At 41.4% G+C, this 72,089-nt stretch overlaps 1 protein-coding gene across 1 annotated transcript; it reads left to right on the top strand.

Moving 5' to 3' along the window:
- Nucleotides 1-20,769: 20,769 nt before the first annotated feature.
- NREP (neuronal regeneration related protein) lies at nt 20,770-47,682 on the top strand. Its single transcript, XM_081090180.1, has 5 exons — nt 20,770-20,784; nt 21,153-21,194; nt 22,490-22,552; nt 42,978-43,055; nt 47,449-47,682. The coding sequence occupies exons 3-5, from the start codon at nt 22,550-22,552 to the stop codon at nt 47,572-47,574; spliced, it is 207 nt and encodes a 68-aa protein (XP_080946306.1). The 5' UTR covers nt 20,770-20,784; nt 21,153-21,194; nt 22,490-22,549; the 3' UTR covers nt 47,575-47,682.
- Nucleotides 47,683-72,089: the final 24,407 nt, after the last annotated feature.

Raw genomic sequence — 72,089 nt, 5'->3', positions numbered from 1 at the left:
CACCATCCAGATTATGATATGGAACATTTCCATCACTTCAGAGTATTTTCCTCTGCCCCCCAGAGACAACATCTAATCTAACTTCCATCATTACAATTAGTTTTGCCTGTTTCAAAACTTCCCATAAATGAAACCATAACGGTATCTCCCTTCTGAGAGAGAGATTTTCCATGTCATTGTATGTATCAGTTAATTTTTATTGCTGGGTATTATTCCATTATATGATTAAATCACCATCTACCTACTCAGTCTTCTGTTGATGTATATCTGAATTGTTTCCATTTGGGGGCTATTTTTAATAAAGGTACTATTATTGACTTGTAAATGTCTTTTTAGTGGAGGAAATAGGCACTCATTTTGCTTGGGTGTGTACCTAGGAGCAGACTAGGTCATGAGGGAGGCATATGTTTAGCTTTAGTAAACATTGCCAGTTTCCAAAATGGTTATTCCAATTTTGCTCATTCTTTGTAACAGCTGTGTAGTATTATACGGATTTTCCATGGTTTATTTAAACTAGCCCACTATTAATAGAAATGTAAGTTGTTTCCAAACATTTGCTATTACAAAGTATGTTCCAAATATTATCTTTTTACATAAATCATTTGCACATATACAAGTTTGCCTATTGGAAAAAGTATCAGAAGTGAATTTGCTGGACCCAAGGATATGTGCATTTGTAATTTCAGTGTATTTGAAAAAAAATTGTCTCCATTGTGTTTCAACTAGTGCATATATATGCAAATGTTGCTCCTGTCAATCAATATCTGATGTGTCTCACCTCATACTCATGGACTAGGTAAGTCATCAGACATTCTGAACTTGTCTGTCCCATAGGTATAAATCATGTTTGTTTATAATTCTAATTCAAAGTCTCTTATTATATGTGATATTGAGTATCTTTTCATAAGTTTAAAAGCACTTGTATTTCTTTTTCTGTGACGTCTCTTTTAATATACTTTGCCCATTATTCTATTAAGTTGTTTGTCTTTTACTGACTCAGAGGAGCTTTTCTCTTTATAGTAGAAACAATTAGTGCTTTTTCTGTGATATGAGTTACAAATATTTTCCCCAGATTATTGATTGCCTTCTGTATCTATATATATAAAAACCATGCACCCGAACAACTGAACAATGGGTTGACCAGTCGCTATGATGTGCACTGACCACCAGGGGGCAGATGCTCAACGGAGGAGCAGCCCCTGGTGGTCAGTATGCTCCCACAGCAGGAGCACTGCTCAGCTAACCTAAGGGGCCAGATGCAGGGCTCTCGGCTGGCAAGTGCCACTGTGGTGATGTGAGCCTCTCCTTGTCGGAACTGACTGGGCGTGAGCCCACAGCAGGCGCAGCGGGGCTGGGATGAGCAGGAGCAGCAGGCAGGAGTGGCAGGCAGGATAGACTGCTGGTTTCGGCCCAATCCCCACCGGCCATGCCAAGGGACCCCACCAGTGCATGAATCCATGCACCGGGCCTCTAGTCTGTTAATAACTTGGAATATTTCATTTACATCAGGTTTCTAAAGCATTTTTTCCAAAGCCCTAGTCTATCCTTTCTCCTACCACCCACAATATGCATCTTGATCATTATTCATGAATAAAAATAAATTATACCTTAAATGCCCTCTCTGGATTATTAAAATAATCTTGCCCAGTTCTGGCCACTGTTGTTCAGTGGTTTAAAGTGTCAGCCCATGCACCAAAAGATTGAGGGTTTGATCCCCGGTCAAAGGGATGTACCTGGGTTGCAGGTTTGATCCCCAGCCCCAGTTGGGGCTCGTGCAGGAGGTAATTGATCATTGCTTTGTGTCTCCATCACATTGATGTTTTGCTCTATCTCTCCCTCCTTCCCTCCCTTCCACCATCTCTAAAACACCAATGGGGAAAAAATATCCTCAGGTGAGGATTAACAACAACAACAAAGTAATACTCTTTTCCTAATGCACATCCATAGAATCAAAAGGAAGCCTGCATAGAAAAAAGTGATTGGCAGACACACAGAACATGAGTGTGGCTGCTATCTTAACAATTTTTTCAAGAAAGCAAAAGGCAAGTTGCATTCTTATCAAGATTCTGTGTTAGGGGCATTTGTTCAGCTTTGAAAAATGTTTCTATGTAGTAATCAAATGCCTCACACTACCCTAGGGCAGCCCACAAGCTATAGAGAGATTGGCAGGCATTGCACACTGCTCCCAAATTCTTGGTCAACTTAGAGTATCTTGTAAAATGAGAGGTAGCCCTCAAAATGAGAATTGCTATGGAGAGGGACCTAATGCATTATTCTAAATGGTGATATTACTGAAATGCTTAAAACTATCAGTATCGGTCTTCCTGAAGATACCACCTCACCCACTGACCTCTCCCATTCAAATCATAGTGTTATAACCTGACATTCACTCACTCATTGTCCCCTCCATTAGATTCTCTGAAGCCAGGGACCATTTATTTGCATCAGTTTTCTATTGCTGCCATAGCAAGTTACCACAAACTTAGCAGTTAAAACAGCCCCTATTTTTTTTTATCTCACAGTTCTGCAAGTTAAACACCCAGGCCACTATGGCCCAGCTGGATGCTCTGTACTAAGAGATGCCCAGACTCTCTTAGTACAGAAACCTGGTGTCAGCAGGCTGCTTTCTGGAGGCTCTGGGGTGAATCCACCTCTAAGCTCATTCAGGTTGTTGAAAGAATTCAGTTCCTAGAGATTGCAGAGCTGCAAGTCCCTATGTCCTTGCTGGCTGTCAGCAAGGAACTTCTCTCAGCTCCTTAAGACCACCTGCATGCCTGTCTCATTGCCCCATCCGTTTTCAAGCCCACAACAGCATTGATTCATTCTGACATTTTGAATCTCTCTGAATTCTCCCTTTCATGGCATCTCTCCCTCATCCATGTTGCTGCTGGAAGAGATTCTCTGCTTTTAGAGGCTCAGGGGATTCAATGGCACAACTGGATAATCCAGAATAATCTTACTCTCTTTAGGTCTATAACTTTAATTACATCTGCAAAGTTCCTTTTACCATGTAACGTGACATATTCAGAGGCTGTGGGGTTAGGACATAGACATTTGGGGGGCCCATTAATATACCTACCATATAATTCTTTTCCTCCCTTTAATCTTCTCCTCCTCCCTCTCCTCCTCCTCCTCCTCTCTTCCTACACAGGTTGTGGGTTTGGTCCCCAGTGGAGGTGCCATACAGGAGACAACGGATCAGTGTTTCTCTCTGACATTGATGTTTCTTTCACTCTTGCTCTCGCTCTCACTCTCGCTCCACCATCTAGCACAATGCTGACATGTAATTTAAGGAGAGCTGAATGAATATGTAGTTGAATGATATTTTTAGAATTCTTCATTTTGAGTCTTCAGTCTAAATTCTGGGAATATGTATTGAATCAAGAGTTTATCAGCTGGTTTATAAACTCCTAGAAAATCAGTGTAGAAAAAACATAAAGGGCTTCTTGTCCCCTTTCCCCTGCAGCCTGGGGTGAGGGGCTTGCCTGGTCCAGGAATGTGGTTCTGTGTCTCTGTTCTAAGCTCACCTTTGGGGTTGGCCAAAGCCCCTTGAGGTTGCTGTACAATGCAGAACTCTGGGGACAAAACAGATAAAAGTCTGTGATGACACAGTGCCAAATTAGGACTCATCAGGGTTTTTAGAAAAACAGAAAAGAATATTAGGCACTCTAGAGAAGGCAATATATTTTTAAACAAAGAAATATGTGGTAGAAAAAGAACTTTAGAGCATTTGAAATCTTATCTTTGGTTCTGGGGTGTTCTTGGTAGAGAGCAAAGAGATGTCTTGAAGAGAATTTTAATCATACTCTACCCAGAGAAAAATTCTTACTGATCTCTGTTGGACAACAAAAAACCATAGATTCTCACCCTTCCCCAACAAGTTTCACTAAAGATAACTCCTCATTGTTAAATATTCTCTGTGGAATAAATAAGCATCTCCAAATTTCTTGAGCAAAGAAATTTGCTCCCACTTTTTGGTTTGAGTAAAATAAAAGCACTATATCATTTTTTTTTTTGCAAGGGTCAAGAATTAATTAATAACCTATAAAAACTATTTGTTGTATTTGTTTTAGAGAAACAGATATTTACTAGGTTTTTTTATATGCTTATAATTCTGTCTCACCCCTGTATTGTACCTTCCTTGCGCAAAGGATTCATCTGTAATCTAAGAACATAGTACACACTGTGCTGAGTACATAGTATTTTCTTTAAAATGTTTTTTTAAAATAGGTACTCAGAAAACAGAATAAAAGTTATATATCCTAGATGGTGTATGAATATCTATACTAATAAAAGCCTAGGTGGTCCTTGTGCCCTTGCATGCGACATCATCACAAGATGGCCACCACAAGATGGCCACATGCACAGCGGAGGCAGGGCCCAGCAGCCACTCCATGTGGTGAGGCCTGGGGGTCCCGTGGCTCCGCATGGCACAGAGGAGGCTGGTCTTGGTGTCTCTGCTGCCTCACGTGGAGGAGGTGGGTCCTGGTGGAGGAGGCGGGTCACGGTAGGGCAGTTGTGGGTGATCAGGCCGGCAGGGGAGAGCAGTTGGGGGCCATCGGGCTGGCAGGGGAGGGCTGTTGGGAGCCATCGGGCTGGCAGGGGAGGGCAGTTGGGGGCCATCGGGCTGGCAGGGGAGCAGTTAGGCTTCGATCAGGGTATCAGGGGAGCAGTTAGGGGGTGATCAGGCTGGCAGGCAGAAGCAGTTAGGGGCAATCAGGCAGTTAGGCAGGTGAGCGGTTAGGAGCCAGCAGTCCTGGGTTGTGAGAGGGATGTCTGACTACCAGCAGTCAGACATCCCCTGAGGGATCCCAGATTGGAGAGGGTGCAGGCCGGGCTGAGGGACACCCCTTCCCCCCGCCGTGCACAAATTTCATGCACCGAGCCTCTAGTACTTAATAATTTAAAGAGAGTTTACATGTAAACTTCTGATCCTATCAATACTATGTTGACTTTAGTTGAATACAAATAAATGTAGAACCTAAAATAGATCATCTGAATATCATTATCTGCTATCTAAGAAAAACTAAAACAATAGCAACTGTTAGTAACATGATAACATTACTTAATCCCAAGCTATGATGCTATGAAACTCCTCATCACTTCTATTAAACTTCTATGATTAATGATCTGCGATGAGGAAGATTCATGAAAAAGAACATTTCAAGAAAATAACATCTTTAGGTGTTATTTCAAAAGTGATTCCATTTATGATCTTCTTGGGCAACCTACCTACCTTCTGCCCTCTCCCCAAAAGCTGTAATTATAGTTCCTGTGATGAGCCAGAGGCATCCATGTCAATGTGTTTGGTGATGGGCTGGAAGAGATGACAATTGTGCGGCTCTGAGGACACACACCTTTCCCTCTATGTGGGATCAAACTAAGTATGCCCACCAAGTGCATAAGAAGTTTCCCTAAATCAAAATGATGATTTGATTATTGCAGCTGAACCTCCAGACAATCAGAAACTGGAATATTTCTTAGGTAGAAATGCAGTTGCCCTTTTAAAAAAACTTTGCATATTAAAGATGAAAATCTCAGCATCATTCTAAAATTTAGTGAAATAGCACTAACAAACATGACAAAGGAATTATATTTTTAAACTACTGAAGAACTAAAAAAAAAAAAAAAAAGCAAAAACAAAAAAAAATACAACCCTCTATTCCAGCGGTTCTCAAACTGTAGGTCGAGACCCCTTTGGTGGTCGAACGGCCCTTTCACAGGGGTCGCCTAAGACCATCCTGCATATCAGATATTTACATTACGATTCATAACAGTAGTAACATTACAGTTATGAAGTAGCAACGAACATAATTTTATGGTTAGGTCACAACATGAGGAACTGTATTTAAAGGGCCAGAAGGTTGAGAACCACTGCAGTCTATTCTGTCACCTTTGATAGTTTATCGGGTGTGCAAAAGTGAGACCCCTGACCACACAGAGTGTGATTGAGATAATAATTTTACAAGTCATCATTGACAGCAACTAAAGAGATGCATTTAAGCAGAAGACTTCACTTATAAATTTTCATATAATAGTTCCATCCCAAGCTTTAAAGTCATAGGATTTTAGAGTGTTATAACTAGAGGGATTTGGAGAAACTTCTAGTTCAATCCCCTTGTCTTATAGATCATGGAATTCCTAATAATTTCATTTCCCTCTAAAACTTTTCCTAATGACAGTATTCTACCGTGATATTTATAACAACCTGTTAGCTAAATAATTGTAACAGCAGATATACTTTTAAAAAATTGTTCGGTTATCACAATTCCTGTGCTTCAGTTTTTTAGCTGAAACTGAAGTCATGCAAAATGTTCTTATGGACTTTGGCATAATTTTTGGTTTATATTAGAAGAATAGGGAAATACTAAATTTTGATGGTAAAATCCTGCTTCTAAATTTTCTATTGGAATATATGTATATATGTTAAAATATATATGTTTGTTTTATATATATGTATATATTTAAATGTATTTTCATTGATTTCAGAGAGGAAGGAAGAGGAAGAGAGAGATGAGACATCAATGGTGAAAGAAAATCATTGATTGGCTGCCTCCTGCATGCCCCCTACTGGGGATCAAACCTGCAACCTGGGCATGTTCCCTGACCAGGAATTGAACAGTGACCTCCTGGTTCATAGGTTGATGTCAACCACTGAGCCACACTGGCCAGGCTAAATATCCTATATGATAAAAGCCTAATATGTTAAGTGTCCAGTCGTCCAGTTGGCCGGTTCAACCAATCAAAGCATAATATGCTAATGATATGCTAAGGTCACTCAACTGCTTGCTATGATGTGCACTTGCCGGGGTCCAAACCCAGCGGGTCCAGGGGTCCCCAAAGGTGTGGACGGAGTCGGCGAAGAAGGAATGACATGGAGACAGTGTTCAGTTGATCAGCAGCCTAGCCAAGATCTCCAGCCAGGATCTCCAGCCAAGTTCTGGTCTGGATCTCCCAAGAGGTTCTGCTTAGGATCTCCAGCGAAGTTCTGTGTCCATGTTGTCTTGCTAGGTTCTCCAGCCAGGTTCTGTCAGGTTCTCCAGCCAGGTTCAGTAGCCATGTTCCCCCGCTAGGTTCTCCAGCCAGGTTCTGTCCAGGTTCTCCAGCCAGGTTCAGTCACCAGGTTCTAGTCAGGTTCTCTTGCCAATTTCTGTAGTCAGGTTCAGTCCAGGATCTTTTGCCATGTTCTCTCGCTAGGTTCTGTCTCTAGGTTCTGAGGCCAGTTTCTGTCCAGGATCTTTTGCCATGTTCTCTCCAGCGAAGTTCTTCTGTCTCTAGAGAACGTTCTGTGTAGGTTCTGTGCCTAGGTTCTGTCTCTCTCTCTGTCTCCTAAGTTCTGTGTTCTAAGTTCTGTGTCTTGCTGTCTTGTTACATCTGTATTTATACCAGTTGATTCAATCCTATCAATCTCTATTACAAAGGTTAGGGCGTTTCTTATCTCCATTCCAGGGAGTAAAGATTATGTAGCTTAAGCATGATTGTTCGTAGTTAAAGTGATTAATTACCCACCTGGCACTTAGTTAAGAGGTTTTATTCCCTCCCTAACTTCAGGGGAAAATCCCTACCTGGGGAAACAACCTTTCTCAGAGACCTTGGTTAAAACACATAGTGCCTAGAAGGTGAGCAAACATATTAAGAACAGTATGCCATATATGCCAGGTCCCTTGAAACAGCAAGCATGGACCAGCTCCCGGCATGCACTGACCCTCAGGGGGCAGTCAGTCAACCAGTCACTATGACGTGCACTGACCACCAGGGGACAGATGCTCCAACTGGTAGGTTAGCTTGCTGCTGGGGTCTGGCCGATCGAGACTGAGCAAGATGGGCTGGACACGCCCTGGAGCCCTCTCGCAGTCCCTCCCCAGCTGGCCAACCTCCCATGTCCCTACCCAGCCCCTATCTTGCACTGGTGGGATTGCTTCACCTGGCCTGTGCCCTCTCCCAATCCAGCACCCCTCAAGGGATGTCAGAGAGCCGTTTTCGGCCCAACGGCAGAACGACCGGTCACTATGATATGCACTAACCACCAGGGGGCAGAGGCTCAATGCAGGAGCTGCCCCCTGGTGGTCAGTGCACTCCCACAGGGGGAGCACCACTCAGCCAGAAGCCGGGCTCATAGCTGACGAGTGCAGCAGTGGTGGCGGCAGCCTTTCCCATTTCCGAAGCAGCATTAAGGATGTCTGACTGACATCCCCCAGGGAGCAGGCCTAAGCCGTCAGTCAGACATCCCCCAAGGGCTCCCGTACTGTGAGAGAGCGCAGGCCGGGGCTGAGGCACTCCCTCCCGAGTGCACGAATTTCATGCACCGGACCTCTAGTGTATATATATTTTAACATGTATGTGTAAAAGCATATAAGATCAGATAGTCCTGCTTTCAAATCCTATCTTTGTCATTTAGTAACTGTGTGTGATTTAAGCAAATTACTTACGAATCCCAGATCTTTTAAAATGAGTTAAAGAATACCTAACTCAACGTGTTTTTATTAATTTTAAGGGAGACCATATAGGTGAATGTACCTAACACAGCACCTCCCCAAAGGATCAATAGCTGATCCTCTCATATCTCCCTTCCATTTCTCATGTGTCTTTGCCTACTACTTAAACACCTTCTGCCACCTTTCATTACAGGTATTTCTAAATGGTGTATCAGTGCTGTTCTCCTAAAAGCTATAGGGAAAGAAATGTTAACATGGATGAAAAAGTATGTTTGAACACTTTTGTTATTTAGCTGAAATCAAAATTTTCTATTTCTAATATTTCTTTTCTGGGTGAAAGAAAGGCTCCATGAATGAGCACTAGAATTTGGAAAAAAAACTCATTTAAATCAAGCCATACTACTTTTTTCTCTCTTGCTTGCCCAGGAAGAAGAGATTGGAAATAATTCATTATTTTTTCTTCCTGAAGTTTATAGTCAAATTAGTATCAGCTTCATGTCAACTTTGGCACTAAATCAAACTTGAGCTTGAGGTGGTTAAGGATGAAGAAAAATAATTCTAACACCTTAAATACATTCTAATGTAAGAAGCTGCCTTTACAGTCCTAAGAGAAAAACTATAGTTTGCTTTTATAATTCTCCACAAATTCTGTGCATCTTTGAAAGTGAATATTCATGATTTATTAAACATTTAGTGAAACTTCATTATCTTGAATTAATATAGCCACTTTAAACTTTATTTTTGAAGGAAAACATGTGTTCTTTCATATTTATACATTAAACAGATATTTTACTTTTTTATTTTAAATATATTTCTATTGATTTTGGAGAGGAAGTGAGAGAGAGAGATAGAAACATCAATGATGAGAGAGAATCATTGATTGGCTGCCTCCTGCATGTCCCACACTGGGGTTTGAGCCCACAACCTGGGCATGTTCCCTGACTGGGAATCGAACCATGACCTCCTGGTTCAGGAATTGATGCTCAACCACTGAGCAACACCAGCCAGCTAAACAGATATTTTACCTACTTAGTGCTAGATTCTGTGTCAGGTACCAGGGATCTAAAAATCAAAAGTTATGATCCCCAAAGTATGGTGATAAGAAAAACAAACACAGTGAAAGTTTTACAAGGTGACATTTCTAAACTAGAAGAATGACTACCTTTCTCATCTCAATCTTTGTTACTCTTTTCTCTTGCTCACTGCACTCCAGCCACATTATTTCAATTGCACTCTTCCTATCCCTTGCATGCCCCCATTTATTCATGCCTCAGTACCTTTGCACTTGCTTTACCCCTTCTAATAGAAATGCCTATTCCCCATGTCTTCCAGCTGCTGCCTCCATCTCATTATTCACGTCTTCACTTAAGTATCAACTCGAAGAGGCCTTTGAGGAATACTTCTTCCCTCACCCTGTCCCCGGTCGTTCTTTGCCACATCACTTTCTAAAAACATTTTTATTTACTTGAAAATGCATTAATTACTAATTTACTTATATCTTGGATTTGTTATTGTAATTGTAGAATTAAGTTCCATTGGGAAAGTACCTAAGTCTATCTTGTTTACTGCTCTATCTCCAGTACTTAGCACTTTGTCTTGAACTTACTAAGCAGGTGCTCAATAAATATTTATTGAATCAAATGAATGGTGCCATAGGAATAACTAGGGCCATCAGGGAAGCTGCACACAGGAGGAATGCTTGACCTGAGGCTTAAAGGACCCTGTTTAGGATATAGGATTAACACCGACTGGGTGCTGATTGCAAGACCAAGTTAAGGAAGGTGTCCACCTTGTGTGAGTGAGTACCTGGAAGTGTGACCATTTGCATAAACATAGGACAAAAGATATTCCCAGACTTCCAAGGGAGGTGATAACTATAGTTTAGGATAAGGTGACTTTATGATGCCTGCGGGCCATTAAGGTAGGGATGTGCCATGGGGACGTTTAGACAAAGGATAATGGGTCTGTGTTGGAGACTGGTTTCTGCTATTTTTTATCTTGAAAAGCCACCAATAGAGTTGCCAGTGAACTACTTCTGAACATAGGTCTTTCAGGGACGACTTTAATATATAAGTTCCTTTTTTCTAATCTGCAGCACATATTGTGAAAATTGCTGAAAATGTCCTGAAGCTAGACTTTAAAACATAAAGCTAGACTTTGAAAAGCTTAAATCTTGTTTGTCATTAATCTATCTCATAAAATCTCCCTTTATATATGTTCCAAAAATACAATTCCATCTAACCTCAGTTTAGCCTACTTCAAGCCAAAGTATCAAAATTCTTGATTGTTTGGATTCCTGAGGATGGGGATGTGTTTATATATCACCAATTGAGGTTTTGTTATGTGTGTCCTTAAATCCCTGGTATGGGGGAGATAGTAAAGTAAATTGCAACTTATGAAAAGTAGACAAAATAATTCAGGACATTTGAAACTGCAAAACTGGTAAAACTAAATTTGTTGACAGAAGAAACCAAGAAGTTTCTGAATTTAGCAACCAATGAAGAATTAGCACCCCTATCCTATATAATAAAAGCCTAATATGCAAATTGTCCCCTCTGGCAGTCGTTCAAGCGCTCACTAGGATGTACACTGACCACCAGGGGGTGGCACAGAACATGGTGGGCATCGGCAACGGGGCACTGGCAGTGGGTGGCAGTGGAGGTGCCGCTGGCCCCAATGGGCCCTGCCAAGAGCAGGACAGAGGCAGGATGGTGGAGCAGGTGAGGGGGTGGCACCAGGCCAACACAGGATGCCAGGCGGGGCTGCGGGGCTGTGAGGCTGGGGGTGCAAGCTGGGGCCCGATCTCTGCAGGCCTCCCTGAGGGATCCTATCTGTGCACGAATTTGTGCACCAGACCTCTAGTAATTTATAACAAAGGAAATTTTCTTCCTTGTCCAGCTCTTTTAGGGAGAAAGCAGTGACCCACCCTTTTTCTGGGCCTTTGGCCCTTCTCTCCCACCAGAATTAGAAGTACACCAACCTCCATGGAGGAGAACTCAATGGACTTCTAATTTGAACAAAAGGTTGTGAGGAGGAAGCAACAAAACTCTGGGGGTGAGGAGGGGAGAAGAGGAAGAGAGGAAGTGGCAAAGCTCTGGGGGAGGGAGACCTAAGAAAAGAGGTTTCAGATGTACATCCCTGGGTGGGCTCAGTATGTGGGAGGCAGCTTGAGATGGATAATAGAGAACCACCTTGCACCACCCTCTACCCTTGTGTTCTTGATTGTTGAACCATAAGGTTTTTCTCTCTAATGAGTAGTTGAGGCTTACACTTTCAACTCTTCAGGGCATAGTTAAGAGATTACAGCTGGATGCTTTAAGGCACTGACTGACCTTTTGGTGTAAAATGAAGCAAATCTATGCAAATGAAAACCTGGCAACTTTCCTTGGAACCATCTGATTTCAAAGTCTTAAAGTGCTCGTTCTCAGAATGCTCAGGGAAGTTGTAAGACCCATAAGGCTCTTCCTAATCACAGAGTCAAATTCTCACTGTTAAATTATGATGCCTTTGAGGATCAAAAAATAAAACTTTATACTATTTAAAAAAATGGTTAAACACATTTTTTAGCTCCAGCAAGGTGTTTAATTTACAGTGTCAGGTCTATGTACAATACCAACCAAAACCAAGATAAACCTGAAGTTATGATATCTGTGCACTTTTAAAAGGAACTATAATGATAGATATGTAAATGAATATGTGTGTGTGGAGTGGGAATAGAACCTTCGTTTTTCAGTTTTGTTTTCTGACAATACGTCATTACCAGTATTTAGTGGAATAATTGGCACATGGTGTCATTTAAAACCATAAGTTAATCATCTCAAAGAATCACAAGCTGTTTTAGGGATAGTTTAGTTATCATTTTTACAAATTGTTTTGTCTGGAAAAAACCTTTCCATTCCTATAAATTTCCAGAATTTATAGAGTAGAAGATGAAAGGTGAGTCTGTGAAAAAGATGAAGAAGAAGCTGGAGAGTAAGGCCAAGAAATTAAAGGAAGTCAAGGAGTAAAGGACTAGCTAGTGTCCATTGGATTTGGATATTTCTAGGCCTCAGGGCACAGCAGGAGAGGTACAAGAACACAGTGGATGAGAGCCTGGATTCTGGACTCAGGCTTCCTGGGTTCAAGTCCCAGCTCCACTGTTTACATTGCGTTAAATAATTGGATGGCTTAACCTCACTCCACTTCAGTTTTTCATCTGTGAGGTGAAGATACCGATGTCACAGAATTGATACACATGGGAAATGCTTGTTTCAAATGCTATTTTCTGAGAAATTGGGGGCTTTGGATAGAAGGGTGATGGTTTAGCTAGTCCAATTAGTGTGATCCTAACTGACTCCATTTCATCATCTGATTCTTGTGGCAAATGACATATACATTTAAGTAAAAATATAAATATTTTTGCAAGTCAAAAAAGAAACTAAAACAAAGAGGTGTGAAATTGTTATTATTGTTAAACCCACACATCTTCATTGTTCTTGCATGTGTATTTCCGTGAATTCCAGGGGACCACACCATCATCTGAAGTTTCTCAAATTTACCTTCTTGAGTAGCTTCTCAAGGAGAGGAGGTAAATTGCCCCCAACTTCTGAAGAAGCTCATTCTAAAGGCAAAGAGTCTTCTGTCTTCTACCTAGCTGTTTCTCTCTTTGTTCAGCCTTCTTCCATCTCTACTGTCCACTGAGTGGTCAGGTGAGGAACATGCCTAAATGAAGGTACCCCAAACAATAACCCTGAATATCTCAGCATCTGCTGAACCCTAGAGTCTGAGGAAGACAAATCCCACAGTAATGGGACAGAACTGTGCTCTACTCTCAAGATTCTTGAATTAATTGCAAAATTAGATTGAGTATGTATAGAATTTTATTTCAACCATGATACAGTATCAAGGGATATTTAAATCCAGAGACCTTTTCTGTTACACCACACACTCTTAAGTGATAAGACAAGCACTACCTTCATATAGCAGAATAATATATATTTTGTCAGCTTCTTAGAACAAATTTTTGCATTTCCCCAGTGTTTTGGAGAATATCCATTCATTAATCAATTTAAAAATTCTGAATTTCCAATGGAAAAAAACATTCTTCTTTTTTAAGGCTAATTAGCTAACACACAGACGTGCACACACTGGGATTTTAAAATAACTTCCTTTTATTTTTGTGGAGCAGCATTAACCACCAGTATTATTTTTAAAGTTTTATATCACCATTCAGATGAGTTTTGAGGCAAGCAGAAGGCTGATTTTTAAATGTGTTTCATATGGTCTGTTTTGCGTGGTAGGATAATCTGGATAAACCTTCCTTTGAGACATTCCTTCCATTTATCTCTTTGTTTTCTCTTTGCTCAAGCAGCAGCCAGCTTATTCTTCACCTCAAGAGAGCTAACTTGGCTTTTCCAGGGATTTTCAATTATTTCCAGATGTTGGACAAAATACAACATTGAGAATACCATAATTTTCAAAAGTGCTATACGTTTTATTGTGTCATAGGTTCCAAGTCATCCTATATTCTCTTTTACATTCAGACTTCACACTGTACTAAATTCACAGCAATTTTTCCTCCTTTCATCGCCAATGTCCCCAACATCAGTGGCTCAATTCTCGCCTTTTTGTGTTCCTCCAAGAGACTTACAGAATTCTCAAACACGAAGGCGCTTTTCTGAACCTGTTCTCAGTCTGGGTTTCTCAGTGGTGAGGTGGAGAATCCCTCTCATCCGTGCTGCCTTCAGCAGCTGTGTAAACACAGCTGGAAACTTGCAAGTGGACAGTGTCGATTGTAAATAGGTTTCCTTATGTGTTTTGGAATGCTGTTCTGAGAACGACGAACCGTGAATTTCAGTTGAGCCTTCATGAGCTGCAATACAACTTTCATCCACACATTAAATGTGACTTTCTGGGTTTGGACAAAGCCTTTCCCTTGGTGGACATATTAGTCTATAGCTTCAGGCTCTTTCTTGGACTTTCCGCTTTACAATATCCTAAAACTCATAGCTAACAAAAATATTACAAATTCTTTGTCTTCTGAATGGTTTGTGTAAGAGAGGTGTATTAGTTTGCTAGGGCTGCCACAACAAAATACCACAGACTAGGAAGTTTAAACAACAGAAATTTATTTTCTTACAGTTCTGGAGATCAGAGTTGATGTCTTTTGAAGCCTCTCTGCTTGGCTGATAAATGGCCATCTTCTCCCTGTGTCCTCACTTGGCCTTCCCTCTGTGTGTGCCTGTGTCCTAATTGTCTATTTTGATTGGGACATATTAGATGAGGGCCCACCCTCATGACCTCATTTGACCTTACTTACTTGTTTAAAGATCCTATATCCAAATACAGTCACATTCTGAGGTACTGAGGGTTAGGACTTCAACATAGGAATTTTGGAGAAGACACAATCCAGCCCATCATAGAAAGAGAGCAAGAGGAAAAGGGAGATGGTGATAAGAAAATTACCTAAGGCTTGCTATGAAATATTAAGTACGTGAGTTCTACACTCAACAGGTATAAAACTAAACTCATTATCACCCCCTGCTCCCAAATCCACTATTCTTCCTGTATGTTTCTGTTTTAGGAAAGACCAACATCACTGAAGCAGTTACAAAGCCAGAACCTGGGATCATCTTGAACTCCTCTCCCGCTAATCTCCAGGATTCTATCAAGGTCCTACTGAGTTCTGCAATTCTACCTTCCTGCTATAACTGTACTCCTTCCCTATTCTCCTCTCCCATGGTCTCTGGCTTAATTTGGGCCATTTTTAATTACTCACCTGGGTTACTGTAAAAGCCTCCTAATGATCTGGGTTCCTCAATTCTGTCCCTTCTCTCTTCCCAAATGCATTCTCCGAATTGCTCTAAGAATAATCTTTTTAGGGGAAAAAATCACTTTCAGATTAAATTTCTTCAAAAAGGTCTGTATTGTTCTAAACACAAAATTCAATTTTTTTAGCTCAAGCATGCAATCAAATTATTTCCCTTTAGTCTGATTGGTTGAATTTAGGTCACATGCTTCTCTCTACATGGTTATCAAATCCAAACAATTCAGTACACTGATTGGCTAAAATAATCAGGGTCTACTTCTTGGGGTCACCTTCCCTGGAACTTGTGGGCTATATGGGGGAAGGATGGAGACCAGGACAAAATCAGGGTTTAGTTAAGGAAAGAGACACTGGGTGTTTGGCAGGTAACCAATAAAGTCTCCTATGGACTTTACAATCTAGTGGTGAAGCCAATGTTACAGTGCAGTGTAGTAAGGAAAATTGTGGAGGTCTGCACAGGGCACATGTGAGCACAAGGACTCCTTTCCAAAAATCAGGCCAAGTGTTCAAAGAAAATTTCCTAAAGAAGGTGATGCATAACCTACACTTATGAAGAATGAATAAGAGTTAACACACTGAAGAAGAGGGAAGGAGTATCCTGGCAGCAGGAATAGCAAGTGAAAAGGCCCAAGAGGCATGCAGCAGAGTGACTCAGTGGAAAGCTGCACATCATTCAGGCTGACCAGAGAGGGACTGAAGATGAGGCTAGAATGAGAGGCCAGAGCATATCATGAAACGTCACATATGTTTTATTCTAGTACGTACCTATAATACCTATTGCTACCTTCTATGTAATGCTAACTAAAATGCCAAACACTATACACAATTTTACATAATGCAGCACTCTAGTGCTATGGTATAAAGCCCACTTGAAAAAACTGAAGATACTGAGACTAAAAGGTTAACTAACTTCTCCAGGGTCACATAGACATAGCTCTAACTACTTTTAGATGCAGCCTTTCACCTGGAACTCAAACTCATGGAATTTGTTACTCCAATGATATAGACTGAATATAAACAAAATTGTGGGAGTAGGTATTTGAGATGCAGTTGGATATATGAAGATACATTTGAGAATGAAATATCTAAGGAAGCTTGAAGGAAAAGCTTCTGTATCTAATGTACAGCCTTTCATTTTTGACCAAATCTGATGGACCACACTACACATGTCAGGGACAGAAGACAAGGGTTAGGTTCTGGCCAAGGGTTCTTTGATCAAATTTCTTAGCTCATGATCTGTCCCTGCCTCTGCCTAGAATGTCTCTTTCTCCTTTCTTCAATTTTCTGACTTTTGTAAATTCTCCACAAATTTAGTTTAAGCATCACCCCTTTTAGGAAACTTACATTGAACCCCTGTCCTATTTAGAAAGGAATCTTGATGCTCACAGTATACCTGTGCAGAGCTCTGCAATTGTCCTGATCACATTGCACCATAACTTTGGCTTTGATTGTTTCTCCATGCCCATATCACAGACTATAAATTCCATTAAGATAAGGATATTACCTACTTCTTTTTCCTAAGAAAATTTTACTTTTGTTCAGATTTCTGTCCCTCTTGCATTCAGTCCACATAGCTCAAGGGAGGTCACCTCTTTCCCATCTCAAGGAATGGATCTGATTGTTTAAGCCAGTGGTTCTCAACCACAGGTGAGTTGTCTGGACACATAATTGGTTGTCACATCTGGGATTTACCACTGACATGCAATTGGGAGAGGCTGGAGATGCTGCTAAACATCCTATAATGAGTAGCCCCCTTCCTCCTCCACATTCTTCCCACCCTATCCCTTAGCCCAGTGGTCAGCAAACTGCGGCCCCTTGAGTGTGGCTCTTCCACAAAATACCACATGCGGGCGCGCACAAACAATGCGATTGAAACTTCGTGGCCACACTCAAGGGGCCAAAGAGCCGCATGTGGCTCGCGAGCTGCAGTTTGCCGACCACTGCCTTAGCCCCATCCAAGAATTATTCTTCCAGCCCCAAACATCAGTAGTGCTGAGGTTGAGGCTGGTTTAAGTCAGTGTTTCCATGGCTTTGCTTCCTGACTGTTTACGGTTTAGGGAGGAACATATGCCCTAAGTCAGGGGTGGGCAACCTTTTTGTGAGTGCGTGCCAAAACCAGCAAAATCTCTGACACAAAGTTCTTCTGCGTGCCAACCCTAATTTTTTGAGAACGTGTTACGCCTACTTGATATCTCTTAAGGTGTACATATGTGAAGAACCTTGAAGAAATAATAAAATTCATTCGAGCAACAAAAACACAGTATATGATGATGAAAAATACATTTATTTTTTAATGTATACATGTATACTGATAGTCTGACAGAAAACTTTATGACTCCGTTTGATATTATCAGTGGGACTTTTGCTGCTGCATCACTGATGACAGAGATTTTACATCAGGTTTATACTTCGTGACCTTCAGAGATATGCACGAGCTACTACTTTCATCCGTCAGGCTACGCCTATTATGAGACTTAACAAAATTCATCACTGAGAACAAAGATTCACAAGCGTACGTGGATGAAACCAAAACACTGGTCGGATCTAGGAAGTCAGGGAGAGTTAAGGCAGAGGCATAGAAATTTCTCTTCTCCTCTCTTGTCAATCCATGTCTATGGTCTTTAAGATAACTTGTTATGTAAAATTATTTATTTACCTAAGATGCACCTACACTGAATTTATCTGAAAAATAAAAAAGTCTATATTAAGAAAAAAATTGTAAATGGAAGATTATAAGAGAGGGTTTCGGGTGCCAGCAAAAGTTACTGGCGTGCCATGTTTGGCACGGCACGCGTGCCAGGAGTTGCCCACCCCTGCCCTAAGTAATTAGTCAGATTGAAGTGAAGGATGCTATTCCATGATTGGGAAAAAGATGAAAGAGATGGATGATAAAGCTAGAGGGTTAAATTTTTGTCACATTGTGGTGAGTTCTAGGTGGAAGGCTAAGTATGGTCTTCACCCTGCAATGGAGCAGCAGGTACCAACCACTATTAGAAAGGTGTTTCAGGAGAGTGAGTATCCCATACAACCTACAGAGTAGATGGGAGGGGGCAGAGCATGATAGCCTGGAGCACTGTGAGGTAGTTCCTGAGTGAGGTGACATGGTGTGAATTCCTTTATGCCTCTAGCAGTTAGCACAGTCTCCTACACATAGAAAGACTGAAGTATGTTTATTGGATAGTCGGATTGTAACTGTTTTTTGGAACATAGTAGTAAATAGACTGTGATTCTGACCCAATATTCTATTTCTTAAAAATCTTTTTTTTAAAAATATATATTTTATTGATTTTTTACAGAGAGGAAGGGAGAGGGACAGAGAGCCAGAAACATCAAGGAGAGAGAAACATTGATCAGCTGTCTCCTGCACACCTCCCACTGGGGATGTGCCCACAACCAAGTACATGCCCTTGACTGGAACCGAACCTGGGACCTTTCAGTCCGCAGGCCGACGCTCTATCCACTGAGCCAAACCAGCCAGGCTCTTAAAAATCTTTATCAGCACAGCTGGTGTGAATCAATGGTTGAGTGTTGACCCCATGACCAGGAGGTCATGGTTTGATTCCTGGTTAGGGTACATGCCCGGCTTGTGGGTTTGATCCCCAGGAGTGTGCAGGAGGCAGCGGATACATGATTCTCTCTCATCACTGATGTTTCTATCTCCCCTTCTCCCTTCTTGTCTCTGAAATCGATAAAAACAAATTTTTTAAAATCTATGTCATCTGTATGTCTGTGGTTACAATGAAGAAATATCAAATATAATAAATCCCAAATTTCCGTTTTGAAAGGACATCTTAGGTAAGTTTTACATAAACACTGAAGTTAGTGTGTGTGTGTGTGTGTGTGTGTGTGTGTGTGTATTACAGCAACTTTTGGCTGTAACCTCTTGGGATAGATTTTCGGTCCATGTGGCAGTGCCCTCTTGGGTTTCTTTTCAAGCCCAACTGAGGCGAATGACGAAGATCTCAATATTGAGGTGCCCTTGACCCCTTGCTAGAGCTTCAGACTTGCAGAAGAAGCCCAAGGCTTCTGCCCTCTTCCACCACCCTACTTACTACTCTGACCTTCCTTCATCATTTCCCTGGCAGGTGAACTCTGACCCCGAAGGCACTAGGGAAGTTTAAGTTTTATTTTTTCCCTTTGTTCTCAGCAACTGCTTGTGTGGGGAGTGGGGAAGGAGTGACTTAGATTTCAGATTAATTCAGGGAAGCTCCTAGTGGGCCCCTTAAACATAATACCCACTAGCAGACTAGTACGCATTTGCTGCTGCAGTGGCTTTCATAGTGTGAAAGGAGACAGTCCGAGCGACAAGCTTATAGAGAATTTACTCTTTACAAAAAAAAGAGTGTAAAATATTGCTTTTTAAGATGTGCTATTTCTGTGCCCCCCAAAATACTAAAACATAAAAGAAGATATTCCATAACCATGTTTTTGTAAATTCTCTCCCCTGCCCCTTTTCTTTTGACTGTTCCAATAGCAAACATTGCTTTTAGTGATTAGAAGTAAAATGTGGATGTCAAATTTAGAAGACAGGATGATCCTTTTTGTATTTTTTCTTGGCAAAGCAATTTAATTAGAAAATAATCTTCCTCTTTAACATCTAATACTATAAAATATCCCGTTTTGTTGGCAGTTCATAGCAAAATTTTGAGCTATCATGTTACCATGAAAAGATATTTTAAGTAAGAAAGATGACTTTTTTAAAAATCAAAAATGCAAAGCACTTTTTAAAAAAGCAATCTTCTATTTTAAAAAGTACTTTTTCAGTGGGGCGGGGAATGGGAAACATGCTAAATCCTTCAGGGAGGAAGGAATTACAAGGGGAGTGTGTTGGGCTGATCACACCAGTCTCAGCCCTGGCTGTCTGCGGACGAGTGTGCCCAGTGTATGCGTGTGTGTGTGCCCCAGTGTGTGCCCGAGTGTGCGCGCGCAGCCACAGGGCCCCTGGGCCCGGCCTTGGGGCTGCCGGGCTTCCCCGCGGGCGGGCGGGGCGGGGGGGCGGGGGATGGGGGGCGCGCGTGCCGGTAGGTACCCACCCGGGGCCGTGCGCAAACGCCTGTGGCCCCGGCTCTGTGGGTCACCATCGGCACCATTTTCGGCTTCGCTCGGGACAGGCTCCTAAAGGGAAGGCGGCTGCCGCCCGTCGCCGTCCTCTTTCCCTCAGATGCCCTCTGCCGCAGGTTTATTATTACAGTACCGGCCGCGCCGCCTCCCCGCGGCCCTGGCAGCTCGCCGGGCTGTGCAGCGCCCTGGCCGCCTTCTCGCTTGGCGCGCCCCCAAACCGCCTCCTCCACCTCCTTATTTGTCTGAAAAGCCACCGCACGTCGAGGCGGAGAAGCCCGCCGGGGGCGGGGAGGCCGTGCCGGGTGTGTGCGCCCGTGCTCGGCGGCGGGGCGGGGCGGCGCGCCCAGCTGCGGGCCCCTTTGTCCCCAGGGCCGGGCGGGCACAGGGGGGGCGGCCGGGCGCGCGGGGGCCGGGGCGCGGGGGGCCGGGGCGCGCGCACGTTGGCCGCCCGCCGACGGGCCCCGAGCTGCGGATTCCTGCCGAGTAAGCAGTCTGGCTCCGCCGCGGCAGCACAGTGGCTGCGAGGCTGGGGCGCTGGCGCCGCGCCAGCCCCATCAGAATTAGCTCATTGTTCACTCGCACACTAGCAGCGGAGAGAGGGAGAGAAAGAGAGCGAGACTCTTAGAGAGAGACACACACTCTTGAAGACAGAGCACGAGGCAGGGAGACCTTCCCCTCCTTCTTTATTCAGGGCTGCACTTCTTGGAAGTGAAGCCGGTTTGGGTTTTGTTTCCCCTTCCCCCTCCTCTCTCCTTTTCCTCCACCCCTTCCCCTCCCCTCCCCCCTCCCCTCCCCTCCCCCCAGCTGTCTTCCTTGCATGATGCCCTTTTTCATCCACATTTGTGTTTCAGGTGTAGAGAGGAGAGAGTGCACAGGGAGCGGGGCTTTTGTCTGTAAGTATATGCCATTCCCATCGCCGGCCGGGAGCGCTGCTTTCTCTTTTGTGTCGGTTTCTTGCCTTTACTCTTAGCCGGACCCTTCAACCCTGCAGAGTTCATGCTTCTTCCCTCTACATTTTAAAGAGCTCAAGCATGTACCTTGGAGAAATTCTGGTATTTGGGATCTGCTGCATTAAGGCTGGAATTTTAAAAAAAAAAATGCACAAGAGGGAGAATTCTTTGGGGAAGGGGCGGGCTTTGTTTGTTTTAATTTTTTTAATCTTTTGTTTGTTGGTGTGGTTAATTTTTGTTCTTCTTGCTCATAAAAAGCAGTGTTGGGGACTGTTTCGTTTCTTTGCATTGAATGCACTTTGCGGCATGCACCCCGCCCCCTTTTATTACACGAATTCGTGTCCTTCCATCTTTACACTTTAGTACTCTTTCAGCGCTGCTGTTGCCGCCAAGGGTCTTTGGAGGCATTCGATCTTCCAACAGTTTTCCCCTGCATTTTCTTGTAAAGCAGTTGAACTTTGGGGGAAGAAGGGGTGGCTTAAGAATCGATGACTGCTTTTTGATTGATAATGATGATAATCGGATTTGCATTTATATGTAGGTATGATAACATAGGGAAACTCTAAGAGCTTATGAGACCCTTTTGGAGAACTTTTAGTTTCTCCATTCATCTTAATTTTTGTCCTAACTTACGTTAACAAAAGAATTGTATTGTGATGACCTAAAGGTTGAGAGGAAAATCACTGCAGCATGTGCATTAATGTTGATTTGTTTAGGGAGAAGGGCATAAGGTGTATATTCCTGACTTTTTCCCCCAATGTAGTCCCCCCCCCCCCCAAACACGGAAGGTTATGTAATGCAGTGCCATTTCCAAAAATATCCACTCTGAGGCATTACACTACACGGTGGAAAGCTAATTCCTATTCTGCTGTCTTGATTGCAAATATATTGCCAGTAGTATGTCTGGGAACAAAGAGCAGCCAGAAAACAATCTATTTTTATCACTTGGTTCTACTTTTAAGTTGCTAAACCTTTTGAACTGCAATTTAAAAAATGAACCAAACCCTAAGAATAGCTCAGGGTGCTGCAAAGCCAGGTACCAGGGATCCCTTTGTCCCCTACTTCAGCCTATAGACAGCTTGGAACGCTCTTTCAGGAGCCCCACAGTAACAGTAATTTGCATGTAACTTACCTTAACCACAGAAAGTGGCTATTTGCCTGTAACCTCTACACAGGCGTTCTTCATTTGCTGACCGGCGGTGAGGCGATTTGTCTACTATTTTAAACGTATTTTGCAGGTTGGTCTCCCTGGACCGAAGACAGGGAGGGTGAAGTCCCAGGCTGCTGTGACCCTCAGAATGGTAAGAACTGGTCGTCCACGGAGATCCTCAGTCTCATTCCGGCTGTGTTCCGTGGAAATGTCGGCCACCACCGTCACCCGCCTCAGCCCTTCATTGTTCTTACCCCATCTGACCTTTAGGAGGTTCTGTCTCCAGCATGTGGAGCTTGGCAGTGCAGTAATTTATATGAAGTGGATGTGGTGAATTAGATCTTTGATTTTCAATCATCTTGAATAGAAAACTGAAATTCCTTTTTCAGAAGTGAAGACTTATTTAACTGGAACAACAGAAACCGTTCTGTTCTTTAAGGAGAGTGATGTGTTGTGACATGCAAGGAAAGGCTGATAGCAGCAGGGCTCAAACAAAGCCATGGGTCAGATGTTAGAGACAGCCAGAACTTACCCAAAAAGTAGGAGTCTGTGTCCAGCTAATCAAATGGCTATGGTATCTGCTGTCCTTACGAGCAATCTCTATGAAGAACATGGACTTTTATATTAATGCACTCTGTCTACTGTATCTCAAATATAATTAGCATTGTGTTTTTTTGTTGATTTATGAGAGACACATGCCCAGTTTTAGAAGTCAAGCATGTTCTCCCCTAAATGAAAGGGAAACTATTTTTTAACAAGCATGATCCACAGGGAAGGCAGTTGAGTGTTTGATGGCTGATTAAAGAATTAGATGAAATACACATTAAATAAGTATATTTATCTCCTAAGAAAAATTTCCTCTTTGCAAATAAGTTGAATTGAAAAAAAAATTAGAAATCTCATGAAACTTTTCAGATAAATACAGCATGTCCTCCTGCAGATGTTTATACTCTTTTAAACACCCCTTTGCCACTTAGACTGTGTGATTTCCAAATTTAGTTTTAGTTTTTCCTTTTAAACGAGGGCGGAATTTAATGAATCAAAATTGAATCTGATATACTTGATGTTTTCTTTGAGCACAACCCAAGTATAAGCTTCCAAGGAGAAAAATGAATCAGAAGCAATTAAATGAGTTCAGTTTCAATCCTATTATCAAGTAGGCTCTTTATTTTTTGTGTATGCCTCACCTGTCGTTTCAACAGGTGGATTTCGAAGCACCAAATAAAAGTTCTTGCTCGGACTTTAATAATGATCAAATTAAAGGACTTGAGGTTAGAGGAACAAAAAGGATGAGCAGAAAATTAAACTGATTAAGGTTTTTGTGCCAATAGTTCCTAACTTCATATTACATTCCTAATTAGCCATTGTCCCAGAGTACCAGGATGGTAATAAAATAAACTGCTGCAAAGTTTTTTTGTTTATTTAATTATCTTTTACCGGGACTTGCCACATCACCTTATCCCAGAACCTTACTCTCTGTGTCACCATAAATGGTTGTAACATGTCAGGTGTCCCGTTTGGTTAAACATAAATTCGACCGCTGACCCTGCCAAAACTAGCCCTATAGATCAAGCTCAAAGGGTATCACGTTTCTGTAACAGTGAGTGGAGTGAGCTTTGTGGAAAGCAAGCATGTGAGCCAAAGCTGAGAATGAAAGTTGGAATGATTTGAATGCAGAATAGCAAATTCGAATTATTATTACATGTTGTTAATTTCTTACAGTTGTCATTTATGTATGGTGGCCGAATGAGAAATCACAGTTTGTTGCTCTTGGAAGGATTTTCACTCATGGAAAAATTCTTACGACTTTTTGGTGATCCTTTCATCAAGATGTCAGTTCCTTTTGGCACAAGCCATTGCCTGAAATGAAACCACCGACAGTTATTGTCTGTGGGTGATTCCAAGTAACTTTCTAGCAATTCTCTCATCCCGGGAGGTCAGAGCTCTTAAAAATCTTTGTACATATTAATGCAAAAAAATTTCAATTTTGTTTCTATAAAACTGATATTAGATGTGTTTTGTACCTCCACTTTTTCACTTTGGGGCAAAATTAAGTTATTCTTTCCTTGATTAAAACTGAAATTATTTTGCTGATCTGTAACTAGCTTACTTAAAGACTTAGCCCACATGCAATAGAAACCACTGCTAGGGAAGCAGATTTAACACCTGGCTACCTCTAGAAAACATAAAACGCCCTTTCTGTTAAACATGTTATTCCACTTGCATAATTTAAAACACTATAGAGGATCTACAGCCAGTGTATTTACCCCGTTTAGTAAAGGGCTTATGCCAAATACAGATTTTTAATCAGCTCATTTCCATAAAAGAACTCCAGAATTCAAGATAGCTAGACATTTTACATACCCTAAAATGGTGTTTCACAATAATTTGAAGATTCAGTCATGAATCCTAGAGTGAGTGCCTTTTGCATTATCAAAAAAAAAAAAAAAATACAACCACTTTGTTAGCTGTAAGAAGCACCAATCACATTATATGCTGTGTATGGGACCCTATAAGCACAACTCCAGGGGGCGCCACTTACATAGATTACAATGCACCAGGGATTGTGCAACTCAGGAGTACTGTTTTGTATGGGTCCTTGGTATTTACTTAGATGTTTTATTTTAAAGTTACCTGCTTTTGATACGTCAGTGAGAAGATAATACTTCAGAATGCATAGATGGTTTTATTGAATAGTTTGAAAAATGTCAAGGTTAAGTTCTGATTTTCAGCATGCCTACCCTCTGTGCAGGAAACTTGCCTCTGAGTATGTGTGTGCCATGAACTCATAGTGGCATAAAGCATGGGCTCATTATGTTTTAACAGAGACCTAGGAATTGGAACAAATTAAGTTCTCTTTAAGGCTGTTGCTGAGCTTTTAGAAAAAATGAGTTGACTCCATTGTATGGTTCATAGAGCTCTACTTTCTGTAGTCTGTGAAGTGGCATTCATGGGTTTATAAGGAGGCTCTTTGAATAATCTCTCCACTAACATAAGGTTTTCCTGTTTAAAGAAATAGACAAAGATTGAGGAGAGATGTGGTTCTATTGGTAGCTTTGCCAGTGGGTTTTAGAATGTAAATTTACAAGTTGCTAACAGTGATTCTTGATTGTGGGGATGCTGAAGAGTTCCTAGGAGGGTAATTTTATATGGTACTATCTTCTCTTTCACCAGGCCTTTCAGCACACTGTAAGGGGGAGGGAGAATTGGGAATTGTTTAGGGAATTAGGACAGCAGGGATGGTCTATCTGGATTTAACTTCAGTCCAGCTTCCTTTTGAACTACATAGATAATTCAGGCAGGAGAGGGTATATAGTAGCAGAAATCTTTGAATAAACAGCTATTCAAAGTATCATTCTATTTTAACCCAATACAGTTTTTTAAAACTTGTATGTAAATCAGATCATCATAAATACACTGAAGGAATTCACTTTCTTTTAAATCCTAAGATGAATACTTTTAAAATAGAGAAAATAGACTTCTAAAATATGAATATGAGTAACCTCCAGATTTCTAGTTTAATACATTAAATATTCATCTACGTTGGACTGGCTAAAGATTAGTCTTAGAGTGAAATATTGTAACTTCCTTGGTCTTGCACATATTTTACTTAGTGCTGTTTCTGGCTGGAAAGTCTTTTAAGGCCTTATCCTCACAGGGAAAGAGAAATGGAGGGTTGAGGCAATTATCTGAATAATTATGCTTTTTTTAAAAAGCCACTTGATTTCGTCTGATTCATTTTGGTTACTTAAAATGTTGCAGGAGTGATATAGGAGTGGGAAGGATTTGCCTGAATTATTTGAATAATTTCTTTGTTATACAGAAAGAGACTAGAAGAAAGAAATTTTATCAGCAAATCCAATTAGAATATACCAGAGGAAAATGTATTGAATGCACTTGGACTTGTCATCTTGGTTGATCAAGATATATTAAAAGATTCCAATTTTAAACTTCTCCTTTGCTTTCAACTGGAAGGCAGGTTCACCATAAATCTCAGCCCCTGTCTGTAGAAGTTATGGCTGTTGAAATATGATTTATTGGGTCTAAATATATATGAAATGGGTATTTCTAGACATATTTTGTACTTAGGGGTAGCTTCAAGAATATCTCATCTCAGTGGTATAAAATATAGCAGTGATTTTAAAATTGATCTTCTAATGCATGGCAAGTGTTAGCAGCTCTAATGATTTAGGATTTAAGCATTAACAAGGATTTAGGCTTGCAACTAAATTCTAAATATCAATTCAGTTATTAGTAGCAGTGACTTAGTATTAACCTGGGTATAACATTAGATTATACCTCTGCATTACTTGTTGGTTGGGTCATATGCAGTTCTTTCATTGACCACCTAAATTATAGGCATCAAGAGGGGTTATAAGGTTCATGTACAGTGCTTAATAAAGTATTAAATATATATTAGAAGATCAATAACTATTTGGTCTATGAATGCTAATATATATTAAGTTGGATATATTTATCGTTAATGACTTAATCATGTTTAGTTTGGGTGAACTATAAGTCATATGTATCTTTACCTTCTTCTAAAAATCTAGGAAGTTGATGTGAACGTATTTTAGTTTTCACAACAAGTTATTTTCCATAATTTATTAACAGGAGTGAAAAAAAGTGGTTAAGCCATAAAAGCACTTACCAAAAAAGAGTGGCTTGCCATTGCTCACCTTTACCAGCTTTTAATGCCACTCTGAGCAGCCTGGTGAGATGCTGGCTCTCTAGGTTTGATCCAGCTGCAATGCTCAAAGCTCACAGCACCTTTCCTGTAGCCACACATATCCCCTCCAGAATCCAGAAGGATCCTAGTATTGGAAATGTAAAGTCCTCACTTATTTCCAATATAATCTGATTCTGTGGTATTTTGAAGATGATCCCAAGGACACACCGATGCCATGTCAGAAAGTGCTGAAGAGATAAGAAGAGTTAGCAGTAAGATTATGCATGTGTTCCCCATGTCAAGTGAACAAGGTGTTTGGTTTTTTTGTTGGTTTGTTTTTTTGAGCATTTTATTTGTGCTTAGTTCTTTGTATTATAGAAAGTGCACATTTGCTCTGTGCCCTCAGTGGGTTTATATTTTAGATGTGGAAGGAAGACTAACAGGCATGACAAACTTAACATTGTAATATAGTATAATCTCGAAGAGTGCTTGAGGACTGTGGACTGGAGATTGTAGAGCACTTTTTTTTTAAGGACATAGAAATTAAGCTAGACCCAGAGATGGCAAATATATGACATACATGTTACCATTAACTCCTGCTGCACTCCTGGCAGACATTGCTAATCAACCCTGACATTATTATTATTATTATTATTATTATTATTATTCAGCCTAAATATGATTTTAAAATCTTCAGTATAGTGTATCATTAGCAACCAGTTGGAGTTGGCACAAAATTTGAAACCTAGAAGTGCGCTATTTGCTCCTTGAGAACCTGCACTATGCCTTCTTAAGCTTTCTATTCCTAGAGCGTAGTGCCAGTCCTTAATAAATACTGAGTGAATGAAGAATTGAGGATATGTGGGTAGATTTAGATAAGAGAGAAGCATATTCCAGAAAATATTAGAAACCCATTAGAAAGTACGCTTGTGAAAGTGAGCATAATGCATTTTTACTGCAGTAGGGAATGTCCTTGTCCACTTAGGGCCTATTTGCTATCAAGGACAGAGCTCACATACTAGACCTAGAAGTCCAGGACTTGATGAGGTGAGCCATAGGAAACTGCTGAGCAGGCATCTTAGATATGGCCAAAGGCTGTCACTCAAGGCTCCAACCTGGGTCAGGATCTTTGCCTTTTGGTTGTGCCCAATAGAAAGGAGCACACACACTCACATACATTTTCAGGTTAAATGTAACTTATTACTTTGCTGCGTCTATCTGCCTCTGGGCTTGGGCGGAGTGGTGGCGTGAAGGAAGGTCCCTAGCAAGGAGGACTTGGGGAGGAAGAAAGGAGCACACTTAACCTTTTTCTTTTGTGAAAGTGGCAGCACTTCCATTGGCAAATCCCAGCAATACCGAGGTGTCTGCCTGGCCCGAGAGGTGTTGCTGCAGCACCATGTTTCCCTTCTGGGAGGCTAGCTGGGTGTCGCCACATGTACCCAGCTGGTTCTCTCTCCCTCCACTTCTTCTTGAGTAGCCAGACATACTTATTCAAGATTCACGCCAACACTTACACCATCCTAATAAAATTGTTTACAATTTGAGGCCTACAGGCTGTTAGTAATTTAGTCAGTAGTCTGGTGACCATCTAAAGGGAATCCCATCCCATGATATGCAAAATTTGGGGAAAGCCAAGAACAAGAAGGATTTTTCTGAACTGTCTGGATAGAGCGCAGACTCCTACCTTAGAATGCATCAGCTGCAAGGTTTTCAACATGAAATGATTTCGCTCGCTCTTTTAGCCCCTTCAGATGAGGTTGACTTATCACCGAGTCTCTCAATAAAAGTGACATAGATAAGCATTGCTCCTTGAATTCTTTCTGCCTACTCACACTTCATACTTTCAAACAATTTTTTTTACCCAACTGCTGTGTTTAGTCCTGCAGAAATTTATTTTTTATTTCTTGGCTGGGCAGCCATGCCAGGAACTATGTGAACTAACACTGTATTTCTAGCCAGGATGGAATATATTTTCTTAGAGGAAGCAAGCCACTTGTTATTCTAATGTGCCCCAGGAGTCCCTCCTCTGTGCCTCTGCTTACTCAGTCCTAGAAAGAATGCTCCTCTTGACAAAATAAAGCTATTCTTCCAGACCAAATTTAAATGACAACTCCTTTATGAAACTCACCCCAGTACATCCAGTGGGAATCATCTCATGCTCCTCTGTATACTCATTACACTTGCAACATTCTACCTATAGCTGCAGCTTTTTTCTACTTTCCAAGATGGGAAACTTGAAATCAGAAAATTGACCCTTAGAAATTGAGCATTTTCTCTTTGGTAGCAATTGAGGCTGGGATGCCTCATTCTTTTCCTTTGCCTCTATACAGTGGTTGGCAAACTGCAGCCCGGCAAACTGCGGCTCGCGAGCCACATGTGGCTCTTTGGCCCCTCTAGTGTGGCTCTTCCACAAAGTACCGGCTCTTCCACAAAATACCAAGTTCTGCGCGTGGGCCACGAAGTTTCAATCACACTGTACGTGCGCGCAGTATTTTGTGGAAGAGCCACACTCAAGGGGCCAAAGAGCCGCATGTGGCTCGCGAGCCACGGTTTGCTGACCACGGCTCTATCAGCAGAATGGTGAATGAAGTGTGGAAAAATTTCATCATTGAGAGGGAAAGCTAGTGAAGTTGATTGGCCTTTTCTTTCTACAAAGTGGTAGGAAACCCTAGCTTTCATTGGCATGGTCTAATGGACCCTGGAACAGATTCCGTATCTGTGAACCAGTCTGATGGCTGCTCCAGTACTATCCATACCTATCCAGGACCCCACACATCCTTAGTGGTCAGTAAATGTCTGTGGAATAACTGTATGAGTTAATGGTTCTGGATACATGGAGATCTGCTTGGAGTAGAACAAGGTGGCTCACCTTGAGATTTATAACTAGTAACTGTCCAATACATTGTAGAGTTGAGACCATTCAGATTTTAAAATATATAGATACACACAGATTTTGCATTTGCTATTAAAAAGTCCCTCTCATTGAACACTTCAGAAGGCGTAATGGGGGCGGCGGGAGGGGGGTAGAGGGGAGCTAAGTGAAATCTAAATACACTACACTACAAAAACAACCAAATTCAGTGTTCCCTTCTTGCTTAGATAGATGTCCTGAGAGAGTCCACACACTGCGCTTGGTTTGGCCTGCCGAAAGAGGAATCTCATTTTAGAGTAGATTCATAACATCCAAAACCTTAGCTGTGGAGCGCCCTTATGCACGAGGTTATTAATGGTGCTTTCCCAGCAGTCCCGCAGTTTGTCTCTCAGTAATCTGATTGAGGTATTCATGACAGTAGAGCAAAATCTACTCCAGTTTCACAAGGTAATGAAATCTTCATAAATAAAATTATTGCCTGTTATTACCTTAGAATGGGTTTCAATCTAAGCTTTTTGCCTTAAAAGCATTATGATTATCTAGCTGGAGATAGTTTTAAACCCTTGATATTAGACTGCTTTTTCAGTGTGCATCCTTACTTTCATAGACTAAAATACAAATATAACTCATGGTTAGCAAGGAGAAGGAGATACATAAGAGAATGTCGCCAATGAAAGGAAGTTCTGTTTGATTGGAAAGAAAGGAGAATAGCTGAATAGCCATTGCCAGTAAAAAAACAAAAAACAAATAAACAAAAAAACAGGAGCCAGAGACTCCTACCATTTAATAAGTAATTAAAACAAGGGGGAGATTCATAATGTGCACGGAAGCTTCGGCATGGTTGCCCAGTTCTAGCTCTTCTCCCTTCTCCGCTTTAGCCGGTACTCAGATCACCATCACACACCACTGTCCTTTGATGACTGGGGCAGGCAACAACCTTCCTGTCTGAATTGTGTTTGATACCATTCCAGCAGGGAAAAGTACTGCAGCCCAGTCGCTGAACAAGGAGAAATTGACACAAGTTGTGCTTAAAATGGGTCTAGACATTTTGAGGACATATTCATTGGATGAAGTCAGTGTCAGACATAGAACCTATTCTTGGACCGGAAAGAGTAGAAATTAGGAGAAGATATTGCATCTTTGGCAGTCAACATTCAGAACTGTCAAGGAAGGTCTATAGTCAGTAGTTAGATGAATAAAAATATATGGAGTAAGATGCTTATAAACATGAGCCCAAGTAAGGAATTATTACTAAGTACCATATTTTTTGGTGTATAAGATGCTATTTTTTTCTAAAATAGTTAGACTGAAAATCGAGGGGTGTCTTATACACGGAAGTCAGCTGAGGAGGGAGCCATGTTGGTGCATAGCTGCCCATACCTTGTCAAACAGGCTTCCTCCAATCACGAGCCTTACTGTTACTGATGTCAGCTGATGCCTTAATTGGAGGTGGAGATGAAGAATGCACAGATGCAACAGGAACAGGAGCGTTCTGAGCCCATAAAGATGTCAAAAAATAAAAAGATAAATACCGGTAAGTGATTGTCTTACTCTGCAAAATTCAAACTGAATGTAATCAGCTATGCAAAAGAGCATGGAAATAGAGCTGCAGAGAGACAATTTGGACCTCCTCCCACTGAGTGTTTGATCAGACAGTGGAGCAAACAGGAAGAACAACTCCTTAAGATGCCAAAAAAGAAGAAGACCTTAAGAGGAAAACCAGCAAAATGTTTAAAATATTGATTTATTAATTTTGGGTTGGAAAAGGGGGGACATCTTATACACGGAAAAATATGGTACTTTCCCAAGACGTACTGTTTCTTTCCCTTCACAGTGTAATGGTAGAGAAAGTTACCCAAAACACGATTGGGACCATGACCTCAAAGTCTGTTCTTTGCACATTTGCCACAGTTGCTAAATCTCAGTTCATGCGTTTGTGTGTATTTGTGTGTGTGTGTGGGGGGGGGGGGGGTAGCACATAGTTGAACACTTAGTCTAGTAGTGCCTGTTGCATTTTAGGGATATACTACCAACTGGAAGAATGAATACTGTGCAGGAAATGGACCCACTATTTGAAACGGACAATATCAGGGGCTACAGTTGTATGGGTATGAGATTTAGAATTTGAAAAGATGAATTAACTAGCCCACTGTTTTCCCAAATAGATGTCCCTGGATTTAGTGGCTTAGTTCTAAAAAGGTGGTGTTTTTTTTAAATGTGTTTTCTCTGCTACTTTAGTACTTGTAACTCAAACTAATGGGACATATTCTTTAATAAGATGTTCATTCTATAGGATTGAAAGCTACCTACCAAATATTCAATATGTTGCAGAAAGTAAGTACTTAGTACATATTTATTGATTCATTTATTGGACAAATGAGATTTTATACCCAACCAATTCAGATAATACAGCATCAGAAATTCTGCCCACATCTTCTCTTATCCCTTCTCATCTTCATATTTTGATCTTTCATTACCAAGATTTGACTGTTTCTGAAGCCTGGATGCTCTGAACCATAACTGAGTCTCCATTTCATGCTGCCCTGTGGAGCCTTAGGTCTAACGATGCACCATAAAATGACCCTGGCCTTGGATATTTTGCTCATTTCTCGATAATAGGATCTTAAATTGTTCTGATCTTGTTACCAAGGTCTAGGAGCCAAGTCTCCGCATCTTTTCATTTCATCTTCATTAAGCCTATCCCTTTTTAAATGAGGACTGCCTTTTAAATCTTAATTTTATTATATGAAGCACAACTGTCTATACTGTCATAAGCAATTCATTCAGAAATTCAATTAAATTTGTTAATTGGCATCACAGAAATAATTCATCTGATAATGTGAATTTTTGCTAAGTTGATCAGGTGTTCTGATGTTGTTTGTACCAAGCCAGAGGAACACCACGAATTAGAACTGTCTGTGTTCCTACCACATTGATTAAAAGTTTCCAAATGGAGTCAGGTTAAATTTGTTTTTCATTCCAGTCACCATTCTTAGTAGTTTACACACTGCCTCTCTGGTCTAATAAGTCCTTCCTCTTCAACTTGGATCACTTTATATTTTTATGTAGTGTGTTGTTTGTATATCTGCAGATCATTGATAAAGATAAGATTTTAATGTCCTCTAAGCAGTTTATTTTTTACTTGACTAAAATTTTGAAAAGCAAACTTACAGCCAACATGATTTCAAATGCATCTGATGAAAGAAAGATAGTCTGAATTAGACTGTCCATTGCTAGGCCATCTGAGATGTTGTTTGAGAGTTCATTTGGGGGTCATATTAAAACAATTTGGTTTCTTAGCAAATGCCCTTTATAATTAGCTGCAGTGATTACCAGATCGAAATATTGTACTACAAACCCTCTGTGTCCTCAAGCAGTGCTATTTTTTTAAGGTAAGTTATTTTTGAAGGGCAGCTATTTATCAGAAACAGGTAGTAGAGCAACATATGTTCCTGAGAAAATTACTCTTGACAATAGGCGTCAAAAATCCACCTAAATTTCATCACGAGGGCACTAAGCGGAGATGCTCAACACCTACTTGGGGGATTGGAAACAGGCCCCAGCACTAGGGGGCGGTGGCATCACGCCAGGTGGCTTTCGGGGAAAGGGCAGAGAAGATGGGTATTGAGGGGCTGCCTTCTGTGGGAGGAGAGGCTGTGTTCGCAGCCTGTCTTCCCATTTCTTGGTTTTGTCCTTGGGCAGGCTCATCTGTAGAATAGTGAGGATAATAATAGTGATCGCTTACCCATATCCAATTGCTCATGTGCCTGACCCTTTTGCTAGCATTTTATATATATTGATGCATTTCATCCTTGAAACAGCACTGTGAGGATTAATGAGTGCACCTGGAAAACATGCCTAAAATTTAGTAATAAACAAAAACACATTATGATGAAGTCTATATTCATTTCCACAGAAAACTGTGGCTCCCAAATTTACATACTCTGCCTATGTGGGTTTGAACAAGTTCTGTGTATTGTTCCTAGTTCTCTTCCTTTGGAGAAATACAGTTTTCATGATTGGTTTGCAATGGAAGAAAGACAAAAAGATGAGGCAGAGTTATTCTGTTGGAGAATGCAATCAGGACTTGGAATGAAGGTCTGAGTTTCTATTTCTCTTTTTTTCATATCAAATAGAGGATGTGAGTCCCTTTCCAGGGAACTTAGCCCCACAATTTGGCATGCCTTTTGTAGTAATCTTCAAAACTCTTGAGGTATTTGTTTCTTCCATGACTTCCAGCCCTGAAACATCTTACTGATTTGTTTTGGTGGCCACCATTTAGGTCTTCTCTGCTTCCCATGGTACTGGCTGGCTGAGCCCTTACTGGAGCCAGAGAAGCCTTCCACTGAATTGGACCATGCTGCACCCAGTGGGTTCGAAGATCCAGATGGTGTACAGGGGTACATCCAATCTTATTCTGTTCCTCTTGGACTTGTAGTTTGTGCCAGTTTTCTTGGATGACAGGGTATTGGAAGCCTTGACTACTTTGTGACCTGAGTACTTGGAGCAGGGAGGTACAGATCTGGAAATATTTTCCCTTTTTTTAAAGGCAAACTTCTCAGGAAATAACCAAGACTCTGACTTAAACCCATTTCGAATACACCCTCCCACAATGACCACTTTTCCTTAGGATTTGGTTGGGATTCTGCTTGTTGCTGCAGAGAGATAAGTCTCTAGGTGACCAGGACAGTGCGAGAGAAGCACCGAGAGAAGCACTGGGCTGTGGAAGGACTCCTGCTGAATGCGGAGGGGTCCGGGTCGCAGCTGCCAGCGGAGAGGGAGCGCTGATGGAGAGAGAGAGTCGTTTCCTTAGGAACAAGCACTTTGGGAGAACGTGCACACTTTCTGGAAAGCTCCGTCTTGCACATGTCCGAAAGAGGAATGTTTTTGAAATGTCCACAAACTTATCAAAAGCAACTGTCTGTCTCATCGTTCACTCAGATCAAGAAAAATCCCAAGTCCGAATGTCTTACATATCTCACTAGCCTTTGATTGAGGACTTCAATAAAAGAAATCTGATTTTTTGAAGACATGTTTTTCCATGTTGTTAGGTAAGATTTTAATGGTTAGCAGTCATTTTAGGACAAGAGGAAAGAAAACATAGTATTCTTGGTGAGTAGAAATTAGACTTCTCATAACTATTTTTTGTAGGTGAAAGCCAGCACACCTAAAATTATTCAAGCCAGCTAATAAAAGCAAGTCTAGATGTTTTGTATTAACCTTGGAATGTGCTTAGAAAAAGTCCTGCTATCTCCAGATGTCTTGTATTGGAAAGCATATCAACAGCATTATTCTCATTTGTGGCAAAAGAATACACAGTTCAAAAATTCAAAGTGCAGTTTGTTGTATGAGGGCACAATAGAGAGTTTTTCTTCCTTTCCTTTCCTCCTTTTATCTTAAAGGTAGGAAAAAATTACAAAATGTAGTGTTTTTAAATTCTTGATTACAAATGAAAACCAATTTATATAAGGGAGTAGGGTGGTCCAGACTTAGAACTCAGATGTGTTAAGTAAATATTTACTCTGGTTTCACTCCAGGGAGGTAGAAGATTTCATTAACATATTTGTTGAGGTCATAAAGGCAGGAAAAGCTTATGCTCTGCTTAAATGCTTAAGGGGGCCCTTTTTTCTTTATTTCCCTGCTAGATAACAAAGGCCAGTATTTTTTTTTCAGCTGAAAAGAGCAAATATCTTGTTTTGTGCCGTTTACTTTTTATTGTTCATTCACAAACTGCTTAATCTCAACCCAGGGCTTTAAACAGTTGCTGTATTTTTTTTTCCGCTTTGTTTTAAAAAAATCTCTTCTTAGATATCCCTTATGAGATTGGCTTCCAAGCCTTATTCTTGTACTTTTGCTTCTGGTTTGCTTTGGGCTCTTATCAGCTCTTTGTGCTTTGTTTTGTCTTCATCACTGAAAAGAAAAAGTCGCCCATGAAAAGTCCGGATTTGAAGTGTGAACTTGATTCCTGGAGTCCAGTCCACAGTTTGGCTCTGTTACTGTACCCGGCTGACCTCCAGCCCAGGGGAGGGAGTCTTGGCAGAAATCTGAGAATTCCTCGATCAGTAACTCCCTTTTTTGGATTTATGGAGTCTTTAGGTGGATTGCTTTGTGCTAAGCACGTTCCTCTTGGAAAGGAATGAGGCTGGGATGAGAGAAAACGTTTGCTCAACACAGATGCTTGCTGCTAACCTGTTCACCACGCTCAAATTACCGGGTGGCTGCTGCACCCCGCCCTGATCCACACACCATCAAAGCCCCCAAACTCACCCAACGAACGGTTTTAAATAGTGGTGAATAAGCAAAGTTGAGTAATGTTGTTAACCTTCTGTGGCTTGCTCCCGACTTGATTCATTGCTTTTCTTGAAAGTCTTTGCTATTATTCTTAGAAATCAAATTTTAAAAGACTCAGCAGCCAAACAAGCCGAATATTACATTGTGGAACAGAGTGACTCTGAAAGCACTTTGTGCTGACAATTAATTTCACATGTAAACACTTGCGTTTTGTTGCCAGGAGGTTTCCTTTTCCTTTCTCTGCTTTGTTGAAATTTAGAAATAAAGTCCTGCAGCTGTCTGGTTCCCACAAATTCACCAGTGGCCTCTCCACGTGGCTTCCCACAAGCAGCCTGAGTTTAGAGGATTCCACTCTTTCAGTTTACACAGCTTGTTTCAGACACCCACCTCTGACATGCAATGTTGGACAGTAACATAACCTGCTGTGCAGTATTTTTTAAAATGGGGATATTTTCTGTGCCCATACTGGACATCTGTACCCAAAGCCAAGCTCATGCCCATGGGCTTAGCCAATCTGTGAGCGAACACCATCTTCCTCCTTGAGCCGTGTTGTCTCCCTCCCCCCATTTCTCCTGGTTGAGAGCTTGTCAGGCCCTGGAAAAGCGGGGAATGTCAGCACATGTTGTAATTCAGCACTGCTGTAAACGGCCTTCCTGTCCCTTCTGGCAAGAGGACATTTATGGCTGAGAATGTTTTGTAATGCTTTCTCTGTAATTACCCATTGTCACCACAGCCAGCTCCTGTGTGTGTGTGTGCACGCCTGTGTGCCTGTGTGTATTTATGTCTCCGCATGTTTCACTTAGTTCCCATACCAGAATGTTTGCCAACGTGGGCACCAAGTAATACTTTGGCTTTGCTTTTCAGAACGTCCAGAATGGCTCGGTGTTCTGCCTGTTTGTCCTTTGTCTTCTGGTTGCAATGCATTTCCTCCACCTTGTGCTTCATCTTCAAGCAGCGCACACAGGGTTAGGCAGGTCTCTAAGTCTGGTCTCCAGAGAGACAGTGCATCATCTTTTGGCACCATCTAATCGTTGATGCAATGCTGTTCAGAGAAAATGATCCCTGTAACTCATTTATGGTTTCAGTTTACATCCTGCCCTCTCACATGACCAGTAACACCTGGGCGCTGAGTGGCTTTTGAGGGAGATTCCTAAGAGCGCCACTTCAAAGGATATTTGCAGAAATGAAGTGTGCGTGTGTGCACGTAATTTCCCCTTGTATTGCAGTACTAGGTTCCACAACCTCTGAGGCAATTAGGCAGAATAGAGCATGTACACATGCAGATACACACACACACTGTTTAATTGGCAGAGAGATTATGAAATATACTCCTTTGCTGCTCAAAGAATTAATTATGCAGGTTGGACACCTGCTGCCCCAGTCCGCTTTCCTAATTACACGGGGTGGGCACCTATCTTTGTTTAGACATAAAAGGGCCATGTGTGTGCATTCTTTTGAGCACATAGACCTTCTTCAAGGAGAGAAAATATAATTATGGTCGTTAACAATCAAGCCATGCAACATCTTCTTAGCTGGTTTCTGAGACAGCAAGTTAACCAACTAAGTAAGCAACATATATGTGTGTGATGTATTTAAGCTCTGAATAAAGCTATGAAACTACCCTTGGGATCCATCTCCTGTAGCAGTCTCCCCAAAGGAATAGTGATAAAGACAGTAAGTAGAGGAGAATACAAATGTAGAAATGGGGTATAGGTATCATTCAAATTTTACATTCAGTAGAGAAGTGATAAGACATGTCAATTAGATTGATTCTATATGTGGACCATGCTATTGGAAAATAAATAGCAAGTTTTGAAATGAAAAGCTTAAAAGAGATTTAAAAATAATTTAAAGGGTGATATAATTTATGGGTTGTTTTTTTAAGACCTAGCAGGAGTGCTCTCTTGATTCTCTCCACGTTTTATTTTTCCAATTGGGCTACCAAGTCATGATCATTGCCACCCAATTACCTTATAGTCTTAAAAAATGAAGTTATTTTTTTTTATGTTGCATCATCCAGAGAGTAAAACAAGCCTTGAAAGACTTAAAAAGGCAAAAACCATGAGCATTGTGTTCTCAACTTGTATGCCGTGACACACAGTGGAAATTGTAAGTACCCAGCCATCAAATACATTTAAGAGAATCAGTAAGAAATGGTAAATTTTCACCATTAAACTGTATCTACATATATTGTGGGTTTAATATGTTCAGTATACTTGAAAGCAAAAAATTGCTTTTACCTAAGAATGGCTCATGGATATTTAAATACATATCTATCATGCTTAGTGTATTTAAAATCATGTGGTTTTTTTCATGTCATTTCTGTTGTTTTTAAACGTAGTCATTAGTGACATAAATGTAGCATTGTAGAAAAAGGTGCATTAACTAATATATTTAGTGACAAGCATAAACACTCAACCTTTCCCATAATTTAAAGCAAAACCTTTGCATGTTCTGCAATTTAAAACAACAAAATTTTCCTTTCCCTCTATGTTTTCACAATGTTTTCTTAATTGTGAGGGTATAGCTTGCTTCTCTGATTTCTTCTAGGAGACTGTCCTTATAGAAGGACAATTTTCAACCTTTTTCATCTTATGGCACACAAAATCTGATTACTAAATTCTGCAGCACACCAAAAAATGTATTTTGTGCAGATCTGACAAAAAATAGGCATAATTTTGATTCATTCACACCAGACGGCTATGGTTGTGTTGGCTGTTTTTTTATTTGACAGTCTAAGAGAAAGGAGGTCAGTGCCCCTGACTAAACAGTCAGGCATTGCATGTTTTAAAAATTCTTGTGGCACACCGCTTGATAATTGCTGTTCTAGAGGGTTTTGAGGATTTTACTTGAGCAAGAACAAACAATTGCTTATCTCTATATGGGAGACACTTTGAAAAGGACACTTCTCTTGTGAAAATCAAGGCACACTTTGGCTTACTTATTTAATAAAACAACAGTTTTGAGGTATTCCCGTGTGGATTCCCCAGATGACTTACATTTCTGAGACGCACGCCACCACCATAAAGAGAGAGAGAGTTTAGTGAAGTTAAAAAAAGAAAAAAGTTAGTTTAATTGCTCTTCATGAAAAAATACAAATTTGAATCCAGAAAACAAAATGAATGGAATATGGTTTAAGCCATATGTCCACCTTCAGAGCATCAGTTGACTAGTACCAAGAAGAACCAACAGCTTTAGGGTCCAGCAAGAACAGAAGGACTCCAGAAAGATAGATCAACTTATCTCTGTGTTTCTGACCCACGTGTTATCAGTACTCAGCAGCCTCTATCACAGGGTCCTTGTCAGCTCCTCATATTCTGAACTAGGTAAAGACACAGGACACGGCAGCCAGTGGAGTTGCAGTCTAAGGAGTCGCTTCCAGATCTGCTCACTGCCACCCACATTTCTTCTGTTGACACTATGTTTTGCTAAACATATTGGTTGTGTTTGTTTGTTTTTAGTCTATTGATACATGTTCCAACAGCTATTACATTTGATATGACCTATACTAAAATTGCCCTTAAAGCACTGTAGGAGTTTGCTAGGGCTGTCAAAACAAAGCACCGCAGACTAGATGGCTAAGCAGAAGTTTATTTTCTCACTATTCTAGAGTCTGGAAGTCTGAGATGAAGGTGTTGGCAGGGTTCATTTCTTCTGAGACTTGTCCTGTAGATGGTCCTTTTCTCCCTGTGTCTTCACATCACCTTCCCTCTGTGTGTGTCTGTGTGTCATTCTCTCCTTTATGAGGACAGTCATTGGATTAGGCTTCCCATAACAACTTCTTTAAAAACTCTATCTCCAAATATAGTCACATTCTGAAGTACCTGGGGTTAGGACTTCCACATTTGAATTTGGGGTTTGGGAGGACGCAGTTCAGCCCATAGTACACGCTTTTCAAATGATCTTTCAGAAGGTCTGTCACCTCTGCTGGCTATTTGAACTAGAAGGCAAGAACTATATTCTCTTTTCCCAGTCCCCAGAATCCAGCAGTGCCCAACATTGAAGGTGATTCACAAATTCATGGTGAATGCATGCATGACAAAGGTATTTTGAATTATTTGAGAGCAAGGGTAGTAATTGTCATATATCTTTCCTCTGAAGTCCTTCATTTTAAAGTTTCAACACACCACTGGTATAAGAAAGAACAAAGCTGTAATGTAAGGGACATATATTTCCAATAATCTACCACCTTTTCCCTAAATCTAAAAAGGAAGTTTAGTGTCTCCTTTAGATACCATGTCCAAGGATATGCTTAGTTCTTAGAGAGATTAGGCAAGCAGGTTTTCAGAAGGTAACAGACCCTCTATCCCTTTGGGCTTAAGGTTCTGATTCTGAAGGAGACAGAATTTACCGCAAGGCCAAAGTGATGCTTATTTTTCCTAAATAATGCAAAGATTACTTTATGATTCAAACACTAAAAAATGCCTAATTAGAAATGCCCTTGGCTAAATTAATATGTTTCAAAAGAACAAATTTGAGGTAGGTGGGAAAGTTTGCTCAGTCGCAGGTTTTGCTATCAAATACTGGTGTTCCTGAATTCTTTGGCCAAACAAATCACTGACTGTTTTTCTTTTAAAAAAGGAAAGTTTTTGGAAAAATAAATTGTAAGAATAAGTATAATAATGTCTGAGAGGCCAATTATTTTTTCCCTACAAATCAGACTTGGGTGACTTTAGTATTGAGGCTTTGAACTTAGAAGTTAAATGCTAAAGCAGTGTGCTTTTGCTTAAGTAGAATATTATGGAAAATCACAAGAACACAGACATAACATTTACTAGATTGGCTTGTCATTGCATCCATGTGCCTACTGAATTTTGACATGTATTTTTATCAACATGTTTGGTTTGCAATGAAACTTTATTACTCATTAATATGTGGAATGTTTTCAGTGGTACTTAAAGCATGCTTTTAAAAGTAGTAATGTAGAAATGTAATAATTTTTTTTTTCCAATTTGTAATGAGTGAACTGACGTTTGACCCTGACTTAGGTCTTCTAAAATTCAGCCCAAACTGGGATTTTGTGTGCCATGACCTTGTTTTAAGCCTTAAAAAAGCATGTTTTCTTCCCCCATTCCTGATTAAAGGTCATGTCAGGGTGGCTCTCTGTTCCAAACAAGACAGAGGGTAGATTTCTCCCAGAAGGAGCTGGTCAAAGACTCGAAAGCTGAGTGAGAGGCGGAGTATGGGTTTGGGGGAAAACACATGGCCCGGAAAGCAGACCCAGTGCAAAGTCAGAAAATAGGTCCAGTTCTTACAGGATGAGCTCTCAGATATTTAAGACCGAAATGTATGTGTTGGCTGTGGACTGTGTGATTCTTGAAAGAGAGGTGGCAGGCAATCTGCATTCTGGGGTAATTCAAGAGCATCGGGATAGTGGGAAGAACGGAAGTTCAGAACCTGGAAACCAGGTTTGAGTGTAAGTCCTATCCTACATTGACTGTGTGGCTTTGGGCAAATCGGCGACCTTTTGAATTTCAATGTTCTCATCTCTGTAATGATAAGACCCATTCCCAGGCTTATTGTCAGGGTGAATTAGTTAATGTATGCCAAATTGCTTTGTGAACTGGGATGTGCCATAAAAGTGACTGGGGTAGATCAGTTACCGTTAGACTATCCCAAGGAACCAACACAGCCATCCACTGTCCTACCTCAGACCGCCACACACACGGGTTGACTGGGACATTGAAAACTTCACAGTTCGCCCAGTGATTAGGCTGCCACCTTTGGTGCTTTCCAAAACAAAAACTGCACGTAGTCTGTTTGTTAACCTATTGATGCGATGTGATTCTTAATATTATTTATTAAATGTGAGGCTTATGTACAGCATTTAGAGAATCAGACCTAGAAGAAATCTTATCTAGTTCCCTCCCTTCAAGAAGGGCCTATATCAAATGTGAATTAGCTCTGAGTTGGGTTGTTAAATTCTGTTTCTAAATTTCTTAAAGTAGGTTTCACATTTTTTTCTTCTGCTAAGTTCTTTCTTACAGCTGACCTAAATCTGTAGTTGTAATTTAAGTCCTAATCCCTGACTCCTGTCTTTACTAGAGACGGAGAACAGCTGGTCAGCAAACTTCTTATGATAATAATCCTTGTACATGTATTTAAAGAAGAGTTACTCAGTACGATTCACTCTCTCCACCTCATCCCACCCCTGCCCCCACCCCCCAAATTCATCAACTAGTATTCTCTGTATCATTCGTGGGGATGTTGCCCATCTCCCTGCCCCTGGCTCAGACACTTGGCTATTTTCAGGCAGCTGGGCAGTGTGTTGGTAGTGGCTACATGGGCCTGGGAGAATGCAGGCTGCTTCTTCCTTTCCTCTTTCTAAAAAATGATCAGGATAACCCCTAACAGTGTGTGATGGGTGCATGGCACATTATCTCATAAACATGGGGCTTTGTAGGCATTCTTATCATAGGTTATGTGGAAAGTTAGGTCGCCCCAGTGCCTTAGTTTGCTCAGCCAGTCGAGCCACGAAGCTGCCACTTGGTGTGCTAAGATAATAGTGATCGATATCTGCTCTACTGGACCTAGCCTTGCAAGACATAGAGCTAAAACTCTCCTGAGTGCAGCAAACATGCAGAAGCACACTAACAGTCTGAACGAGGTGATGGGCTTCCCCCGCACTTTAAAGTTGCAATGGGGAAGTAAGTGATCCTTGAGAAGGATTGAGCTCATCAAGCTGATCACTGGTGGTTTCAAAGTGGATCCCGTTCTTAATCTAAATGTGTGTGTCTCCTACAGGTTTATTACCCAGAGCTTGCTGTCTGGGTCAGCCGGGAACCATTTCCAAATGAGGAAATGGAGGGAAGGCTTCCTAAGGTAAGATCCTTAAGATGCTATTCTGTTAATATTTTAAAATGTAGAAACAATTTTTTTTAAAAAAATCAGATTTATTCATTTTTCATTTTAATATCCAATATAGTCAACTCTAATAATTCACTTATCTGATACTATTATGACCTTAGAAATAATGTATCCTAAAAAAAATCATATCCTAAATTCCTGTGACTCTTAAATTTCACTATTACCTTCCTTTCTTGACAAGCCCAAAGCAAATTTTCATTTATTAATCATGGAATCAATGTACATTTTACAGATTTTTAATTTGTTTCATTCCTGGGTAAAGTCAAATATAATGCTCAAACTAAAAGATATCTTAAAAGGAAAAGATGATGACAGTTTTGTCTGGTAATAATGACAGTTTTGTTTTATCAATAATGTTTGATAAGATTACCTGGGAAACAAAACAGAAAGCACATTAAAAAAAGTTGTTATATTTCTTTCTTTTAATTTTTAGGCCAAAAATATGTTCTGTAAAATGCTATCATTGTGCTTACATCTTAGATGTGACAATTCTCTGCCTTAAAAAAAAATTGTAAAATGTACATTTTAGATTTAGGCCCCATTTCTGGAAGGAAAAAAAAAAAATCCAACACAAACATTTAAAAACCATTTACCAGTTTTTACTCTAGATACCTCTGGACTATGCCTGTTAGGGTAAATATCACTTCTTAAGCAAGAGGATTGTAACTTTTTACCACTGACCTGCTGAGTTTGCAACCAATAAAGAAAAATAGAGTCCATTCAAAATAAAAATTAACATTTAAAAGTTTTATATGTGTAATTGACCAATGATGAGGGCTACCCAGCTATTACTGATATTTCAAATTTGAAAAGCTCTCTTATTTACACTACACCGTTTCAGCAATTCTCTACCTTTTACTGGCAGCCAGAATTTGAAGAGATTAAGTCAACCAGCAGTTTGCACTGAAAGAAAGCACTTCTAAATCACTTTTAATTTTTCAGAGAATTTCTGAAGGTCAAAGTTTAAGTCATTGGCAGGAAAGTAGATGAGCAACATGATTTGGGCCCTGTCTGAGCTAGACTTGTGCTGATCTTGTAGAGTCGGAGTGGTAGTGAGCTAAAATACTGGAGCTTCACTTAGAGCACACCTACAGCCCGCCACCTCACCACCACATCACCAGCATCAGCAGTGTAACTGTAGACATTCTTGATCAGGACGGCTCAGGGCAAAATTCCCCTGAGCAGCTGAGGATGAAACATGATAATGGGAGGAGCGAGAGAGAGTGTAGTCTTGTCATTAGTTTCTGCCCCATGCAGGCATCCAGAGGCCTTCTCTTTGATACTGGTGACAGCAACCAGGAGACAAGACTAGGCAAGTTTGTCAATGAGGCCAATAGTGCCTCCCCTTCCTCTTAGGCCAGTCCAGGCCCCAGGCTTTGCCTATAATGAGGCATGCTTCAGGGGTTGGCACAGTGGATCCTGCAACTCAGGTCTTCTGTTAATTTTAACTTCTTTCCTCTCTAAATATATGAATAGTATCTTAAGCATAATATATTTATCCTATTTTCAGCAGTTTCCTTCTGGAAAAGCATATCTCTGCATAATCATAAAAAAAAAATAATAATCTTGACTCACATGGTCCAAGTCACATTATTGAGTAACTGGGAGATTCATGTACTGGGAGTCATCATATAAGGCATCCAACCTGAGTTAGGTCAGTGGTAGGGGCACTCTCTGGTTTGTGGGTGCCAGCGGACACGTCATTCCCCTCCTCTAGCCTTCTAGATTATTCCAGTTCCCAATCCTCTAGGGACCACTATGTGCTGGACAATGGAAGAAGATATGATGATTTTTCCCTGAATTTTTATACGGCCTGACATATGGAGAAATAAGACAGCCTGTGTCCTCCCTTCAAAATGCCTCCTTCCCTTTCCATAGAAGCCTACAATTCCTTCAGTGGGGGCAGGAAGACTGGATTCTTTTCTCTTTTTTTAATGAAGGAGAGGAAGTAACGATTAAAATCTAATAAATTCCGGCCTCCAAAGAGAAGATGGGTAGAATTTTATCTCCCCAGAAGCTCCTCTCCCCACAGATATGTTGGGTCATGGCCCCTCAGGCTGCTTCAGTAGCATAAGCCCTGCATGGGCTATGCCATTGCCTTGCCATTGTCCAGTTGTTCTTGGCCATCTCCCACACAGCAATTCAGTTAAGAGCAGGATGGGCAGGGACTGTTTTTGTCTCTCTTTTAATCTTTGTAGGCTTAAAATCTAATAGAGTACTCAAGCCATAATGGGCACTCAGAACATGAATAATAAATGAAGACATGAATGTTTGGAAACCTCACAAGAGAGAAAACTAGTAAAAATGTAGATTCCCATCTGAAATAATCTTCACATTCTTTTTTTTCCTGGAAATAACATCTTCCCAAATTGTCGAGATCCCACTCAGCTCTTCATTTCGTTTTGTTAAGTATTTTCCATGGAGGTAACAGGTTAGTTACCTACGACTGAGACTTATCTAGAGACAGAATATTATTCTATATATTCACTTTTGAAGAGAGTAACTCTGAACTGAAGTTAGCAATTTGAAACCCAGTCATGTACTGAGGATAGTTGAGTGAAATAATGTTTATGAACTTTTGATCTTCCATCCTGGCCTGTGACAATAAGAAGCCATTGAATTCTTCACTTGTCTAAAACCTAAGTTTGTCATATCTCAAACCACGCATGCTAACTGTTGCTGGGAAGGAGGAACAAATATTATTTTAAAGGCACCAGGCCCTAGCAAGTTTAGCTGAGTGGATAGAGTGTCCACCTGTGGACTGAAGGGTCCCAGGTTCGATTTCAGTCAAGGGCACATGCCTGGGTTGTGGGCTCGATCCATGGTGGGGGGGGGGGGGGTGCGGGTGGCAGCCAGTCAATGATTCTCTCTTATCATTGATGTTTCTATCTCTCCCTCTCCCTTCCTCTCTGAAATCAATAAAAATATATTTTAAAAAATAGGCATCAGGATTACAGTGGATTTCTCTTCTTTTCTTTTTAAATCTTGGGATTGCATGCCAAAATCTCAAGATTAAAATTATTTTCACAACTCAAAGAAACATTAAAGTACATACTGAGTGGATTTGATATACGTCTTAAAAATGTTGTATACTCTCAATGTCTGAGATTTTTAAACACAAAAATGGGCATACCAGATGTTTAGTTTGAAAAATCTATACAGTGAATAAGACTTCTCCAAGTTGAATTATTTGTGACATTTAGTTCACCCGGGGACTGATGAAAACATTGATTCAGTTTCAAGTTATTAGTAAGTTCCTGATGTCTGGATTCTTAAGAAGAAATTGAAAAGGGATCATTTACAGTCACAAAGCAAGATTATCACTTTAATACAAGTTCTTATATCCAGTCAAATCAGTTTATTATAAATGTTCTGTTAGAACATGTGACCTGAGCAAAAAAGGGGGGGAAAGATCTTTTAAACCACAATGGGTAATTTTTCCCAAAGAAACTCCAGTAATCAATAGTTTGTCTAAAGGAGAAGTGTGTCAGATCACTATTTTCATATCTGATCAGGACATACAGTGTATTTGTGGGAGAGCAGGACCTCTATTTTATACCATCCAATGGCAAGTGGGGTTCACTGTCCTGTCTTCTTGTTGTTTGGTTGCTGTGGAGAGCTCCTTCCCGTTGGTGCTCATTGTGGTTTGATTATCTCAGAAACACAAAAATCTCACTCACCGGAATTGTGATGAGAAACTGAGAATAGCCCCGTCAGTCCCAACTGACCGACTCTCTCTCACCAGCGCTTGGTTTCATGCTATCCTCGTCTTTCCTGCAGCACCTTCCCCGGAACCCCACGCCGTTTCCTCCCACACACGCCCACCTCTGGTCCCCATTCTCATTCTAACCAGAAGGCCCACATGGATTGTGCCAGTGCTTATAGAATAGACCTCACATAAATGACATTTGCGCATACTGTAATATGCTTTTGAATATTTTTATTATATATTAGAAAATAGACGATTGCCCTATTCCACCACAGCCATTGAACTCCTTTTTTCAATACTGCTGTGAGCACCTCTCACCCGGCTTCATGTCAGGCCCTACCTGACACTAGAAACTGTCCCTGGAAACCTGACTCTTGGGGAATGCTGCCTCCCACTTGGCTGGGCAAAGCCGTTAGAGAAGCACTTGTTTCTGCTGAAGCCAAGGCGGCTGGTGTTTAATTACTTCATACCCCACAGACCTAATATTTACATTCAGGTGAGCTGTGTTTAATGTGTAAACTCTGCAAAACATTGGGAGTTCAAGGATAAAAGGCAAAATTTTCCAAATGGTTTCAGAAATATGACTAAGTGTGTCTCTCTTTGTGTGTGTTCCTGTGTCTGGGCCCACCTGCTTTTCAGGGAAGACTTCCCATCCCAAAGGAAGTGAACCGCAAGAAGAACGATGGGACCGAGGCTGCCTCCCTGACTCCACGTGGCAGCAATGAACTCCACTCCCCAAGCATCAGTTACCTCCACTCTTTTTAATCATAACACCTCCATTTGTATTACGTATGGTGTATGGGTATTGATGAGGTTATGGTATCATATATGGGATTTTTTTCTGTGTAAATCATCAAATATAAGAAGAAACTATGGGACTCTGAGCCTTGCTTTAGAGAATTTACAGTGGACAGATAGGTATCATCAAACCAGTTTTTAATCATTCTGACTCAAGTGAAAACGCTCAGAATTTCACACTGTGAATCCACGTTTACAACCCTTACAGGTGGGCCTTCAGGCCTGGTTCGCTACGATGACGTCTTCCACAACTCAAACTCCCACTGCTCTCACACAACCGGTCCACTCCTGCCTGGTCACTCATACAGCTCCCGACTGCTTCTTGCAGAGGCTGAGAGTCCCCATTTTTTTTTCATTTAGATGTAACAAACCTAGTAGTTTATGTTCATCAATTGTCTGTATATCTCTATATTTTACCCATGTACTCTTTTGATGTATAGAAGTAGTTTGAAACTCATTGTTTCCTTGTGGTAAGTGACCGAGATGCTGCCACAGGACCTGAGACACTGATGAATGGTGCTATTTTGGACTTTCAACATGCTCCTTGGCGAGGTAGCTCTGATGGAGTTATTTTTTATTTCCATGTTCTAAGAAGGTGTTGGTACTCTGTTTCCCTGAATGTTGTTCTCTAGACTGGATTGACCTGTTTTCCTTGTGTCTTCAGTGTGGCTTTCTTCTTCAGCATTGTAGGTTGAGTGAACGCTACCAGAGAGAGTGTAAGAGACCACGTCTCGTTGGCTGGTACTCATGGACCTGAAGTCCCTGTAGTGGGAGCAATCACAAAACTGTAATTTACTTACCAAATCTCTTCCTTTTGGTAGCCTCGCCTGCCTAACTTAGAGAAAGAAAAGCAATAATTGGACAGGCGTTTTTAGGTGTCTCTCTTGGTTCTTTTTGTTTGAAAGAATATTTGGGGGAGGGGGGAGGGAAAACTCTTTTTTAATAAATGACCTCTAAAAAATCCAAAAAAACCTGGCATTTGAGTGGAAATAGGGAAATTACACCTTTCCCAAATATTAGGTTGGAAAAAGTATCTTTGCAAAATGTTAAAAAAAAAAAAAGGTAGCACACTCTTTTTGATAAGCAAGGTATAGATGTTACATTTTTGTCCTTGCTCCCAATGGAATGGATAAACAAAAAAAATCAGAAATACCATCTACTCACAGAATGTTGTTGCGTTAGCCAGTCTGAAAGCCCACCTTGATTTTTATATAACTGTCCTTTAGCACTTCCTTTGACAGGGCAGGCTCTGTCTGAACTGTTCCGCTTCTGACTGCTCACCATCGATGATGCATGCGCTGCACTTCGCTCTCCTCTTGCTCCCCCACTGGCCTGAGTTCTCGTGCATTGCCCTTCTCCCTCCTTTGTTAGAATAGGTCTATCAGCTGTGTAAATAGAGCAAGAACAGTATTCTGCGTCTGTGGCATTTATGTAGTTGCAGCTGTGTACTGCTGGAAATGCAGGCTTTTGTAACAGTGTGATCTTTACTGATGCACTCATGACAAGTACCCAATGTATTTTAGTAGCATTTGTTCAATAAATATACAAGTGGTAAGGTAACTGGCTTGGCTCGTCATTGGAAGGCCTGCGTTGGAATGCTTTCACTGGTTCGTGTTCATTCGTGTATTCTCAGAGCCCCCAAAGTAGGCCCAAGGGCAGATATCAAAAGGAATCGAATCAGCTCTGCCTTCCACGCATTTTCCCTTTGGAGGGTTTTATGAGATTAGGGGCCAGGCACTGGCTATTAGGGTGGGATTTGCAGAGCTGCCTCTGGATACAAAGAAGAATTAAACCAAAACCCTTTTAGCTCTACACTGGTTTTTATTTCCCTTTTCAGGGCACTCCCACACACCTCAAAACTTAATTCTCGCTTACTCCTTCCTGACCTTTAAAAACTACTCTGTGGTATTCTTTTTATTTATTTATTTATTTTAATTGATTTCAGAGAGAAAGGGGGAGGGAAAGAGAGATAGAAACATCAATGGTGAGAATCATTGATTGGCTGCCTCCTGTACATCCCCTACTGGGGATCGAGCCCGCACCTGGGCATGTGCCGCGACCGGAATCGAACCTGGGGACCCTTCAGACTGCAGGCCCATGCTCTATCCACCGAGTCAAAACGGCCAGGGCTCTCTGGTATTTGTTATCATGACAAAAGATACCTGATCTCACTTATAAACAGACAAAAGGCTTATGTTTATAAGAAGATAAAAATTTGAAATATAATTTTAAGTCAATTCATATGGACCTAGCTACCTGGAATCTAGCCGTTGGTAGATAAGATGGCATCAGCAGAACCTTCTGGAGGTCTCGTGTGAGCCTGAAACCCTGCAATTCAGGGGATTTAATCTCGGTGCATGCGAAGTGCCCCCTGCTTCCTTCTCATCCATATGAGAGTGAAACTTCAACTTCAATTACACAAAAGTTGCTAAATTGGCTGGTTGGGTTCAGATATTTTGAGTTTCACCCGAATGAAGGCTAAGGAACAGGCCCTGAGATAAGAGGCAGTGAAAAAGGGAGAGGAACAAAAGGTTGCTCTGCCCCAAATGGGGAGCTCAGCCTCTGGGGCGTGGGGATCAGATGCTCTGAGAAAGCTTGGGTCTTTTCGCACTTCAGGAGGGACATCTAAATTGGGGAGTTACTTTTGAAATTAAGGCACATTTCAGATTTGGGTTAAGTTTTCTATTTACCCTGAACTTTAACCCATTGAGAGAAAGGAGCCTTAGGGCACAACTAAATCCCAACTGCCTACCAGGTAATCAGATTGGTTCAATCTTAAAGGAAATTCTTAAAATGGAGTGACCACTACCTCTATCCTCTCCCTCATCCTCTCTCTCTCCCCCCGAACCTGGGACCCTTCAGTCCGCAAGCCGACGCTCTATCCACTGAGCCAAACCAATCTGCGCTCTCCTCTTTTTTTTAGGTGATAAGGCAGAGGCTTTTCAAACCATACCAAAAGGAGGGGTAAAGAACTCTACTTCTCTACTTGGACACAGAGCAGTCCAAGTAAGACCCCAGAGGCTTGAAATAGTGTATAAGTTGGGGAATTATGATGTGTTCCAACCATAAAGTGAAAGAAAGGATGGAAGGAGATGAGGTTGGAGAAAGGGGTTTCAGGCTGTCCTCACATGGAAGTCATTACAAAGCCTCTCTTTCCCACACTCCCTCTTCACTCTCTTTCTCCCTTTCACCAGGTTCACCTATTTGCTTTAAAGTAGCCCCTCAACTGAAAATTGAAAACAATTCAGGCCTTAGTCAGGATTTTCACCTTTATCATGAGAACAATAGGAAACCATTTGGCAGACTTAATTAAATGAGTGGTCAAAGCAGGTTTTCTTTTAAAGTTAATTCTCGTTGCTGCATTGAGAATGGTCTGAGAAGGAATGGACAAGAAAGATTTGGACAGACCAGTCAGGTGGTGATAGATAAGAGATCATGGTGAACTGAAGTGATGATAGCAGTAAGATAGAAGGAGTATTGGACAGGTGTGGAAAGTATTTCTAAAGTAGAATTGATAGGTCTTGCTGATGGGTTGAATGATCTTTTACCCTCTCTGCATCCACTCCCTTGGGCATTTAACTTTGAAGTGTCCTCTGTCTCTGGACTTGACCATGTGCCTGCCTTTGGGTAATAGAATGAAGCAGAAGTGCAAGTATGGTGCTTCTAAGTCTACAACTCGAGAGGCCTTGTTCTTTCTTGTGTTTCTGTCATTTCCATGAGGACATTCCTGAGGTAGTCTACTGGCATGGAGCAGATACGTGGCAGAGACTTGAAGTGCCCAGTCAGCCCAGTTGAGACTCCTCTAGAATCTAGATGTGTGGTTGGCAAACTCATTAGTCAACAGAGCCAAATATCAACAGTACAACGATTGAAATTTCTTTTGAGAGCCAAATTTTTTAAACTTAAACTATATAGGTAGGCACATTGTTATTAACTTAATTAGGGTACTCCTAAGGCTTAGGAAGAGCCACACTCAAGGGCCAAAGAGCCACATGTGGCTCGCGAGTTGCAGTTTGCCGACCACGGGCCTAGGTCACTTTATGCCCATCTCTATTAGTTACCTATTGCCACACGACACCATACATCTTAAAACACAAACTTTACAGATCTCACAGATTCTGTTCAGGAATTCAACAGCAGTTTAGCTGTTGGTTCCGACTCAGGATCTCTCATGAGTTTGTAATCAAGATGTCAGGTCCGCGGTCATCTGAGGGCTGGGCCAGGGCTGGAGTATCTGCTCACTCACATGGGCGGGAGAACTCAGTCCCTCCACTCATAGGCCTCTCCATAGGACTACGTAAGTGTCCTTGTGCCCTCTGGCTTCCCTCAGAGCAAGTACTTCAAGAGAAAGCTTGGAGCAGGCCATACTGCCTGTGACCTCAGAAGTCACCGTCATCCATCATATTCTATTCATTAGAAGCAGGACACTACACTCACAGGGAGGGAATTAAGTTCTACCTCCTGAAAGGGGGAGTATCAAAGAATGTCTGGATACATTTTAGTGGCAGCACACCATCTGACGTCAACGTGCTCAGGGCAATTGTAGGCCATAGATGGACAGTAGATGAGGAGAGCATCCAGACACTATAATATTGGGGCTGCGTAGCCTTCATTTACACATACAAGTGCTATTGGCCCCAAAAGGAATGTCTGGAGAATGTTATTGGAAGCCATAAAAGCAGGAAAGCCAGAATAAACGATGTCTAAAGTTCTATCCAACTCATTGGACTTGAGTTTGCTGATCACAGCTCCCTTGGCCTCCATGAAGCTTGACCCTACCCTTCACTTTAAAGTAGCAGGACCCATGTGAGAAGATCAGCTGAAGTTAATATTAAAGGTAATAACTGCTGAGACGGGAGCTCAGAAACGGAAGCTCTAGATGGAGTCAAAGTGGGAGACCCAAGCTTTGTTTAAACACTGTTTTATTCTCTCTCTGGAGGCAAAAATATCACAATGTTGCCTTTGGGCAGAGAGATTACTAACCAATTGCCATGTACCAGATAGGACCTGTAGATTAGTTTTGTTTCGCCTGCTGTGTGTTTTATAAAAATGTCGATTTAATTGCCAACATTTACAAATGGAAAGATTTCACATGAAAATGCAGGTTCCCGCTTCCCTTGGAAAGTGGCGACCTGGCAATAGTGGGGCTGGAGCTGAGTAGCAGCCTCCACTTTTGGTGAGGCATGCCCCCTTCATGAGCCAGTCCTTCCACTTCTAATTTTTTATAAACAGTCTGCTTCACTTACATCACCTGCTTCCTTCTGTTGGCATGTCAGTTTGCAACACTGGTCCTCCGGTTTCAGGGGATGGTGATGGGCTTATTCACCAACAAAGGGCCAGAGGACCTTCTAAGATCTTCATGTTTGATAGCATGGAGCACTTGCAGGTCTATGAGCACAAGATTGGAAATAGGATCCTCATTACTGCTCCCCAAACTGGGGCTGCTGCAGGTCCATCTCTACTTCTGGGCCTTTTAAAACTCCTCAATTATACACCCCCCCCCCCCGCCGCCCTCCCTCCCCCCCCCCCCCCCCCGCCCTCAGACAGAAATCCCCATGGTAAAAAATATTGGACTGGGTTAGATTAGCCTACAAAGGAGTCTGATAATTTCGTCATTTTCCAACGGGTAGATGTATCTCAGGGTTACATGAAGTCTTTCCAGATCCTCTATACTTACTGTATTCTTTCCTAAAATTGACCTGCTCAGAATGAATCTGTGTTCATAATAGTCCTTTCCCCCACATTATAAAAATATACAGACAAGTTTCACCTATTCCAAACCTTAAGGACACAATGGCCTTAATATGACATAAAACCCCCAGATGTGGGAAACAAAGAGAAAGGTTCCTTTAATGATTAATCACAAATCCTTTTCCTTCTTATATACACATTAAAAGAGATATGCTAGAATACACGAAGTGTTTGGACTCATATTGAATTTTATACTTCAGATATATGGTAAAGTGGAGAGATGGAAATAATTGAAATTTTTATTTAAGGCCTTTTCCTCTTCCACCTCCTGACCTCTGCTCTTGAGGGAGAGTCCTGAGAGAGTGACACAAAGGGAAAATCAGTAGGAGACATTAAATACCAAAACTGTATTCATTTCATTGTGAGCAATTATTTTCCACTATATTCCCTACTCTAGGATATACCTTAACTGGGAGGAAAGGTAACTTAGAAAAGCTAAAACAATATTGGTTTGCAATGCTGATTGCTTTAAATGTAATTAAAATACCTTAGGGCAATACCAAATTTTTATAAGATAAAACGGATAAAACCCAAGGATAAACTTTCATGTGATTTCTTCCAGATTTGACATTCATTAGTCAACAAAGTTGTCAAAATTTGTTGTATCAAATCATAGCATGAAATATTTATTTCAAATATAGTAAATTATCATCATATTCTATCTTTTAAAACTAACTAGAGGCCCGGTGCATGACTTTGTGCACAGGTGGGGTCCCTTGGCATGGCCTGCGGAGATTGGGCTGAAACTGGCAGTCCAACGCTGCCTGATGCTCCTGCCTGCTGCTCCCACTCATCCAGGCCCCGCTGTGCCTGCTTCAGGCTCACACCCAGTTACACAGCCACAGCAGCACTTGCCAGCTGTGAGCCCTGTGTCTGGCGCCCCGGTCCCAAGGGGGTGGTGGCGGGGGCGCTGGGACATGATCAGCCCTGGAGGCGGGGCGGGGGCAAGGGGAGGGGAGAGGGGTGTGAGATGCCTTGCTGGCTTGGAATCCAGATCCTTCCCACTAACATTCGCACTGGTTATTGGGAGCCACCTGGCGGCCACTTTTATATCTTTTCTTGTGGAGCATCTAGGGAGGGGAGGTGGCGCTGGTCCGTCAGTGTCTGGCCCATTCTCCAGAGATTGGACCTGAAGGACTACTGAGGGAAGGAGTGAGAGGCTGCTGCTGGGCTGGTGGGCCGCCAGGACTGGTTGGTCAGCTGAGCAGCACTCCCGCGGTGGAAGCGCGCTGACCACCAGGGGGCAGCTCCTGCATTGAGCATCTGCCCCTGGTGGTCAGTGTGTGTCATAACGACTGGTTGGTTGGTCGCTTAGGCTTTTATATATATAGATATCCTTTTCATAATAAAAAATATGTGCTAGACCCTTTGTATTATTACTGGTATTTCTGATTTTTACACTAGTTCTACTTATTCTCCAAAGCAGTCAGCAGCATCCAAAGGCCTCACCCAGTTTTACCGGATATTTACCATGCTCTTTATTATCATTCTTGTTACTTTTTATGAGAAAGAGTATATTGATCATCTTGGTTTTAGAACTTATTGAAGCATGGAATAATTATGTTGGATCTACATCATTTTGATTTTTTTAGTGATCAATTTCAAAAGATGTGCTTTTAATTCCCATATTTTTAGAAATCAATTTCATAAGATATGCTTTTAATTCTCATTAATTTTATAATAATACTTAAAATAGCTATTTGAATTGAAAAATGAAGTCAAAGATTTTTTTTCTGACAGAATGTGTATCTGATTTGGCTAATTGGTTTGACAGTGATGATTAGCCAACCTGAAATGAGATTTATGGTAGGCATTGTCCATAAATGAGTTAAATCTGCATCTTGAGAGTCATAGTTATATATTTAAAACAAGAAATAAGTTCAAAGCATTTTATCAAAAAACATTATTTTTGCAAAATGTAATGAAATTAATTACATACCATTTTTTAAGATCTGAGATTTAAAAAGGTTGGTCTAAGTGAAAGCATTACAGCATAATTAACAACAATTTGATAGGTTTTAGTAGAGCTTTTTTGGTATACTTCCCAGAAAATGAGAAAGTGACTTATTCTAATGATGAGAACAAATCTCTTTATAAGTCAGGCGCTTTCCAATTCACTGTTTATAATAAAGATGAAGAAGGACCTAATCAAGTTGTCAAGTGACAGAAGATTAAAAATATTTTTGATAAGAGATCATTATTTGAAATTTGGCATACAACACTGAAGGAGTTCAAAGAATTGCATTATACGGCTGTAATAAAACTTTCAATTCTTAGGGCTTACATTTATAAAAAAAATTACAAGTAGAATTGATGCTGAACCCTATCTCATTCTAGCAATAAGTAATATTCATCTGCAGATACATGAACCAAGTGAAAAGAGTTTGTCATCTCATTAAGAGATGCATTTGCAATATAATTTCACTTTTTGCATTTAATAATTAGTATAATATATTCATGTTGTTTTAATCAGTAGTGTATTGCCACTAATGATCCAATCACACAGATATTTTAAATGTTTAGAGACTTATGGTAATTGAAAATAAAAGTTTAAAATTTCAATTTAGATACCTTTTTGTTGAAGATAAATGATAGCATAATCAATGAAGTCCTTTCAAGCAAATATATACATTAAAGTGAACTTATTGGGGGTAAGTAGAATGAAAATTTAAGTGCAGTGAGACAAAGAAAAGTCAGATTTCTGCAAGTTAGAGAAGTGTTTGCTTTTAAAAATAAAATGGATAGATTATCAATTGTTATAGTGTTTAGATTTGATTGTATACATTTACAAAAGAAACAACTTTCATTTTAAAATAGAAATATTTGCAGTATGGTCCAAATTACATTCCTTGAAAATATTTAAAGTTACGATGAAAAACTTTGTAATTAACTTAAAATTTATATGATGGCACCTACTTTATCAAGATTCCTTTAGAGGGCATAATACCACAAAAGTTGGAAGACCTCTGAGTTAGACAACCAGCTACGAGCTGATTGAAGCCTTGACGGTTGCTGGTCATGAACTTACGGCACTGCAGGGAACAAGACCCTGGGAGAACACAGTGCCAGTGCATTTTGATGGGGAAGTGAAAGAAAGATGCAGACTGGCTGTCAGGGGCTGGTCCACTGATAAGCAGACCACATGGGGGAAAGGCCTGAGGAGGATCCCAGAGCTCGGTCATCCTGGGCTGCAAATTCGAAGAGTCTATAAAAGATTGGCAACTCTTCTTAGAGCCTTATTTCATTCCCTTCCAGCGAACATCATCTCCCTTTAACACTAATATCCTTTTCCTCTAGATTCTTCCAAACACTTCATTATCTGTCTACTCAGCAAATCCAAAAGAGCTGGTCAATAGCCAAGGAGAAGGGGGTTCAGGCCCTGAGAGAAATGGGGTTATACAGCAGGCTCCCAACCTTTTAGTCCTTGAGACCCCAGGACCCCTGAGAAAAAGCCCTTAGAGTGGCAAGCAGCTGGTGAATCAGAGCAGAAAAAGGGGGTCATCGTTCCTTTTATTCATGTGTCCATTAGGCTTACCTCTGAGCATAACTGCATGGGAGCAATATGAAATTAATCTGTTCCCTCACACAATGCACTGCCATTAATGCGCAGCTTAGCTCTTTACCCAGGTGGCTGCGGGAAAGCCGCATGGAGTAGAGAACTGTAAGAATGCATTAATTTGCTGATTCCTTCCAGTTGGCAGCTTTAATTATTAGTTGGAACCTTTCTGCACGCAACGCCTCTGTTGCTTTCCACCCACCCTCTGGTCCTAGCTGAGTTCTCAGAGCTGCCGACTAAGCGGGCTTTTTCTTCCACAAGACACCCTTTCACGCCTGCTCCCCGGCCTCCTCTCCTCCAGGCCACTGCCTCAGTTCCTTTAGGCACTTTTCCTGTGACCCGTTTTCTGGAACTTTCACCACCCCCACTGCCCTCTTGCAGGAATCCTTGTTTGCGGCTGACCCGCAGCCAATGCAAGTTACAAATGATGCATCATGGAAGTGTGCACTTGCAACCTACATAATTTCATTAACCCATGTCACCCTAATACAGTTAATTTAAAAGATAAAATAAAAATGATAGCCGCGGTCTGGGAAGGGTCAATGTCAGAGGCTTCCATGAAGGGCACACTGGATGGTGTGCTGGCCATCAGGGTGTGACCTCAAACAGCTCAGCCCCCAGAGTGAGGGTCCTGGTTACCGTGTAAACAGCTGCTGAGAACTGCATGCGCTCTGCTCCCTCAACACTTTGCGCGCCCCGTGCTGAGTGAAGTCTCCTCTACGCTCTGCTCCACGGCCCCGGAGGAGGAGGGAGACCGTCACTCTAGTAGCCTCAGAGGCCCTAGCCCACCTCCTGTTCTCTCCTTTCCCTGGGCTGTTTGCGCTGAAGATTGGAAATTTGGCAGAGGGGAGCAGGCAAGATGCCTTCTCAAGCATCTTCAGGGAGATCTGCCTGCTGACTCCTTCCTTAAAACCTTAAAACCGGAGGCTAGTTTCTGAAAAGCAAATGATCCCCCCAGAGCTGTGGGGCACTGCTAGGATCTGCTTTGTCAGATGCGATAAGGAGGGAGTATTCGATATCAGTTCTCCCGGAGGAGGAGAATTAGCTCAGGGGGACATTTAAAAAGTGTGGTAACAGCCCCCAGGAGAGTGTGAAAGATAGCCGCTTGCTCAGCGCCTGTGTTGGACACTTGAGGGCTGTCACTGACATCGCTTCACATATGGTCCCTCTGCAACACTGTGAGGTCAGAATCATTAGCTCAGTTGAGACATAATTAACTGCCCCAAGTAAAGCATCTTGTCTAAGTGCCTTTTCTGTACGTCTTCACTTTTCTCTTACACTCTGGCATCCCTGATGGGAGTGTAAAATGGGCAGTTCCTTCAAAACTTAAACAAAGAGTTAGCACATGACTCAGCAATGCCATTCCGAGGTATATACCCAAAGAATTGAAAATAGGTGCACACAAAAACTTGTGTACAAAGGTACATAGCAGCGCTTTTCATATTAACTGAAACAACTTAAATGCCTATCAACTGATGAACAGCTAAACAAACTTCATTTTTTTAATGGCTGCAATATTATGGAATATTATTCCATTCCATTCCATCAATGGAATATTATGCAGCCGTTAAAAAAATGAAGCTCTGATACATGCTACAACATGAATGAACCTTGAAAACATGCCAAACAAAAGAAGCCAGTCACAAAAGGTCACAGATTGTATGGTTTTTTTATATTAAACTAGGGGCCTGGTGCACAAATTTGTGCATGGGTGGGATCTGGTTGGCCCACCCTGATGGGGGCTGATCAGGGCCAGGATGGCAGGGTGGAGGGGCCACCAACTGTTGGCTGGCTGTAATGGGCATGATAGCGACTGGTCATTCTGGTCATTCTGGTTGTTCTGGCATTTGGTTGCTGGCTATATATATATATATTAGAGGCCCGGTGCACAAAAATTTGTGCACTCAGAGGTAGGGGGTCCCTTAGCCCGGCCTGTGCCCTCTCGCAGTCTGGGACCCCTTGGGGGATGACCACCTGCTGGCTTAGGCCTGCTCCCTGGGGGATAGGGCCTAAGATGGCAATCAGACATCCCTCTGGCAGCCCGGCAGCCCTCGGAGGATGTCCACTTGCCAGCGGGGAGCAGACCTAAACTGCAGTCAGACATCCTTAGCGCTGCTGAGGAGGCAAGAGAGGCTCCCACCACCACTGCTGTACTGGCAGCCATCAGCCTGGCTTGTAGCTGAGCAGAGCTCCCCCCTGTGAGAGCGCACTGACCACCAGAGGGCAGCTCCTGCATTGAGCGTCTGCCCCCTGGTGGTCAGTGTGTGTCATAGTGACCAGTCATTCCCAGTTTTTCTGCTGTTAGGGTCAGTTTGCATATTACCCTTTTACTATATAGGATAGAGGCCTGGTGCATGGGTGGGGGCCGGCTGGTTTGCCCTAAAGGGTGTCCCGGATCAGGGTGGGTATCCCGCTTGGGTGCCTGGCCAGCCTGGGTGAGGGGCTGATGGCAATTTGCAGCTGGTCACACCCCCTTCAGGGTGGGGGTACCCACTGGGGTGCCTGGCCAGTGTGGGTGAGGGGCTGAGGGCCGTTTTCAGGCTGGCAGGGACTGAAGCTCCCAGCCTCTTTTTATTTATTTATTTTTTTATTCTTGGATTTATTTACCTTCTATAGCTGTCACTGGAGCTGAGAGCCGGCTCCAGCTCTGAGGCCGTGGCTGGCTGAAAGCAGGTATCTGGGTTTATTTAGCTTCTATAATTGAAACTCTGTTGCCATCACTGGCCGCTCTAAGCTCCGAGGCCGGCTGGCTGAAAGCAGGTACCTGGGGTTTGTTTAGCTTCTATAATTGCAACATTGTTGCATCCAGAGCTCAGAGTCTGGCCGCAGCAAGCGGGGAACCTTGGCTTCCTCCATCACTGGAGCAAGCAAGCCTCATGTTCGCTTCAGCTGTGTGACTGCCGGCCACCATCTTTGTTGGCAGTTAATTTGCATATCCTGCTGATTAGCCAATGGGAAGCATAGCAGAGGTATGGTTAATTACCATGTTTGTCTATTATTAGATAGGATATAGATATCCAGAATAGGCAAATGTATAGAAATAGAGAGTAGATTAGAAGTTGCCCAGGGTTGAGAAGGAGAGCATGGGGAGTGATTGCTAATGGATATAGGATTTCTTTTGGGGGTGATTAATATGTTCTGCCATTATATAAAATGTGATGGTCAAACAATCTCCTGAGTATACTGAAAACTACTGAATTGTACACCTTAAGAGGATGAGTTTTATGATGTTAATTACATCTCAATTTTTAAAAATACAACAGTAAAAAAATAAAACACTTCAATAAGAAAATGACAAAGGACCTGAAGAGACAAGTCAACACAGGGAAGATACAGGTGGCATGTAAGCACATGAAGATATTCAACATCATTAGCCATTAGAAAAAGGCAAGTAAAGCCACAATAAGATATTCTAGAAACCTATCAGAGTAACTAAAATAAAAAATAGTGACAATACCAACTACTGATGAAGGCGAAGAAAAATAGGATCACTTCTACATTACTGGTGGGAATGTAAAAACCACAGTCCCCTGGTGGACAGTTTGTCAGTTTGTTAAAGAAACAAACATGCTGCAGACATATGACCCAGCAATTGCATTTCTGGGTGTTTATCCCAGAGAAAAAGAAAATTATCTTCACATAAAGCCTGTGCGTGAATGTTCATAGCAGCTTGATTCATAATAGCCCCAACCTAAAAACAACCCAGATGTCTTTCAGTGGGTTGGTTACATCCACATCATGGAATGCTACTCAGCAATAAAAGAGATACATGCAACAGCCTGGATGAATCTCCAGAGAATTATGCCAAGTGAAAAAAGGCCAATCCCAGAGGATTACATACTGTATCATTCCATTTATATAACTTTTTTGAAGTGACAAAGGTATACACAATAAAGAACACATGAGTGGTTGCTGGGGCTAAAGGGGGGGTGCTAGCAGGAAGGAGTGGATTAGAGCCAACACGAAGGACCCTCGAAGTGAGGGGACTGTTCCCCCTCTTGTCCACATCAATGCCAATGTCCTGATTGAGATGCTGTGTGACAGTTTCACAAGACATTACCACTGGGAACACTGGGTAAAGAGTAAAAGGAATCCCTCTATATTATTTCTTACAATGGTATGTGACTCTATAATCATCTCAAAGTAGAAAGTTTAATTTTTTTAAAAAGGAAGAAAAAATATTGAATGTCTACAAAATATTCAATTATAGCAAACTTTCTTGTCTATTACTTACATTGGACCTTTAAATTGTTTCTTATATTTCACTCTGCAAAGAATGGCGTGATTAGATCTCTAAGCTCGAAAGCTTCATATGCATCTGTTATGCCTCCTTTGATATTTTGCTGGACTGCTTTCCAAAAAGCTTGTACCGAGCTCCGCTCTTACCAGCATGCTAGCCACAGATGCCTGTCCCAGGACACCCTCGCCAGGCTTGCAAGGGCGCACCTGGTTTCCAATCTGCTAATTTTTTAGGTGAAAAATCGCCCCTCATTGCCTCCATTTACTTTTTTGTAGTAGTGAGGGTAAACATTTCTAAGTGCTTCTAAAGCATTTCTATCCTTGTATGATTAGTCTACTCATCAAGGACCAGGGCATGCCTCTGACTCTTCATGCATGAAGTGGTGGGCACGGGAAACATTAAAAGCTGGTTAAAAATTGATTGTAATTTGTTAAAAGTTACCAAATTGAACAAAAGTTACTTGTTAAAAGGAACAGACAGGTATGGATGTTAGGGGAATCCTGAGGTGAAAAATAAGCAAGAAGCGGGGAGGATGAGCAGACAAAACCAGATCGAGGTCAGAGGTGGGGTCCTGACAAGACATGCGTTAAGTCTGGGGAAGTCGAGAAATGATTTCTGTACAAGGAGCAATATTACGGCAGGGACCTCATGAATACCGCTGGGTATAGCCTTTCCTGGTGGAAAAAGGAACAGGGAGGCAGGAAAATATGTAAAAACTGTACAAGAAGCATGGCATAGAAGTACAAATGGCAGGCAACTGGGAAGGTAGCAGCCCAGGGCACAATGTTAATTCCAGGAACACGGCCTATTTCGGTGGAGACCGGTCCTTTAAAGCTAACATGGGGCATATGGGGCCAGGTCTGTTTGAACAAGTGTGTGACTGTGGACGTAAGTCGATGAAAGAGGAATGTCAGATTGGTGAAAGTGTTTGCCCCTGAAAGAAGTGTGAAAGCAGACAATTATTTACACCGTTTATAACACGAATAAAGAGGCAGTGGAAGAGCTTTGGGCTGTTTTCAGGGAGAGGGCATAGAGTTAGAAATAAAGAAAAAAGTGATTTCTATAGATCAACCTTCTCCATGTGTAAAACTAGCAGACTAGGGAACGCTCCTAGACTACACGTGGATAACCACATCTACACTGGAGCTCCCTGGAAAGAAAACTGGCCGATATTACAGAATCTCTGTGTTTAAGAGAAATAAAGAGACCTTCCTCCATCTAATTTTCTACCCTCTGTAGGAATATCCTCTGAAACTGCAGATAAACCTCTGATAAGACCTTAGACCATTTATTTCAGCAAAAGATAGCTTAATCTATTTGAATAATACTGTAATTGCCAGAAAATACTTTCTTTTAATTGACTCACTATTTTCCTATTTCTGATTCTCACCCATAAATACAAGTTCTGCCTCACAAACCAGTGACAATAATATATTTAATGAGTACTGACTATTGGACACTGTGTACATTCTGTGCATTATATCCTTTAGTTCCCACAACCGTAAAAATAGGCAATTTTTTTTTGTATTATCCCTGCCTTGCAGATAAAGAAATGAAAGGCAAAAGAGACTCTGCAATATTGACAAGTTAGTATATGGGGACAGCCAGCATTGGAACCCAGGTCTGTCTGTGTCTCGGGCTCTTTTCTCTGAAGTATTTTGTTGGGTTCTGCGAAGCCGCCTCACAAATCTGTGCCTGTGCCCTGTGAGAGTCCTGTCAGTTTTTGAAGGCAGCTTTCCGCTGAGTTACAGGTTTCTGCCGCTGAAATATCATCACATCTGCTTCCAGAGACTTCTCCATGAAAGTGTGGTCAGATTATATGAGAGGACAGGCTGGCCTTGCAGGCTGTCCAAACGGTTCTGTGTCTACTTATTATAGATGTTTGCTTAGTAGGGGCCTGGTAGACAAGAGGCAGAATTCAGTTGAAGACCTGCTTGCATTGTAACTTGTTGGTGACTTTGTGGGAAGGTAGCTAATCTCTCCCACTTCCGTTATCTACCAAATATCCACCAAAACAAACTAACGAAGAAAAACCTCAGAGTCTGTGAATGAGCAAATGGCTCAGGGCAGTGGGCAACAAATGGGCTTAATGCCAGGTTTCCATGCGTGATCAGTGTGGAATGGAGGGAGGCGACCAGCTTCCTCGCTCTGACACTCTCCTCGCTGCTCAGCCTAAGACTGCAGCACCTCTTGGCAGGCTTTTCACTCTGAGACTTCCGGGGGACCTTCCAGGACTCGACATCCAGCCCCAGTCACTTTCACACTCGCTGCGGGTCCGTCCCGACCTTGTACAAGCTCATGTGAGACTGTTGGTTCACTCAAGGATAGCTTCTCAGACTATTCAGGGATTTACTTTGTTTTCAAAAATTGATATTCCCTCCCTTAGAGTCATCCATTTTTAATAACATCATTCTTCCTAGGCTTTCCGTTTACTTCACCATATCCTGTTATTCTAGTTCTGCCTTGCAATTTTAGCAATCACTCTAATGGACTTTGAACAATGCTAGATCCCATTTACAGCTAGTTAATTAAATACTTTCACATATTTTACCCTGTATTTATAAGTTTAATGTACTTTATTTCCTTTAAGATTAATTTAATTGCCTGACTGGCCAACTTCACCAAGTAATTCATATAAATCTAATGAATGAAGTTTATAAATATCATGAACCCTGAGTTCTCTTAAGTGTTACAATATTGTATTATGTAGTTAGTAAGAATTCCAGTGTGAACTACAAGTCTGAATCAATTACTTAATTAGATATTTTAAATTGAAGTTACAAAGCTGTTACTCAAATGCAATTCCCAAACATTACAAGTACATAAAATATTGAATTTGAGGTGTCTTTAACACAAGAATATTAATATTATTGGGTTTTTGTTTTCTAAGATATTTCTCTACTTAAGTTCTCAATTCTGGGTTTGAAAAAATGCCTACCGTTAAAGTAGGGCAAGTACCATCTTAGTTAACTAAGGTACTAATGACCAGAGTTTTTTGCCTGGACCTTGATGGGACACAATAAACCTTATTTTTCCTTGATTCTACAGCTTCAGGAAGGGTGTGCCATGTGACCTATATCTTTGGATTTAAACCATACCTATTAGCTATTTCTTCCTGAGCCTACTTATAGAAATCTGCGACTCCCCGTTCCTGCCACCCAAGTGATCACATGATTATTTGCCTATCATCTACATATATAAAAGCCCAGTGACCAGAATAGTGGAACAACCAGAATGACCAGAACGATTGGTGGCTATGATGCGTACTGCAGCAGCCAATCAGCCTGATCTGGGCCCCAGCTCCCCCCCTCTTCCCCCGGCTGGCCCGGCCCAATGGACCCCCATCGGGACAGGCTGGCTGGACCCCACCCATGCATGAATTCGTGCATCGGGCCTCTAGTGATATATAATTGTCTTTCCACTCAGGCCTAAAGACCTTTCACCATGGCCAGATCCCTGCATTCTTTTTCAATGACTTTCTAATATTAAAAAAAAAAAAAAATAGTTTTAGATGTCTCCCATTGACTTAAAGTCATAGTTGATATGAAAATTCTAAACTAATCTTTGGTCTTTGTCTGGTTAGATTTAATATGCTGAGATCATTTCAGATGCTCATTGTGCCACCTTGTCCAGCTTCCTGTCCCCCTTGAATTTGATGAACTTCTCATCTGTATCTGAGGCAAACGTGTTGGCTGGACCAGACCTGGCATGGCACTTTGGGAAGTCTCTCTTGAGTTTGTCTGTGGTCTCTAAGTCAGCTCCACGGGATGTCACACCTGCCTGCTCATGGGAGTCATTTGAGGAACTTATGACATGACTTGTGAAGTCCAAGGGCTGTGGCACAGGCCTTGGACCATTTGCACAAACTTCCTAGGAGACTCTTAAGCAATAGTTTTAGCTCTCATCCAAGGACTAGTGTTTGAAACTGCTGCCTCTGTTTCCCTGTATTGACTACAAGGATAGAACTCTGGTTTTCTCAAGCGCCTTACTTAGGGTTAGGCTCACTAGGTCTAAAGCACCCGTGTCCACCTACAGAGCAACATAACCATAAAGGAAACAGTGCTCTAGAGCAGTGGTTCTCAACCTTGGCTGCACATTAGAATCACCTGGGAATCTTTTTAAAATCCTGATTTCTGGGCCTCATCCTCCGGAAATTCTGTTTCTTTGTTACTAATGTTGTGGCCCCATCCCATAACAAAGAAACAGAATTTCTGGAGGATGAGGCCCAAAAATCAGGATTTTAAAAAGATTCCCAGGTGATTCTAATGTGCAGCCAAGGTTGAGAACCACTGCTCTAGAATGATGTTTCCTTGTGACACAGACTGATTCGAAAGGGTTGTCTCCTACCTCATCATGTACTCCGGAAAATCTGGAGATAGATGTTAAATTTACTAGTGTTCAGTTTCACTATTTACCTTATTTTGTCTTTTAAGAAGTTGTCATTTTCTCCTTTTGTGTCACCTCCCTTGCCCACCAAGTTCTCTAACACTTTCCCAGGTCTCTGTGATTTGTTTCTCAACAATTATCTATGGTGAATCAGTGATCTTATGGTCAGCTTTCTTTTACCCACAACTGTAAGCTTGCCAGATCTAAGAACACAAATATAAACAAATTACTATATATTTTTTTAAAAGCAAAAAGAATTCCAGCATAAAGATGTACAAAATCAGCTCCAAGTCAATAACTCTATTTGTCTTGAATACTTAAAAAATAACTCATCTGGTTTTTATCTGAATTACACTTTGGCAAAATGATTATTCTACACTTATGATTGATAATAACTTCATTGCTTCTTCTGTTCTCTTTGTGTTTTTATTTTGTCTATTATTCCCACAAGCCTGGCCCCCTTTATTCCCACTGCCTACATGCATTGCCTTATTTAATTATTCTAAACATTCACAATAGAAACACATTTTATCTTATGAAAACTGTGGTCACCAGAACGTCACCTCTTGAGTGACTATCCTTTCCAAAGCCCCACTTCATGTGGACATACACAAGGGTCCTGGCTGAATGGCCACTTCTTGCACTCGGAGGAGGAGTGATGACTTTCTTTTGGAGACTGACAGGATACCAAAGAGCTGGAGAGGTCTGTGCGCAAAGCTACTGGGGATCATGGAAGTTTCAGTTCTAGGCAGACCATGTTCAAGACCAGGAGAGGACTCAAGATAGTTTCTGGAGCTATGTCCCCCTGGCCTCACATTTGTCTAACACACCAGGTGGTTGACAAACAGGAACTCTGCTTGGACTTCATTCCTGGGCTCTTTAGCAGTTTCCTCTCTTTTAAGAACTCACGAAAAGTGTAATGTTGAGGAACCAAGATGGCGGCATAGGTTAACGCCAGAGTTTGCTGCTTTGAACAACTACTTCAAAAGTGAAACCAAAAAACGGAAGGGACATCACCTAGAACCACAGGAACGCTGGCTGAGTGGAAGTCCTACAACTAGGAGGAAAGAGAAACGCATACGGACACTCAGAGGAGGCGCAGTGCTGAAGTCAAATTCTGAGGTGCGGAGTGCGTGGAGCAGGCTGGCGGCGGAGGGCGCGGTTGGCGTTTTCAATCGGGAGGGAGTCGCAGACTCTGAGCTCCAGATACAGGCGAGTCTTTAGGGACCCAGACTCAAATGGGAGAAGCGGGACTGTCTGGCTTCGGTCAGAGCGAGTGCAGCTTTCTCTCCGAGCTTTGCAGCCATTGCTGGGACTCAGAGAGGCAGAGCCCCTGGGGACAGGACTGAGAGCCACCATCACTGCTCTCTCCGGCCCACCCTGTTGATCCTGTGCGACCCGCCCCGCCCAAGCCCTGCACAGAGGCATTTGCCGGATAGCCTCAGGCAAACGCCAGATTAGCACCTCCCTAGAGGACAGAAGTTCTCTCACTGCTGACACAGCTGATTCTCATAGCCACTTGGCCTGGAGGTCAAACCCTCCCTGGAATTAGCTACAACAATCAAGATTTAACTATAAGACCACGAACAAAGACCACTAGGGGGTGCACCAAGGAAGCATAACAAAATGCGGAGACAAAGAAACAGGACAAAATTGTCAATGGAAGATATAGAGTTCAGAACCACACTTTTAAGGTCTCTCAAGAACTGTTTAGAAGCCGCCGATAAACTTAATGAGATCTACAAGAAAACTAATGAGACCCTCGATGTTATATTGGGGAACCAACTAGAAATTAAGCATACACGGACTGAAATAACGAATATTATACAGACTCCCGACAGCAGACCAGAGGAGCACAAGAATCAAGTCAATGATTTGAAATGCGAGGAAGCAAAAAACACCCAACCGGAAAAGCAAAATGAAAAAAGAATCCAAAAATGCGAGGATAGTGTAAGGAGCCTCTGGGACAGCTTCAGGCGTACCAACATCAGAATTATAGGGGTGCCAGAAGATGAGAGAGAGCAAGATATTGAAAACCTATTTGAAGAAATAATGACAGAAAACTTCCCCCACCTGGTGAAAGAAATGGACTTACAGGTCCAAGAAGCGCGGAGAACCCCAAACAAAAGGAATCCAAAGAGGACCACACCAAGACACATCATCATTAAAATGCCAAGAGCAAAAGATAAAGAGAGAATCTTAAAAACAGCAAGAGAAAGAAACTCAGTTACCTACAAGGGAATACCCATACGACTGTCAGCTGATTTCTCAACAGAAACTTTGCAGGCCAGAAGAGAGTGGCAAGAAATATTCAAAGTGATGAATACCAAGAACCTACAACCAAGATTACTTTATCCAGCAAAGCTATCGTTCAGAATTGAAGGTCAGATAAAGAGCTTCACAGATAAGGAAAAGCTAAAGGAGTTCATCACCACCAAACCAGGATTATATGAATTGCTGAAAGGTATCCTTTAAGAAGAGGAAGAGGAAGAAAAAGGTAAAGATACAAATTATGAACAACAAATATGCATCTATCAACAAGTGAATCTAAGAATCAAGTGAATAAATAATCTGATGAACAGAATGAACTGTTGATTATAATAGAATCAGGGACATAGAAAGGGAATGGACTGACTATTCTTGGGGGGGAAAGGGGTGTGGGAGATGCGGGAAGAGACTGGACAAAAATCGTGCACCTATGGATGAGGACAGTGGGTGGGGAGTGAGGGCGGAGGGTGGGTCGGGAACTGGGAGAAGGGGAGTTATGGGGGGGAAAAAAAGAGAAACAAATGTAATAATCTGAACAATAAAGATTTAATTAAAAAAAAAAAAAGAACTCACTTATGCTGACTGACTGGCCTTTCCCATGTCACGTTTCTTTGGTGAATATTAGTAGCCTTCTACTAGTAGACGGGAGCCACATGCCTTCTTTGATCAACCTCTCTGCCAAGTGGTTTATTAAGATAAACAAAACTACATGCATTATAATAAATAAAAATCTCAGACTCAGCACTGCCACACTTATAAAACCTTTAAAACAAGGAGGCACCAAAACAGTCAGTCACACAACTTATTTATTAAACTTGCTGAGATCCTCACTCTCCAATGTTACCGGCACCTTAACATATACTTCATGGGAAAAGCTTGTGCTGAAGCAAAAGAAATAAATACTGACTGTAGTACCCGCCGACCTGTGGGTAGAATCAGGAAGAGGATCATTTTCTAAGTGTCCTTTCTAAGTAGTCCCAAGGCAGTGGTTCTCAACCTGTGGGTCACGACCCCTTTGGCGGTCGAACGACCCTTTCACAGGGGTCGCCTAAGACCATCCTGCATATCAGATATTTACATTACAATTCATAACAGTAGCAACATTACAGTTATGAAGTAGCAACGAAATAATTTTATGGTTGGGTCACAACATGAGGAACTGTATTTAAAGGGTCAGAAGGTTGAGAACCACTGTCCTAAGGGAACATAGGACCAATTGGCATTCTAGATCAAGGGCACCCCCCCGCCCCCTCAAAGAAGTTAGACTGCTAGGCTTGCTATAACCTTACATCTCATTCATCCCAGGCAAAAATATCTGTCTAAACCTTCCTGGCCAACCACCTTCTTAAAAATCTCTAATTCCAATTGGGACAGGTATTTATAACATGCCTCACTGTAATTAAAAACTCCCTGGTCTGTATTTAGAGAGCAATATTTGGAGCTATTGCCCATACATGGGTTCTATTAGGGTGATTCATGTGCTAATTAACAACCCTAGAGTCTATATTACAGTTCACTTGCGTAAATACATACAAAGTTCTATAGACAAACGTATTTTATAAAACAATAGAAATGATAATCTCCCCAGAGAGGGTCTCTCTCCTTCCTTTTCCTGGTGCTCCTTGGCCAAGGTGGAGCATCCTCCTGGTTCGGAGCTCCACTCTCTCCTTCTAGCACTTTCTTACTTCCCAGCTTCCCCAACTTCTACTTTATCCAAAAGCTCAATTTCCTTACTTCTTCTCACAAAAGATCTTAATGGCTCAGTCAGTAAGAGGCTTGAGCATTCTTTAAACATGAGCCCAAATCTTCAACTTCAAAAAAATTGGCTTCTCTTCTCCTGTGTAAGTGCTTAGAAACACCATCACTTGATCCACTGCCTGGGATGAACAGGCATATGTGTGTTCCGTCCTGAGGGACGCCATTTTATTTTTTAGAATGGACCAAGAAATAAAGGATGAGTTGAGATTTTATCCCCCAAACATGTTTATTCATATCCTGAACCACATGTAATCAACTCACCTACCTATAGTTGAGTATCCACACCAGTGGTAAGAGGGTGAGTGGGCAAGGGTGGGAAGGTGCCTGGGTCAGAGCAGGAGGTGCCTGTGTAGGGAGTTTGAGGTTGCGGGAGTGGGAGGTGGGAGCTTGGCTGTGGCACTCTGCAAGGCTGGGCCTGCCTAGAACTGGGAAGATATTTGCAGTACTTCAAGCCTCTTAGAATTCTTTGGGTCATGATATCATATAACACAAGCACTTGAATTCCTTTCTTCTTCTTTTCTTCCTTGAGCTGGAGTTTTTGCTTAGTACACTGATTCCTGATAAGAGTTCTGGGATTCTGGAGGAAAGGAGGCCATTCTAAGTAGAAATAAACAGCACCAAGATTTTGTAAATTCTTATTATGATATGAAGTAGAGTCTTTTCTCAAGGTTTTGAAATTCTAGCCTCATTACAGTAAAAGACATTGTCTGCAGAGAAGACTGCCAATGATGGAAATGAGACTCAGAAAAAATTAGCATTGCTTCTGAATACTGAATTAAATTGAAATTCTCAATAAACAGATAATCGGATTCATTATTCTGTAATAGAGGAATCATGTTACTAGACAGGGTATAAAGGTGTAACCTTGTGGTTCTCATCCTAGGGATAACAGTGGGAGTATTGTTGACTAAAGTAAATGGAATGATGTTTGTTAAAAAAGTATCTACAAAAAACTGTCAGTTAGAAAATCATTATTGGGCACCCTCTGGGGTCTCTTGGAGGATTTGATTTTTAAGGAAGAAAGTGAGGTTGGTGCCCACTATCCATCAACTACATACACATGCAAGCCACCTCATTTCAGAACACCTGGAACCACCCATAAGGCCTGGTTTCAAGTTAAGGCAGAATTTTTTCTCATTTAAAAAATTCTAGAATATTTGCATATATTTGCATGCTGACTTTTAAACAAACATATGGAATCTCATATAAAAAAATAAGTTTGGTAGCATCCTGCTGTTTTGGCGGCCAAACTCAATTCAAATAATCATCATGTGTAAAGAATTCTAAATTGATTAAATTCAAGAGTATAGGAGAAAAAAAACATATAGAGACACAGGGACGTTAGGACAAAAGAGAAGTCATTTAAAAACTCTAAAATTCACAATGGAACCATTTAAAACTATAAACAGTCTAATTAAATGCACTTTCAAAATACTCTTTTGTTAATATTACTTGTAATCCTGTATCAATTCAATAATGAAAGGTATTTTTTCTCCCTCCTCTCCCTGGGAGTTCTGGAAGATTTCCTTGAGCTTTTGTCAAGCTGCAGGAGCACCGAGAAGAATCAGATGTAGAGAGCAGTGCAATCTTGACATCCTAATGCCACTGAGAAATACTTTGATGTGACTGCTGTCACTCTGTGGAACAGAAAGTCAATGTGAAGCAGTTGGTTTCACTGGGATTAACGACGGGGGTGCTGCCTTCTCCTTGGTGTTCAGTCTCCTCTGAAAGAAGAGTGTCCTGCTTTTGGTCTCTTACCAAATGCCCATTATTGCCCTCTCTTGCTTCCTCGCATCTGTTGCTATTTTCTTCAGAAACAGGTTTCCTTTCCTTTCTCCAACTATAAAGCCAAAACCTAACTGTAAAGTCAAATTCAAATGTTCAAAGAAAGTGAAGATGTTTCAAAATCACATACTCCCCAAATAATCTTTTTATCTTTCAGATCTTTCTGTTTGCATATATGACTTAACATACATATATTATATATAATATAATAATATATCATGATTTTGTTTTCAAAAGCCAAATTGCTTTAGGTGCACTGCCTGCCACATACTTTCGTTTTTAACCTAACATTTTCTATGCCCGTTTATGCAGCTCTCTCATTTTGAATATCTGCTTAGTATTTTGGTTTGTTTTTTTTAACTATACCATAATTGAATAGCGAGTACCATGTTGATAAGTTGTTTCCAATGATTCATTGCTATAGATATTTCTGAAATGAACATATTTGTGTAAGTAAATTATCTTTGTGCCCATGTGTGGGCATTGTAGTAAGGGAGAAAGGTTAGGATGTTCCTAGAAATATAATTGTAAGGAAAAAGATATGCACAATTAATATATTTTAGTCTTTTCCTAAACTACCCCCTAGAAAAATTGCACTAATTTATACAACTGCTCATAGGAACTACGAGGGTTCCAGTACATTTCATTCGGTTTCCTGTGTGAAAGTGCACTGTGCTAAGCCATTGTATACGTAAGACGCCATGTCATGGGTGCACCATGCCGCGTGGAGCTACACCC

Source organism: Myotis nattereri, assembly GCF_964212035.1.
Source record: "Myotis nattereri genome assembly, chromosome: 4".
Taxonomy (NCBI): Eukaryota; Metazoa; Chordata; class Mammalia; order Chiroptera; family Vespertilionidae; genus Myotis; species Myotis nattereri.
This window is presented reverse-complemented; position numbering and strand designations above follow the sequence as displayed.

Bases quoted from the DNA above. Each gene is read 5' to 3' on its own strand.
- NREP (XM_081090180.1), top strand. The intron at 43,056-47,448 runs GTAAGATCCTTA...CCTGCTTTTCAG, and splicing joins TGGAGGGAAGGCTTCCTAAG to GGAAGACTTCCCATCCCAAA.